At 53.4% G+C, this 59,141-nt stretch overlaps 1 protein-coding gene across 2 annotated transcripts; it reads right to left on the bottom strand.

Moving 5' to 3' along the window:
• Positions 1 to 23,459: 23,459 nt before the first annotated feature.
• On the bottom strand, positions 23,460 to 55,511 carry CFAP100 (cilia and flagella associated protein 100). 2 transcript variants are annotated; one of them, XM_082638095.1, is made up of 16 exons: positions 55,456 to 55,511; positions 54,500 to 54,607; positions 41,066 to 41,166; positions 38,841 to 39,027; positions 37,213 to 37,280; positions 36,977 to 37,140; positions 36,668 to 36,748; positions 36,099 to 36,280; positions 35,839 to 35,871; positions 35,636 to 35,762; positions 33,620 to 33,668; positions 33,391 to 33,542; positions 26,789 to 26,924; positions 25,461 to 25,666; positions 24,429 to 24,522; positions 23,460 to 23,713 (listed from the first exon to the last, which is right to left on the bottom strand). In XM_082638095.1, the coding sequence occupies exons 2-16, from the start codon at positions 54,585 to 54,587 to the stop codon at positions 23,600 to 23,602; spliced, it is 1,782 nt and encodes a 593-aa protein (XP_082494221.1). In that variant the 5' UTR covers positions 54,588 to 54,607; positions 55,456 to 55,511; the 3' UTR covers positions 23,460 to 23,599. The 2 variants fall into 2 exon arrangements, with proteins under 2 accessions (XP_082494221.1, XP_082494222.1); XM_082638096.1 differs by lacking the exon at positions 55,456 to 55,511 and having other exon boundaries at positions 41,080 to 41,166.
• Positions 55,512 to 59,141: the final 3,630 nt, after the last annotated feature.

Below are 59,141 nucleotides of genomic sequence, written 5' to 3' on the forward strand. Positions count from 1 at the left end.
GGGTTGGGTCTAGGGCTGGGAATGCGGCTGCGGCTAGGGCTAGGCCTGGGCCTGGTGCTGTGGCTGCGGCTTGGGCTGGGGCTAGGGCTGGGGCTGGGGCTAGGGCTAGGGCTGGGGCTGGGGCTAGGGCTGGGGCTGGGGCTAGGGCTGGGGCTGGGGCTGGGGCTAGGTTTAGGGCTAGCGCCTTTGTTAGGAATAGGGTCAAGGCCTTACTTAAGGACTGTGTCAGGGCAAGGCCTAGGAGGAGCATAAAGGCCTCTATAGTATCAGCATCAGGGGATGGGGCTGCGGCTGGGGCTGGACCTGGGGCCTTAGTTAGAAATAGTGTCAAGGCCTTAGTTACCACATTGTCAGGGGAAGGCCTAGGAGGATCATAAGGGCCTCTATAAGATCAGCATCAGGGGCTAGGCCTGGGGCTGGGGCTAGGGCTAGGGCTAGGGCTAGGGCTTCGGCTACGGCTGGGGCAGGGGCTGGGGCTGAGGCTAAGGCTAGGGCTGGGTCTGGGGCTAGTGCTGGGGATGGGGCTGGGGCTGGGGCTGTGGCTAGGCCTGGGGCTGTAGCTGGGAAACTCAGTCATGGTTCCAGAAAAAGAAAACGGGATCAGGATGGAAAAAGACATTTTCATACCGTTCGGACAGTAGGTGAAGGTTGAAGTGGGGCTGAGTATTAAATTATAATGTGGACATCAGGATTTCTTCATTTAGGGGTTATGTGCTGGTGCCTTGGGCAAAACACACTGAGCATTTTGTGTCAAGTGGCAAATGTGAGTACTTTTTGACATTATTGCAACTTTTCTGTACATTTTAAATTACTGGAAAGTAAATTACTTTTCTAGACAACCATGTCAGGATCATGCCAGAAAATCAGAGAAGACAGACATCAAATTTTTCTTACAGAGGCCAAGACTTACCCAGACCACGTTCAACCAAAGTTGTGATACTTATTTCCCTTGTAGGAGTCCGCACGGTATTAAGAGGCACCGTGGGAAGAGTGTATTAGTAGCTACCATGTCGTGGGTCCTGTGGATCACCTGGGGGGCAGTAGAAACGGTGAGATTTTAGTCTTGCAATTTTTCACATGACTTCAAAAAATATGTTAAAAAATAAATTCAGTAAAGTCGCAAAATATGCACTCAATATACACAAATCAGTTTCGTTTCTATGCACTAATAATGAACCACCAGCAAGAAACATTAAGAAAACAATCCCATTTACAATTCCATCCAAAAGAACGAACTATTTAGCCATAAATTTAACCAAGGACACGAAAGACCTATACTCAGAAAACTATAAAGCACTCGTAAAGAAACTGAAGACACAATAGAAAACAATATTCCATGCTCATGCGTCAGAAAAATTACTATTATTAAAATGTCTGGGAGAGGGGGAAGGTGGCGGAAGAGTACGACACGCAGATCACCTTCCTCTCCACAGGTACATCCGAAATACAGCTACACGGGGAACCACCCCTACAGAACACCTACTGAACGCTGGCCGAAGACCTCAGACCTCCCAAAGGGCAAGAAACTCCCCACGGGGCTTCCCTGGTGGCGCAGTGGTTCAGAGTCCGCCTGCCGATGCAGGGGACACGGGTTCGTGCCCCGGGCCGGGAAGATCCCACATGCCGCGGAGCGGCTGGGCCCGTGAGCCATGGCCGCTGAGCCTGCGCGTCCGGAGCCTGTGCTCCGCAACGGGAGAGGCCACAACAGTGAGAGGCCCGTGTACCGCAAAAAAAAAAGAAAGAAAAGAAAAGAAACTCCCCACGTACCTGGGTAGGGCAAAAGAAAACAGAATAAACAGAGACAAAAGGATAGGGCCGGGACCTGCACCAGTGGGAGGGAGCCGTGAAGGAGAAACGGTTTCCACACACTAGGAGCCCCTTCGCGGGCGGAGACTGCGCGTGGCGGAGGGGGAAAGCTTCGGAGCCGCGGAGGAGACCGCAGCCACAGGGGTACGGAGGGCAAAGCAGAGAGATTCCCGCACAGAGGACCGGTGCCGACCGCCACCCACCAGCCCGAGAGGCTTGTTCTCCTCACCCGCCGGGGCGGGCGGGGCTGGGAGCTGAGGCTCGGGCTTCAGTCAGAGCGCTGACGGCGTGAACACAGCCTGAAGGGAGTTAGTGCGCCACGGCTGGCCGGGAGGGAGTCCGGGGAAAAGTCTGGAGCTGCCGAAGAGGCAAGAGACTTTTCCTTCCCTCTTTGTTTCCTGGTGCGTGAGGAGAGGGGATTCAGAGCGCCGCTGAAAGGAGCTCCAGAGACGGGCGCGAGGCGCGGCTGAAAGCGCGGACCCCAGAGACGGGCGTGGGACGCTGGGGCTGCTGCTGCCGCCACCAAGAAGCCCGTGTGCGAGCGCAGGTCACTCTCCACACCTCCCCTCCCGGGAGCCTGTGCTGCCCGCCACCGCCACGGTCCCCGGCTCCACAGACAACGTCCCCGGGAGAACGCACGGGCGCGCCTCGTGCTGACGCAACGTCACGCCGGCCTCCGCCGACGCACGCTCGCCCCGCCTCCGTGCCCCTCCCTCCCCCGCGGCCTGAGGGAGCCAGAGCGCCCGAAGCAGCGGCTCCTTTAACCCCGTCCTGTCTGAGCGAAGAACAGACGTCCTCCGGCGACCTACACGCAGAGGCGGGGCCGAATCCAAAGCTGAGCCCCAGGAGCTGTGCGAACAGAGAAGACAAAGGGGAATCTCTCCCAGCAGCCTCAGAAGCAGCGGATTAAAGCTCCGCAATCAACTTGATGTACCCTGCGTCTGTGGAATACCTGAAGAGACAACGAATCATCCCAAATTGAGGAGGTGGACTTTGAGAGCAAGATTTATGATTTTTTTCCCCTTTTCCTCTTTTTGTGAGTGTGTACGTGTATGCTTCTGAGTGAGATTTTGTCTGTGTACATTTGCTTTCACCATTTGTCCTAGGGTTCTATCCGCCCGTTTTTTGGGGGTTTTGTTTTTTTTACTTAAAAAATTTTTTCTTAATAATTTTTTATTTTAATAACTTTATTTTATTTGACCTTACTTTATTTTCTTTTATCCTCTTTCTTTCTTTCTACTTTTTCTCCCTTTTATTCTGAGCCGTGTGGATGAAAGGCTCTTGGTGCTGCAGCCAGGAGTCAGTGCTGTGCCTCTGAGGTGGGAGAGCCAACTTCAGGACACGGGTCCAAAAGAGACCTCCGAGCTCCACGTAATATCCAACGGCGAAAATCTCCCAGAGATCTCCATCTCAACACCAACACCCAGCTTATCTCAACGACCAGCAAGCTACAGTGCTGGACTCCCTATGCCAAACAACTAGCAAGACAGGAACACAACCCCACCCATTAGCAGAGAGGCTGCCTAAAATCATAATAAGTCCACAGACACCCCAAAACACACCACCAGACGTGGACCTGCCCACCAGAAAGACAAGATCCAGCCTCATCCACCAGAACACAGGCACCCTCCACCAGGAAGCCTACACAACCCACTGAACCAACTTTAGCCACTGGGGACAGACACCAAAAACGACGGGAACTACGAACCTGCAGCCTGCAAAAAGGAGACCCCCAAGCACAGTAAGAGAAGCAAAATGAGAAGACAGAAAAACACACAGCAGATGAAGGAGCAAGATGAAAACCCACCAGACCTAACAAATGAAGAGGAAATAGGCAGTCTCCCTGAAAAAGAATTCAGAATAATGATAGTAAAGATGATCCAAAATCTTGGAAATGGAATAGAGAAAATGCAAGAAACATTTAACAAGGACCTAGAAGAACTAAAGATGAAACAAGCAACGATGAACAACACAATAAATGCAATTAAAAATTCTCTAGAAGGGATCAATAGCAGAATAACTGAGGCAGAAGAACGGATAAGTGACCTGGAAGATAAAATAGTGGAAATAACTACTGCAGAGCAGAATAGAGAAAAAAGAATGAAAAGAACTGAGGACAGTCTCAGAGACCTCTGGGACAACATTAAACACACCAACATTCGAATTATAGGGGTTCCAGAAGAAGAGAAAAGGAAAGGGACTGAGAAAATATTTGAAGAGATTATAATTGAAAACTTCCCTAATATGGGAAAGGAAATAGTTCATCAAGTCCAGGAAGCAGAGAGTACCATACAGGATAAATCCAAGGAGAAACATGCCAAGACACATATTAATCAAACTGTCAAAAATTAAATGCAAAGAAAACATATTAAAAGCAGCAAGGGAAAAACAACACATAACACACAAGGGAATCCCCATAAGGTTAACAGCTGATCTTTCAGCAGAAACTCTGCAAGCCAGAAGGGACTGGCAGGACATATTTAAAGTGATGAAGGAGAACAACCTACAACCAAGATTACTCTACCCAGCAAGGATCTCATTCAGATTGGATGGAGAAATTAAAACCTTCACACACAAGCAAAAGCTGAGAGAGCTCAGCACCACCAAACCAGCTTTACAACAAATGCTAAAGCATCTTCTCTAGGCAAGAAACACAAGAGAAGGAAAAGACCTATAATAACAAACCCACGCACGTATGGTCACCTTATCTTTGATAAAGTGGCAGGAATGTACAGTGGAGAAAGGACAGCCTCTTCAGTAAGTGGTGCTGGGAAAACTGGACAGGTACATGTAAAAGTAGGAGATTAGATCACTCCCTAACACCATACACAAAAATAACCTCAAAATGGACTAAAGACCTAAATGTAAGGCCAGAAACTATCAAACTCTTAAGGGAAAAACATAGGCAGAACACTCTATGACATAAATCACATCAAGATCCTTTCTGACCCAGTGCCTAGAGGAATGGAAATAAAAACAAAAACAAACAAATGGGACCTAATGAAACTTCAAAGCTTTTGCACAGCAAAGGAAACCATAAACAAGATGAAAAGACAACCCTCAGAATGGGAGAAAATATTTGCAAATGAAGCAACTGACAAAGGATTAATCTCCAAAATTTACAAGCAGCTCATGCAGCTCAATAACCAAAAAACAAACAACCCAATCCAAGAATGGGCAGAAGGCCTAAATAGACATTTCTCCAAAGAAGATATACAGATTGCCAACAAACACATGAAACAATGCTCAACATCATTAATGATTAGAGAAATGCAAATCAAAACTACAATGAGATATCACCTCACACCAGTCAGAATGGCCATCATAAAAAAATCTAGAAACAGTAAATGCTGCAGAGGATGTGGAGAGAAGGGAACACTCTTGCACTGCTGGTGGGAATGTGAATTGGCACAGCCACTATGGAGAACAGTATGGAGGTTCCTTAAAAAACTACAAATAGAACTACCATATGACCCAGCAATCCAACTACTGGGCATATACCCTGAGAAAACCATAATTCAAAAAGAGTCATGTACCAAAATGTTCACTGCAGCTCTATTTACAATAGCCCGGAGATGGAAACAACCTGAGTGTCCATCATCGGATGAATGGATAAAGAAGACGTGGCACATATATACAATGGAATATTACTCAGCCACAAAAAGAAACGAAATTGAGCTATTTGTAATGAGGTGGATGGAGCTAGAGTCTGTCATACAGAGTGAAGTAAGTCCGAAAGAGAAAGACAAATACCGTATGCTGACACATATATATGGAATTTAAGAAAAAAAAATGTTATGAAGAACCTAGGGTTAAGACAGGAATAAAGACACAGACCTACTAGAGAATGGACTTGAGGATATGGGGAGGGGGAAGGGTAAGCTGTGACAAAGTGAGAGAGTGGCTTGGACATATATACACTACCAAACGTAAAATAGATAGCTAGTGGGAAGCAGCCGCGTAGCACAGGGAGATCAGCTTGGTGCTTTGTGACCACCTACCTAGAGGGGTGGGATAGGGAGGGTGGGAGGGAGGGAGACGCAAGAGGGAAGAGATATGGGGACATATGTATATGTTTTACCGATTCACTTTGTTATAAAGCAGAAACTAACACACCATTGTAAAGCAATTAGACTCCAATAAAGATGTTAAAAAAATGTTTATTCTACCTAAAGCCATCAACAAACAGTGCCAGGGAAACTAGACACCGGACTCCAAAGAAGGACAGTGGTCACCATCTACACTGCATATAAAGCTAACTAAAAGCACACAGTATTCCACATTAAACTCTTTCTCTCCTGAGTCCCCTGAAGATGCACCCACCCAGCCAGCAGTCAGTTGCACAGGAAGATTCTCCACACTTGCTCATTTTTTCCTCTTGTGGAGTCTCCTCACCAGTGGCTCCTGAGAAAACCCAGCTCCTGTCAGTGTGGACAATGCCTCATGTTCCAGAAACCTAAGCCCTGACAGGAGACAAAGCTCCCGTCTGCTTGTCACAGAGCAAAGTCTGTGGGCAGGGTGCACCCGTGCCCCCAGGGTCAGAAAGGTGGGTTTGGCGCCCCCTGTGGGACGTGAGAAAAGTGCCGGGAGTGCCGCACTCACAAACCCAGAGGCCTCATCCGGAAGGCAGTTCTGCTGTATATACTAAGTTTGGAAATCCAAACTGAAATGGAGCCAAGTGTCTCACTGTATCTTCTCCAAAATTGGTTAAGGAGCAATTAATTACAAACCATATGTAATGAAATGAATGTAGACACAAACATTACAACTTAAACCAAAATTCACTCAAAATAGCCCATAGACAAATTTAAATTACCAAACTATAAAAATCCTAGACAAAAAAAGATAATCTACATGACTTTGGGTCTGGTGACCTTATTCAGAAAACAGGAAGACAAACCACAAACTGCAAGAAACTATTTCCAAAACACATATCTGATAAAGGATTTGTACTCAAATTATGCCAACAACGCCATTAAAATTTAGTAAAGATTGAAACACACACCTAACCCAGGAAGATAAACAGGCAGTAAATAAGCATACAAGAATATACTCAAGATGCTGGTGGAATGCATGTACAACCAACTTTGGAAGACAGTTTGGCAGTTTTTTCCAAATCTAAAAAGTCTCACCTTAGGATCCAAGAAGTGTACCTCTTGTATTTAGACAACTGCTTTGAAAAACTGTGTTCAAACCAAAACTAGCATCAAGTAATGCACAGCAGCTCTATTCATAATGGCTAAAAACTTAAGATATAGGATGTCCTTCTGTAGATGAATTCATAAGCAAATTAGGGCACATACATGTCAAGGGGAGCAGAATACACCACCCCAAAATATGCCCATTTGACAAAAGGATTATTTTGGACTGATTAATTTAAGAAACAGCAGACCCAGGAGAATCTTTCAAAACCAAGTAGATGGCTTCCCTGGGGGCACAGTGGTTGAGAGTCTGCCTGCCGATGCAGGGGACACGGGTTCGTGCCCTAGTGTGGGAAGATCCCACATGCCGCGGAGTGGTTGGGCCCGTGAGCCATGGCCGCTGAGCCTGCACGTCCAGAGCCTGTGCTCCGCAACGGGAGAGGCCACAACAGTGAGAGGCCCGCGTACCGCAAAAAAATAAATAAATAAATAAAGTAGAAAATGCCCTTTTAGGAGGTAAATTTCCATTTATTAAGGATATCTCCATTTGTAAGGGTATGTCCCTCTTTGGACCAGGAATTGAAAGATGACTAAATATCAAGAAAAGTTTGTTGGGACTTCCCTGTTGGTCCAGTGGTTAAGACTCCACACTCCCAATGCAGGGGACCAGGGTTCAATCCCTGGTCAGGGAACTAGATCCCACATGCTACAGTTAAGGGCCTGCATGCCGCCACTAAAGATTACACAGGCTGCAACTAAGACCCAGTGCAGCCAAATAAATAAATGTTTAAAAAAAAAACAACAACAAAGCTTGTCAATGTAACAAGCTCCCTGACTCCTGTTTGACCCTGGGCAAGTCCTATCCATTCTGGAGGCTTCAGAGAGAAGGAGAGGGGAGGGCAATGAGGGCCAATTGTGCTTAAACCTAACTCTAACCTTCACCCTAAGAACCGTAACCTCTAACCGTAACCCCCGAACAACCCTCGCCCCAGACCCCTAGACCCTCGTCCCTGACCCCTAAACTCTAATCCCCAACCCTTTAACCACAACCCTCTACAAGGATGTTCCAACAGTGACCCCTAACCCGAAACCATGACCCCTGAACCCTCACACTGACTCAACCCCCGGCCTAAAGCCTGGCCTAGTGGGTACCGAGGGATGACTGTATGAACTCTCAAATAAACCAAGGAATTAAATCTTCCTGACCATGAATTTAGCAATGGTTTCTTAGATTTGACAGTAAAGCATAAGAAATGAAAGAAAAAAATAGATAAATTGGATTTCCTCAAAATTACAAACCTTTGTGCATCAAAAGAGGCTATCCAGAAAGTAAAAAGACAGCCCACAGAATGGAAGACAATATTGGCACATTCTATATCTGATAAGACTCTTTACCTAGAATATACCCAGGACTTTTCCAACTCATCAACAAAAAGACAATAAAATTTTTGAAACAGACAAATGGCTGCACGGACTGCTCTCCAGGCAAGACATACAAACAGTCAACAAGGACATGGAAAGATGTCAAACGTCAGTAGTCATGATGAAAATGCAAATGAAAGCCACAGTGTGATGCCCCTTCACACACACTAGAATAAAAATAAACTTTAAAATCAATTTTAAAATATATAAATAAAAATAACAAATGTTGGCAACAATGTAGAGAAATTGGAACCCTTAAAAGTTACTTGTGGAGATGTACAATGGTGCAGTCTATGTGTACAAACCTTTACCATTTACTCAAAAATATAAAATATAATTACCATGTGGATCAACAACTCCACTCCTAGACATATACCAAAAAAATGGAAAACAGGCGTTCAAACAAAAACTTGTACAACAATTATTCATAGCAGCACTGTTCACAATAGCCCAGGGTAGAAAAGATTTAAATGTCCATCAGCAGGTAAACAGATAAGCAAAATAAGGTAGATCCATAAGCTACATTATTCTGTCATATAAAGGAATAAAGTAAAATTATACAGCCGCTGTGGAAAACTGTATGGTGGCTCCTAAAAAACATGGATGTGATCCCTTGATTCCACTCCAGGGTGTACACCCAGAATATTAGAAAGCAAGGGCTGGAACAGACATTTGTACCCCATATTCATAGCAACGTTATTCACAATAGCCAAAAGGTGGAAGCAACACAACACATCCTTCAACAGATGAATGGATAAGTACAGTGTAGTATATACACAATGGAATATGATTCAGCCTTTAAAACTAAGGTAATTCTCACACATGCTACAATGTGGATGAACCTTGAAGTCATTATGCTAAGTGAAACCAGCCAGACACAAAAAGGACAAACGTTCTATGATTCCACTAGTATGAGGTATCCAGATAAGTCAAACTCAAAGACAAAGTAGAATAAGGTTGCCAGGGGTTGAGATGAGTTCGTGTTTAATGATTACGGTTTCACATGGGGAAAATAAAGCTCTGGAGATGGATGGTGAGGATATTTTTACAACAATGTGAATGTAATTAATGCCACAGAACTGTGTACTTACAAATGGCTTAAATGGGGCTTTCCTCATGGCACAGTGGTTAAGAATCCACCTGCCAATGCAGGGGACACGGGTTCAAGCGCTGGTCCTGGAAGATCCCGCATGCCGCAGAGCAACTAAGCCCGTGAGCCACAGCTACTGAGCCCTCGTGCCACAACTACTGAAACCTGTACGCCGAGAGCCCGTGCTCCGTAACAAGAGAAGCCACCTCAATGAGAAGCCTGCACACGGCAACGAAGAGTAGCCCCGCTCGCCGCAACTAGAGGAAGCCTGCGTGCAGCAACAAAGACCTGACACAGCCAAAAAATAGAAAATAAAATAAAATAATTTTTTAAAGCTGTTAAAAAATGGTTTAAATGGTAAATGTTATGTGTTTTTAATCACAATGGAAAAAATGCATAAAATAATGATCAATGTTACAATGTTACATTAGACAAGCCCACCTCAGCTCCAGACCCCAGACATCTAAGCACTGACCTTCAGATGCAGGCACAGAGCTTCACAGTCCTGAGGCCAGGCTGGGTTTCTACCCAGGTTCCCATAGTCCTAGTGTACACAGAACATGGTCAGGTCTAAATCTTCTTCTTATAGACAACACATGGTCAGCTCTGAACATAATCAGTAGAAAGGACATGCAGAGGTCTAAATCTACCGTGTAGACAGAACTTGACCATGTTTAAACTAGCTTAGGGCTGATCTCATAGGAGGTACAGATCACACACATGGGTCTCTCATCTTTGGACACCCACATCAGGAAACTGAACAAAATCTTTGTCATTAAACATTTCAACAGGCAAAACCAAAATGTTACCAATATCTCTGGCCACCTGATGGTCAGGATCCACAGGTGAGCCACGAACTTCTGAGAGTGCAGCTCAGTCTGTTGCCAGGACAGACAAGAAGTGGCCTGATTCCAGCCTCCCAGGCTTCCAGAAGGAGGCGGCCGCACTGGAAGCCCAGGCAGGACAGTCCTGCATGGTCCGGGCCGGGAGATCCTGTCTGTCCATTCCACTGGCCGATTCCGGGCGGGGCGCTCAGGGCCGCTGAGAGCCCTGCACTCAGGTCCTGCTTCCCTGCAGCGTGTGCATGTGCATGTGCGTGTGCGTGTGTGTGTGCGTGTGCATGTGGGTGTTTGTGTGTGTAGAGGGGGCGGTGGCTGACGGCTCCCATGGCTCCAGTCCTGGGCACCGCGCTGTCTTCGAGGGGAGGCACGGGGAGAGGTAGGGGCACAGAAGCCGTTGGAGAGGAGAACCCACCGTGGAACTCCTTGCACACTGGCTCGCCCCACCTGGTGACCCGCCTGCCCATCGTGGGCCACATGTCACCCCGCAGCCCCCACCCCCGAGGGCAGGGCGCCTGCTCTTTCAATAGCACAGGGTCTCACATGAAGGAGACCCGGTGGGGACTGTCACGCCCCCACTCCTGATGCTGAGTTTGGGAGAATGAACCCCCTTGACTGGGCGATGGGACCCTGTGAAGAAAGAGGTGGTGGCCTCATCCAAGTCGGGGCCTGGCTGAGAGATGGGAACACAGGAGCCAAGTGCAGAGCCTGGAGGCCAGGCCAACAGGAGGGGCACCCCCAGCCTTGGCCGGGCTCTCCAACTGTGACATTGTAGCTTTAGGGGACCTGGGGCAGGTGACTGAATGTAATGGGTGTCTAAACTGGACCCTGAATGGGGCTTAAGGAAGGTGTGAAGGATGTTACTGAGACCGTGACAGTCATTGGAAGACAGACTCTGTGTCAGGACATCCTGCTCCATCCATTTAAATCCCTGAGATCTGTGACCTTTACGTGGCTACGCAGGATTGTTAGAGCAGCTGCGTGTGGATATATCTGCAAGTGGTTCCAGCAAACACACAGTTGTGCGCACAGGCGGGCACAGCACACACACAAACATATGCAGGTGCACAGCACAAATATATTCACACACTAGTATATGAACACACACGCACGCATATGCCCATGCACACACTAACGTGAGCAAGTGCACACTAACGAACGTGTGCAAGTGCACATACCTATGCACATGCACAGCATAGGTATGCAAACAGGCACATGCACACGCAGGTACATAGCACACACACAGGGAATAAAGTGAGTCCGTAAAGCATTAAGTCCTGAACACAAGTGAAGCTGACATGTATTTTTCCCTTTTCTTAGCTTTGATGTTTTTCACAATAAAAAGTTTAAGGAAAAAGTTAATGGCAAATAACTTTTGATTCATAGGACTTTCTGACGTTATTCCACAAATATTATGACAGGAGAAATGAATGTAGATAGTACCTGTGTCCACTAATGGATGAATGGAGAAGAAAAACATGGTCCATCAATACAAGGGAATGTTATTCAGCCTAAAAGGGAAGGCAATTCTGACACAGGCTGCAGCAGGGATGATCCTTGAGGGCATTAATGCTCAGTGATGTAAGCTAGACACAAACAAACAAACAGTGCTTGATCCACTCATACAAGGCCCCTAGAGCAGTCGGAAACATAGAGACAGAAAGTAGGATGGTGAGTGCCAGGGGCTGAGGGAGGGACAATGGCGACTGAGTGTTTAATGGGGACTGTTTCAATTTTGCAGGATGAAAAAATTCTGGAGGACGATGGCGGTCAGGTTTGCACAACAGTGCGAATTACTTCTGGACCCTGAAATGTGCACTTAAAAAGGGTTAAGATAATAAAGGTTATGTTTTGTGTATTGGACCACAATTTTTAAAACTTTTTAAATAAACAACAGGAAGTAGTCCATGAATACTTCACTAACAACCGAGGGATTAAAACCGTAAGAAAACTACTGTGCACACACCTACCAGAATGGCAGACATGAAGACACAGTATCAAATATCAGCAGGACGTGGAGCCATGGAAAGCCTGGTGCGCAGCGGAGGGTGCAACCACTTCTGAAACAATCGGGCCTCAGAGAGCGAAGTCCGTGCACACAGACCCACAGTGTTCCTCCCAGCTGAACACAAACCCCCAGCCCTGAACCAGGACACACGGACATGGACCCCGCAGCCACAGGAGCCAAACCTGAAAGCACCTGAAGACCATCACAAGCAGATGCAGAAATGAACCATTCACGCTCCTATGAAGGAATATTCCACAGCAATGGAGTAAATTTTGTTTAAAGGTAGTAAAACTATAAAAATTATTTTTAAAACAAAACTATATTCACAAGATGAAAGAATCTCATGGACACAATGCTGAGCCATCAAGAGCAATAAAGCAGCCTGCACGGTACACCCCCTTACAGACTTTGGAACTAGGCAAAGCTGGGTTGTGTTGTTTGGGGATGCGTGCTTGGGCGTAAGCTATGAGGACAAGTCACTGACACAAAATCAGGAGGACAGCTACCTCACGGTGGGGAGGAGGCTGGGACGAGGGAGGGGCACTCCTGGGTGTCCACTCATCAGGTTCTGTTTCTTGATGTTTATGATTATTCTTTACATGTATATAACCTAACCCTTAATATGTACTTATAGCTTATCATTATTCTTTATTAAAAAGGGGGTCTCCCCAACAAAGTAGAAGGAGACCTGCTTCTTCCAGGGAAGAAAAGGAATAGTTTCTACCAGTGAAATCTCGATACCATGGCTGCTTCAACTATCAAGCCTGACAGCAACTCCCGTGAGAGGGGCACCGGGGCCACAACACTCAGAAGGAGGCTCTGGGGCCTCAGTCCTGGGTCACTGCCTCTGAGGAGCCCACGGCACCTGGTCAAAGTTTTCAGTCATTCTGTGCACGACCCTTTTGCCTTGGTGGCTCTGGCACAGCTCAGCCGGCACCATCGCTGGGAGAGAAAGAAGAAACGTGCAGAAGAGGGAACCGGGCTTCAAGCTGACCCACCTCCTCCTACGGAGACGATGCCACACTCCCTAAGAGAGGACAGCAAGGCCACAGAATCCAGCCTCTCTGCCTGAGGCCTGGCCACACTATCGCCCCACGTTTCTGATGCCACAGGGAGAATTTTGCAAGGTGCTCTCAGACCACCTGGTTGGACACATGGGGCTTTCAGACACGCAGGTCCTGTCCGACCCCGCACCTCTGGGGTCACAATCTGGAGGTGGGCCTGGAAGCCTCCAGGTTTTTGCTTTTGATAACATCTTTGTTGACGTTGAATTTCTTTACCACACAGTTAGTTAACCCATTTTAAGTATTCAGCTCAGTTGTGTTTTGCATATTCACAGGGTTGTGCAGCCACCAGCACAAGGCACTTGACAACATTTCCATCATCTCCCCAGAACCCCACTCTTTAGAGGTCACCCCTCATTTCCCACAGCCCCGGCACCCCCAGTCCACTTTCCGTCTCTGTGGGAGATGTCTGGATGTTCTGGATGTCTCATGTAAGTGGAATCCACTGATTGTCTTTTTCTGTCTGGCCTCTCTCACTGAGCATCATGTTTTCGAGGTTCGTCCACATCAGAGCCTGTGTCAGTGTTTCACTCCTTTTCCATGGCTTAGTCACCCTTACCCTCTCTGCTTTTAACTCTATAATTAACTGTGTCTCCCTGCCTGCACCACACACGGCTGAGGAGGATTTCACCTTCCGTCATTCTTGGGGTGTAAGCTGAACTTTGAACCAACACCAAGGGGTCCTGTGCAGAGGCTGAGAGCCCAGCCCCACACAGTGCACAGCTGCCCTGTGTGACCAGAGCCCAGGAGGAAGGGTGAGATGGACCTGCCTGTTTACAGGACCAGCGTCCTACGGTCTCATGGGAAACCAACTCGCTCGTCAGCGTCTTGTGAGAGCTTCTCCCCACCGTCAGGCTGGTCAGGGACCATGGTGCTGCCTCCAGCTCAGGCCCACTCACACTAACTGTCTAGTTGGAAAGTGCCGAGGCTCCAGGGGAGGGTCCTTCCTGCTGCTTCCAGCTTCTTGGGGCTCCAGGCATCCCTGGGCTTCTGGCTGCATCCCTCCCATCTCTGCCTTCATCTTCACGTGGCTTCCCCTCTGTGTCTGTGCCTCCACTCATCATATAAGCACGCAGTTACACAGGATTGGGACCACCCTAGGGCCCCTGTCTCACCTAGTTACACGACCAGGCCCTACTTCTAAATGAGGTCATGTCCTGAGCCCCTGGGGTCAGGACATGAATGCCTCTTTCCCTGGGGGGTACACAATCCCGCTTCAGTCTGAGATAACAGTAATGTTGCCCAGGAAACAAGCCAGCCCCTTACCTAAGCCAGCCCCTCGAAGAGGTCTGAGCCTGCCTGGTCTCCTGGAAACTGACTGGGCAGGAGAGTGTGGCTCAGGACCCGAGTGTGAAGGACACCGGGAAGCTCCCGTGTGAGGCTCCTCTTCGCAGCAGCACTGGACCAGCTGACGAGGTCCGGCAGGGCCACCCGAGCTCTTTAGGGGACTCGACCCACGTGGACTGGGGGCGAAAGGCAGCAGTGAGTGGGCGTGTGATGAAGTGTATGTGATGGGCCTGCCGTGAGCAGGTGAGCACATGTGTGTGTGTGACATCAGGCACACGTGACGGGTCGGCAGTGAGCACACATGTCTGAGATCAGGGGCGGTACACACATGACCAGGTTCACGTGGCATCTTAGCGGGCAGGGCACCACAGGGCTGCAGTGCTGCCACGGGCTCGAGCCACCCACCCTGCCTGGTGTGGAGCATCCCTCCCCCACCACGTGCCCCAGCAGCTCCCACGTCCGCAACTACACAGTGGTTGCACCTGCGCAGAGTCCTTCCCCTGGGCAAGTACTTCTTGAAGAGGGTCACCTCCGTGGTGACGGCGACCTTCCACTTCTGCTGCTTCAGCGGGGGTGCCCCTGCCAGTGCCTGCTTGTACCAAGGCATCCGGGCCGCAGAGGGCTGGTCTCTGCACCTGAGACCAAAGAGAAGGACTTGAGGGGCTGCGCTTTCTCCCACCAGAAGCCGCATTTCCAGGGGGACCAGCGGGGGCATGTCAGACACACAGGGCCGGGCATTCTGGTTCATCTTCCCCCAACACGGTGGGCGAAAGGACGGCCACGTGGGACCTCAGACCACGTAGGGCAAGGCGCGTGTCAAGGACCAGTGAGTGTCCGTTGTTGCAGCACATCCATCCTCCATCGGCCGGCCCCCCTCCCCCACAGGCTGCGTCTATTAACACAGGGGACCCTGGAAGGGGGTTTTCTGTGTGGCTGGCTCACTGAAGCTGGGTGTTTGTGGGGACATGGACCAGTCTGGCGGTCCCAGAGAAAACATTGTTTTCTCCGGGGAAATGAGGTGCACACTCTGTCCCCGGTCTGTGGATGGTGTAGTCCTTGGGTGTCATGTCTCTTCTTGGGGGTCACTGGGGCTTTATCCTCACTCCATGGGGTACAGGAGGGGAGGGATGGACACGTCTTCGGCTCACGGCACCTGGGCTCCTGGGGAGGACCTCTCTGGCCCACATGTTCGCAGGCCTCAGTCACCCCTGCTCGACAGCCCCCTCCAGAGACTCGGCAAGAGGACCTGCCCTGCAGGTGGGGCGCCTGCATCAACAGAGGCGGGTCATCCACTGGACATACAACAGGAGCGAGCGGGACAGGAACGCAGCCCGACGCCCAGCTCGGGTGGGGAGGCGGCTGCGTGTCCTCCATCCTCAGCAGCCAGACGTGTGTGTAGAGATGCTCGTCCAGATACCGAGGGGCTTTTTCCTCCGATGCACCGTGTCTCATCATCTGGCAGGTGTGAGGGTCCTGGGGTGACTGTGACAACATGCCAGAAGCCGGGGGGGGGTCACAACAGCAGAGAGTTCTCTCTCGCAGCTCTGGACGCTGGAAATACACAATGAAGGTGCGGTTGGTTCCTTCTGGAACTTCAGGGAATCTGCCCTGGCCTCTCCCGGCTTCTCTGGTCTCCAGAAATCCTTGGCACCCCTGGACTTGGGGCTGCATCGCCCCCACCTCTGCCTCCATCGTCACGTGGCTTCTCCTCTGTGTCTGTGTCCAGATTTCCCTCTTCTTATAGGGACACCAGCTGCTGGATTTAGGGCTCTCCCTAATCCAGCATGACCTCATCTTAACCACGTCTGCAGAGACCCTGTTTCAGAAACAAGGCCTGATTCTGGGGTCAGAATGGATATAAATTGGGGGCGGGGGGACACTACTGAACCCACAGTAGTAAGTGAGGTGTTAGCGGATGGAGGGAACGAGAAGTGCCCACCGAACTGACAGGGCATCGTGAGCCCAAAAACTGAGGCAGGCAGCTGCTTTGGGACCTGACTGCGTGACCTCTGCGTGACCTCTGCAGGCCCACCTCACGGGAGCATATTCCGTCAGGAGTCTCAGGCAGGACACATCCTCAGGGTTTGGGGAGGAACCTCAGGAGGGCTTGGAGGCCAATTCTGCTGGGGGAGGACGGAAGGGCTCAACTCCACCCACCGTGGGGCAAGTGAGCAGGGCAGCGGGTGTCCCGTATGGACGGGGCAGTGTTATCAGCCTGCCTACGAAAATCACCGATCACGGCTCCTGTGCGTTATGTAAAAATCACGTTTCTACCACGAGGTTCTCAAGGAACTGGAGGTGCTCCGGTCTTGCTCCGCAGCCACGCCCGTGTTCCAGCAGCGACCATGGACTGGCGGCAGCGCCGTCCACTTCAGCTGGTGGCCCTGGCCTCGGGCTGAGAGGAGTCAGGCCGCAGGCCCCGGCGTCCAGGGCTGCAGTCAGTCAGCCACCAGTGCACGGCCACCGGCCCCACGAGGCTGTTCACACTTGATGATAAAGCCGGCCAGCCCTCCCAGTGGATCCTGCCCTGCGCTGCTGGGGATGCGTGCACACGTGGGCTGAGCCCTGGGTCCGCCTCTGCACCGCCCCGGTGTGGGGTCGTTCACACCCTCCTTTACACTCCACGGTCCCCACGTGGTCACCCGGGAACCACGTGGGCAAGCAGGCGGGGTCTTTCAGCAGAAATGCGAGTCCCCTGTGGTGTCAAGTTGTTGATGTGATGAACGATGTTTTTTTTTTAAATTGTGGTAACATATACGTAACATAAAACTCACCATTTGCCATTAAAGTAGACAACTCAGTGGCATTTATCACGTTCAACTGTTGTGCAGGCACTACCTCTATCTGGTTCCAAAGCATTCTCAGCCCCCCAAAGGAGACTCCGTCCCCGTCCTCCAGCACCTGGCACCACTAGCCCACTTCCTGCCTCTGTGGATTTGCCCGTTCTGGATGTTTCCTATAGATGGGATCATACAGTTTGTGGTTGTTCTTGGCTGCATGTTTGTGTCCCTCTAAAATTCACATGTTGAAATCCTAACCCCCAAGATGATGGTATTAGGAGATGGTGCCTTGAGTAGGTGATGAGGTCATGAGAGTGGAGACCCCATGAATGGAATTAGTGGGGGGGGGTTTAAATAAATTTATTTACTTATTTATTTTTGGCTGCATTGGGTCTTTGCTGCTGTGCAGTGAGCAGGAGCTACTCTTTGTTGCGGAGCGCGAGCTTCTCATCGCGGTGGCGTCTCTTGTTGCGGAGCACAGGCTCTAGGCACACGGGCTCAGTAGTTGTGGCATGAGGGCTTCAGTAGTTGCGGCTCACGGGCTTAGTTGCTCCGTGGCATGTGGGATCTTCCCGGACCAGGGCTCGAACCTGTGTCCCCTGCATTGGTAGGCGGATTCTTAACCACTGCACCACCAGGGAAGTCCAGAATTAGTGTTCTTATAAAAGAGACCCCAGAGAGCCCCCTGGCCCCTTCCTCCACGTGAGGACACGGTGAGAAGACACCGTCTGCAGCCAAGAACGAGCTTCGCCAGAACCTGACCATCCTGACACCCTGATCTCAGACTTCTGTCCTCCAGAGCTGTAGGAAATACATTTCTGTGGTTGAAGCCCCCAGCCTGGTATTTTGCTATGGCAGCCCAAGCAGACTAAGAGAGTGTCCTTCTGTTCCTGGCTTCTCTCACTGAGCGTCATGTTTTCAAGGCTCATCAACACTGTAGTGAGTGTCAGTGCTTCACTCCTTTTCATGGTTGAGTAATATTCCATCGTGTGGATGGACCACATTGTGTGTATCTGTTCTCCGTTTACCTGTTGATGGTCACTTGGGTGGTTTCCATCTTTCAGCTGTTGTGAATCACGCTGCTATGAAGATGCGTGCACAGGTGTTCATGTGAACATGTTTTCCTTTCTCTTGGGTTCATATGTAGGAGTGGAATTGCCGGGTCATGTGGTGACTCCATGTTTGACACTTTGAGGAACTGCCAGGCTGTTTTCCAAAATGGTGGCACCATTTCACATTCCCACCAGCAGTGTTTGAAGGTTCCAATTTCTCCCCTTGTTATCGTCTGTCTTTTCAATTCTAGCACCTTAGTGGGAATGAAATGCTATGTCATGGGGGTTCTTTCAGCCCATCAGACCCTCACCCCTTTTATATCAAGTACTTTGTAACACTCCCCTCACCTGAAATCAGATGCAGAGATAACATAATCTCTCTACACATATAATTTAAGTATAATTATGTATATTGTGTGTGTATGCAGCTATAGTTACAACAGAGAGGAGAATTCAAGATAAATACGTTTAAATAAAATAATACATAATTTAATAGGTGTTTGGCTTCAACTACACTAAGTAATCAGATGCTTGCTTAAATTTTTCTTCAGTTTAGATTTAAGAAAAGGCAGATAACATTCAACTCAACTTTTATATTTAATATTTTAAAATAAGGACAAATAGGAATCTCTCTACATAATTTGAATTACTGTGCTGACAGCAATCCTGGTGTATTTACTGGCAATTCAGAAACTCTGAGCCCCTTTACCAGGAGATTTGATTTTCCAAAATGTCAGAGAATTCTTGGTAAAGTTCTGAATAACTATGAGAACAAGTTTAGCTAGAATCACTTCATTATTTTATTCCTGCAAAATTTAGCGTATCTTAAAGACACACAGAAATAACTTGTGTGTGAAGCAGAACAGAGTCAGATTCTCGGCTCAGAAAATCACGGGCAGGTCCTTCTGAGTAATATTCCATCGTGTGGATGGACCACATGGGGGGCACAAGGGGGGCACAGGGCAGCCCTTCCTGCAAGAGGCCTGGAAGCTCAGGGCACCCCTACAATGTGCCCGAGCACCCCAACCTTTGTGTCGACCACAAAAGCACAATTCCACGTATGCCGGGGAGAACCCAGCTGACACCAGAGGCTCCCAAACAGGGACATGTGCCCCCATGTCCAGGGCACAGGAGAGTGCACGGTTTGGAAGGGGTCACTTTGCAGCTGCCCCTGCAACTGGCCGGCCTGGAGCCCCTGCGTGCAGAGCAGCTCACACGCAGAGGAACCCTGGTGCAGTCCCCTCTTTCTGGGACATTAGATCCTTAAGGCCCCATACATGCAAGACAACTTAACTTGGCTACAGAGTACTGAGTATAATTCCCTGTGCTTCTAGTTCACCCAAAGCTCAGTCTCCAAAATTCAATTCAGCATTGGTGCATGGATAACGGGTTTCCGGATCACGAGGGAAGCTGTACAGTATCCATGTAAGAATGGATCATGTTGGAGGTATTATTATAAACTCACCTTTCGTTTACTATGGATACAGACAGTTCCACACAGAAATCTTTATAATTAGGTGTGTATATTGTTGGAGAAGGGGACCTTTTTCCCTCTATCCCTCCTGAGTTCCTGTGGTTGGACTAATAATAAAATTGACACAAGACAGATCAACAGGAGAAAAAGAAACAAATTTAATTCCTGCACACACAGGTCTCATAGAAATGGGACCCAAGAAGTAGTCAAAGCAGGCAAAAAAAAAAAAAAAAAAATATATATATATATATATATATATATATATATATATATATATATATAATTCCTGCAAGAAGATGGAAGGATGTCAAATGAAACAGGACCCAAAGGAAAAGAATCGATAGCCAAAGCAGGAATAAACAGAGCAACCAAAACCTGTAGTGCTGGATTATAACCAAGAGCTTAAAATACCTACCCAGGTGTCCACACTGGTAAAAACAAGTGATTGCATAGGTTTCTTTTTTAAAATCAGATTGAATAAAAATCTCCTATGCAGAAGAATCCAAGTATTTGATGCAGACACTCAGCCATCCATCAAGGAGGTGAAGATAACTCCCTTCTACAGAAGTGTGGGTTGCCCAAACTAAGTTCATCCAAGAGAAGACACACAGTATGGACACGGGGAAAAAAGTAACTTCACTGTGGGAAAAGCTGACAAATAATAACTTAGCCAGCAGTCCAAGTAGGATTAACAGTGATAAGTTGCCTTGACGCCTCTTCCCTTAATAAAAAGTGATGAGGAAGCACCTGACCTCTGTGATCCGCCTCCTCAAAACACATAACCCCAGTCTAATCACAAGAAAAACACCAACCTGATCAGTCTTCCTCCACACTGTCAAGGTCATAGAAACAAGGTGAGTCTGAGAAACTGTCAAAGCCCAGAAGAGACTAAACAGACATTACGACTACATGTCATGTGGTGCCCTGGATGAGATACTGGAACAGAAAAGGTAGAATAAAGGTAAACTGAATAAAATATGGATTTCTGTCAATAATAAAGTATCAGTATTTGTTCACTAAATGTGACAATTCTGTAGAATAAGAGAAACATATTGCATCAAACTAAAGATCTAGAGGAAATTGATTTCTTAGTGAAAACACACATTAACAAAATGGACCCTAAAATAACAATATATAAGCAGTCCTATTTGTGACCCAGAGACTTCTTCCCTCCTACTGATTCTCCTCTCAATGTTCTGGGGTTTCCCTTTCCTGGACAGGGAAGGAACAGGGACAGAGCCGTTTGGCAGCTCCTCTAAGATCTGACCCGACCCCGTGTCTTCATGTTCCCCACCCATCCCCACCCAACGACGACACCCTGACAGAGGGAGTCTCAGGACTTATTCAACAGCCACTATTTCCACCCACACTCTGCGCAATCCAGCCTTCGCGCCTTATGACTCACTCAATACCATTCAGATATACCTACTTGCACCCTCACTGTGTGCATTTAAAAACCGCTATTTACAGATGATGTGTGCAAATCACCAACTTCTCAGATACACTCATTTTGCAAAATCCAATTTTTACTCTTTAGAAAGAAAACTTTTTAATTCAACATTCAATCCAGGCACACTCAATGTCTGCAATAAATACTCTATGTATATTCATTCTGCTCCATCCAACAGACAATTCTTGCCCGATCACTCTGGGCTAATCAACCACGTCTCACATACAGATGGAACTGGGGTGATCTCATAAATCACTCCAGAATGAAAATGCGGCTGATCCCCCACCGCACCCAGAGGGAAACTGGATTGACCACAGACCTCACATCAAGGTAGAACTGGGCTTACCCCACATATCACCTGAAGGTGGAGCTGGAGCTGATGCAACACCTCTCCCCAGGGTAGAACGGGGGGTTCATCCCACACCTCAAGTCAAGGTGGAACCGCAGTTGATTCCACACCTCACCTCAGGTAGAACTGAGGTTTAACTCATCTCACCCCAAGTAGAACTCTGGTTGATCTCACATCTCACCTCAGGTAGAACTGGGGTTGATTTCACACCTCAACTCAGGATGGTGCTGGGGTTGCTGCAAAACCTGACCTCCACGTGAGCTGGAGTTAATCCCACACCTCACCACATGGCAGAGCTGCACTGATCCATCTCCCCTCAGGGTGGAATCTGGGTTAATTCAACACCTCACCTCAGGGAGAATTGGGTTGTTCCCACACCTCACTCAGTGGGAAGCTAGGGCTGATTGCACATCACAGATCAGTGTGGAACTGGGGTTGATTCCACATGTCAAATTGGGTGCAGCTGGGGTTGATCCTACATCTCATATCAGCGGAGAAATGGGGTGGATCCCATATCTCACCTCACAGGGAGAGGGGACTGACCCCACCCCTCACCTCAGGTTGGAACTGAAGATGATCCTGCACGTCAGCTCAGGTAGAACAGGGTTTAGTCTCACAACTCACATCAGGTGGAACTGGGGTCAATCCCACCTCTCACCTAGATACACCTGGGGGTGTTCTCACACCTCAACTCCATGGGGTCTAGGGTTGACCCTGCATCTCACCTCAGGTAGAACAGGGGTTCATCCCACACCTCCGTCCAGGGTGGAGCTCGTGTGGATCCCACACCTCAACTCAGGGTCAACCCGGGCTGTCTCCACACCTCACCAGGGTGAAAAGCTGTGGCCGATCCCACACTTCACCTCAGGATGGAGCTGCAGGTCATCCCCCACCTCACCCTAGGGTGGAACTTGAGTCGATCCCATGCCTTACCTCAGGTGGAACTGGGGTTGATGCCCCACTTGACCTCTGAACAGAGCTGGAGTTGAGGGCACCCCTCACCACACACTGGTGCTGTGGCCGATCCCACAGCTCACCTCAGTGTGGAAGTAGGGTTGACCCCACACCTCACCTGAGGTTGGAGCTAGAGATGATCCTCCACGTCACCTCAGGTAGGACAGGGTTTAATGTCACCATACTCATCTCATGTAGAACTCGGGTTCTTCTCACACCTCACCTCCATGGGGACTAGGGTTGACCGCACACCACACCTCAGGTAGAACAGGGGTTCATCCCACACCTCCATCCAGGGTGGAGCTCGTGTGGATCCCACACCTCAACTCAGGTAGAAGTGGAATTGTTTCCATGCCTCCCCTCAGGTTGGAGCTAAGGTTTCTCTCACTTTTCTCAACAGGGTAGAGATAGGGTTGATCCCAAATCTCACCTCAAGGTGGAACTGGGGTTGATCTCACATCTCAGCTAGTTCTGGGGTTGATCCCACCCCTCCCCCCACTGTGGAGCTGGGTTTTATCCGACACCTCACCTCAGGGTGGAACCGGGTTGGATCCTACACCTCGTCTCAGGATGGAGCTGGGGTTGTTCCCAAGCCTCACCTTAGGAAGGAACTCTCTGTCTCAGCAGCTCATTGAATTGACACGCAAACTGGGCTCCTCTCTCATTATTTGCTGATTTAAATGACGAATGACGGGAGACTGACATTTTGCTATAGCGTCTGCCTCCTGAAACAGGCCTCGAGGTACCAGAGCGACATAGCTTTTATTTCACGTGAGACTGAAGGGACAGCGTGGGAGTGAGGGGCACGGCGCCAGCGCTGGCGTGTCCTGGGGTGTCAGCCCCGCCGCCTCTGCTTCTCCTTAGGCAGCAGGTGGCCCGTGGGCTACGTGAAGAAGAACAGCTGTTCCACCTTGTCCTTGTCCACCACCTCGTGCGTGGGCTCCTCCTTGCTCTTCAGGTCGGGCGGCCGCGAGCGGCACACCAGCCTCCTGCCCGTCTGTGGGGACAGGCACGCCGTGAGCCTGCGCCCTGCCCCGAGCGCGCCAGGAGCCCAGGGCCCATGCCAGCCTCTCTGGTCACTCGTGGCCACTCGTGGTCAGCGGGCGGGCCGGGGCCACTGTGAGCGCTAGTGGGGAGGAAGTCTAACCAGCCTGGACCGGGCCTGCCCCCCGGGATGAGCCGGGGGTGGGGAGAGAAGGGGGGAAGCCTGGAAACTCAGGGGAAACGCCAGGCTGAAGGGCCCGTGTCTCCTGCCACGAGGATTACGGGAGACCCCGCAGTGTCCTCATTTGTCCTTGGGGCCGTGTTGAGGCTCAGGCCTGCTTTAGGGACCACGCATCCTGACACCGGGGCCGGAGGCCAGAGGCCACTCCAGCCCATTTGCTGTGGTGGAGGACGCAGCTGTGGCCTGTGGTCTGGCTGGAACGTAGGTGGGACCCCGGGATGGGGGCTGAGCTGTGGGCACCAGCGCTCTGGGCGGAGGGCCCACAGCCGGGCAGGGCTGGGAGGGCACCCGGAGGAAGCAGGTCCTGAGGGGCAGGTGGGGCAGGGGGCCTGGAACGGGAAAGCTTGCTCCACCCTGACCCCGCTCTGCTGGCCCATCTCCCCCCGAGGACCTCAGCAAGAGCATCTGCAAAAGGGGGCGAGCCGGGGGGGCTGCAGGCCATCACCCCTCCTGGGCCCCGGCACCTCCCCAGGGCCGCCTTGCCCACCTTCTTCTTGACCTCGGCCAGGGCCCGCGCCTGGGCCCGCTGCACACGCTCCTCCTGCAGCTGCTTCTGCAGCCTTAGCGTCTCTTCCCGGAGTCTGGGGGGCAGGAAGAGAGGGGTTCATGACTAGAGGCCCAGGGAAGGCTACCGAGTCACCAGCTCCCTCCCACACGGCCCTCAGGCCACAGCCCCCCCTCTTCTGAGAAAACTGTCCACTCCTCCCCACCTCCCTGCCAGGGGGCAGGGCCTGGCTTCTGACCCTTGCTCCTTGCGGGTCACGGCTCTGGGTTCATCCCCCCGGGACACCCGACTTCCTAGGTCCTCATCCCTGGTCACTGATGCACTCCCCGATCGCCACCCTGGAAGGCCCAGGCCCCAGCAAGCTCTAGAGTCCCGTGTCGTCCTCTATACTGTGGCCGTCAAACCTTTGTCCAGTGCCTGCTCCAGCAGGGCCCAGGGACACACAGCAAGAGCCCTTCTGCATGTGGCAGAGACATGGCTGCTTGCAGGTGGCTGTGTCTCGGGGCTCTACTAGGATCGAATGAACCAGGTGGCCAGGGACTGGCCTGCACCCCACTGGGCCTGTGGGGAGCTCCACGGGCCTCCCTCCGGAGCCGGGCATCCCCTGCTGACCTCGGCTCCCCTCAGCTGCTCCCGAGCTGGCCCCTCCCCCTCCACCGCCCCCCACCCCGGGGCGCTGGCAGTGCCGCCCCCCTCCCGCTTCAGTCCAGCCAGCACAGTGTCTGCCACCGACTCTTGTCCCTGGAGGCGAGGCCGGCTGGCCGCACCCTCACTTTGGCTCCCAGGCCCCCTGACGCCACCACACGCCCCACTCCCAAACAGGGACCTTCTCCATCGGGCTGAGCGTGCCGCCCCGTCTGGCGCCCCTCCCTCGGCTGCAGCACCGGGTCCTGCCCCGGGTTCGGGGGCTCCGCAGGCAGGGCCGCAGCCGACCTCTGTGCTCAGGGCCAGCCCAGAGCCGGGGCAGGCGTGTGAGGCTCCCTCACGCCCCGGGCACGGCCGGCGGGGCCTCACCTCACACGGCGCTCCTTCTCCTTGGCTTTCTCCACCTGCTCGATTCTCGCCTGGGGCACCTGCTCCAGGGTGTCGAGCAGCTCGTTCAGCTGGTGCTCGATAGCAGCCAGCATCTGCACGGCGCCCGGGATGGACTCCTGCTGGCTGCCAACACAGTGCCGGTACACGTCCAGCACCTTGCGGTTCAGACTCTCCAGCAGCTTGTCCTGCGAGGCGGGAGGCCCCCTCCAGTGTGGCCACGCGGGCCTGCGCCGGCCCCGTGCCACAGCCTGCCAGACCTCTCACTGCGGTTTGCTTGACCTCCCAGGGCCCTGCCCGGCAGGCAGTGGGGCTCGGGAAGTGGGGGGGGCCCACAACTGGATGCCCGGACTTCTCTTGGCCAGAGTGCCTGATCCCTTGGCCCTCTTGTGGTCAGCCAGATCCCGAGTCCTGGCACCTACTGGGGCTCATGCCTGGGCCTCGGTGTGCCCACTGGGGCCCAGCCCCCTACTCCAGGAGCCCTCCTTGTTCTGCCCCCGCGCTGACCGCAGCTCCCCCCGGACCACGTTCTGTGACCCGCTTTCTGTGTAGCCCTGGGCAGGTGGACTCCCCTCTCTCAGCCTGTCCTGGCATTCAGAAAACTCAACACCCCTGTCCCACGGGGTGGTTACAAGAGGAACAGCAGGCACAGGCCAGCACAGGGCACAGCCAGCGCCCACTAGTCTGCAGGAGGCGCGGACACCTGGCCTGCTCTCCGGGCATCCCAGGTACCTGGCCCGGTGCCTGGCGCACAGTAGGCATTCAACAGGAATTTGAATGAACTAGGAAGCCAGGTCCACACCCTGGGCCCCGGGCATGCTGTCAGGAGGGGTGTGCCCAGTCCCAGTCCCAGGACACATCCCTGGCCTCTGTGCCCTCAGAATTCTCTCACCCTCCCAGCCTGGCTGGGGATGTGCCTGCCTTCCTCCTGGCAGGGTCACTTCCAGACACACTGTGTGTGTTTAAGAAGCTCATGTAGTCATTGAAGGAAACAAGGGATAGAGGAGGTGTGTCAGGGAGCTGCCTGTCCACGGGGTGTGAATACATGGCTGGCTCCGGTTTGAGGCCAATGGCATTGTCCAGTGGTGCCTCTGGGTCAGGCCCAGAGCCTGGACGGTGGCAAGGGGCCATGGCAGCCCCAGAGCACCACGTCCCGGGGGCTTCGCTCTCCCACCATCCGAGCTCTGGGCACTGGGCCCCGTCCCAGCAGGTGCCCGTGAATGCCCCCACCCTCCCACCCTGGCCTGTGGCCACATGCCCTCTGCCCACCACCGCCCACGGGCAGCCACCTGTCCATCCAGAGGCCCTACCTCCTGATCACCCTTGTACTGGCCAAAATGGAAGATGCGGACTTTGAGCTTCAGCTCCGCGGCTGTCTCCTCCTCCCTGGTGATGGATGTCATCAGCGTGTTGATCCACTGCTTCAGCTGGCTGACCTCCCGCTCCCTGGATGGGGGACCAGCACCTGTCTGAGCCTGCTGGCCTCTGCCACATGCTGAGGGCTGGGTGAGGCCCAGGGTCAGAGGCGCTGGTGAGATGCAGGAGGAAAATGTCAGATCTTTAACAATTCACACACACAAAAAAACGAAAACAAAAACCAGCCTTACTGAGGTATATAATTCACCATAAAATTCTTTTCAAGTGTACAATTCAGTTGTTTTTAGTAGAGCTGCAAAGGTGCACAACCATCACCATAATCTAATTTTAGAACATTTTCAGCACCTCGAGAGAAACCCAGGCGGTCACTCCCACCCTTCCGTCTCCCCTACTTTGTCTCCTGGATATCTCATTAACATGGAGCCACACGACATTTGTCCATTTGTGTCTGGCTCTTTCATTCAGCATAATGTTTTCAGGTCTGTCCATATTGTAGCACGTATCAGAGCTTCATTCCTTTCTGTGACCCTGTGGTCCATTCATGACTGCAAGAGTGAATCATGTGCAGAAAGCACACTTTGCTGATGGGTTCACTCACCACTGGACGTCTGAGTAGTTTCCACCTTTTGGCTCTTGGGAATAATGCTGCTATGGACATGGACAGGACAGGGCTTTGTGAGGACATGTTTTCAATTCTCTTAGGAATAGGATAGCAACAATCAACTTTTACATGAAATAATATATTGAAAAATTTTTAAATCTTTCACAATCATGGCAGACACTGACCATTGTATGTTGGGGTTTCTGGAGCAGGAATCCTGGCTCTTAGGGTTGTCATGGGGCCATCCTGCATGGGCGGCTGCATGCAAGTCCTGGCCAGAGTGAGCAGGACATTGGCCCCTCAGCCAGCAGTGCCGGGCGGCCTAGAGGTGTCCCTCACCCCTACGGTGATTTTGTGCCTCTGCCCATTGGTTGATGGAACCTACTGACATTTTCTTGTTTATAGGCCAAGTGCCATGGGCTGCTGCTCCTTTGCCCACTGGGGGCCACCGGTCTGTCACATGCACCGCCACAGGGTTACGGGCTTCAGCCTGCCGGTGCCCCCAAAGGCTGCAGCCCCATGGCTGTGGGGCTGAGGCCAGACGCCTGAGCATGAGGGATCTTGACCTGGTCTGGCCAGCTCTCCTGGGCTCTCAGAGGCGGATGGCCTGAGAGGCCACATGCAGCTCACACATAACCTCCCCCCGGGCCCTTGTGGTGTGCACGCAGGTTGCCCAGGACAATAACAGAGGCTGGAACCCCTCCAACCCTGAGTGCCCACCACAAGGGCGGGTACGTTTGGGGTCAGTGATACATCTCCTAAGGGTACATGATTGCACTCGGTTCCAGCCTGTTTTGTAAAGCTTCCTCTACGTCCAGTGCCTGGACCCACAAGTGACCCTGCAGCCGGCACCTCTGTTACATGGACCAGGTTGGGGGCTGGGGGGTAATTTTGTTGCTCTATTTCTTCTCCAGGTAATTGGGATAAAATGGTACCTTTTCCCCACTAAGTTCTCTTTAAATGTAAATTGTTGGGTCACAGGCTTTTCTCTTCCACCAGATCCCACTGGTAAAGGAGAAAAGACTCAGGAAATGCAGGGCATGAGGGACACACTGCTCAGTGTCGGTCCTTTCAGACCAGCGTGCACATCACCAGCACATCTGTTAGAAACGCAGGGTCCAGGCCGCACCCAGGACCTGCCCAACTAGACACTTCACTTAACAAGATCCCCGGGAACCCTCTTACAGTGTGGGAGGGAATGCAAGCTGCTGCAGCCACTGTGGAGAACAGTGTGGAGGATCCTCAGAAAGCTAAAAATAGAGCCACCATGTGATCCAGCAAACCCACTCCTGGGCATATATCCAGACAGAAGTCTAATCCAAAGAGATACATGCACCCCATGTTCACTGCAGCTCTATTTACAACAGCCAGGACATGGAAACAACCTAAGTGTCCACTGACAGACGAATGGATAAAGAAGATGTGTTGCATATATACAATAGAATACTACTTGGCCATAAAAAAGAATGTAATAGGACTTCCCTGGCGGTCCAGTGGTTAAGACTCCGTGCTTCCAATGCAGGGGGCACGGGTTCAATCCCTGGTCGGGGAACTAAGATCCCACGTGGCACAGGGTGCGGCCAAAAAGTAAAAAAAAAAAAAAAAAAAAGAATAAAATAATGCCATTTGCAGCAACATGGATGCAACTAGAGATTATCCTACAAAGTGAAGTAACTCAGAAAGAGAAAGACAAATATATGACATCATTTATATGTGCAATCTAAAATATGACACAAATGATCCTATCTACGAAACAGAAACAGACTCACAGACAGAGATAAAAGACTAGTGGCTGTCAAGGGGGAGGAGGTTGAGGGAGGGATGGGGTGGGAGTTTGGGGTTAGCAGATCTAAGCTATTATATATAGAATGGATAAACAACAAGGTCCTGCTGTAGAGCACAGGGAACTATGTTCAGTATTCTGGATAAACCATCATGGAAAGAAATATTTTTTTAAATATATATATATATATATATGTTTGTGTGGCAGAATCACTTTGCTGTGAAGCAGAAATTAACACAACATTGTAGATCAACTATACTTCAATTTAAAAAAATACTAAAATTAAAAAAAAAAAAAGCAAGATCCCTCAGGGAATCCAATGCACAGCATCTGAGGAGCATTTTGCCACCGGAAAAGTGATCACACAGGGAGGGAACCTATGGGTTGAAAGGGACTTAAAGATACAACTGATTGCAGAGTATTGATCTTATCTGGATTCTAATTCAAATTAATTCAAATTAATGATTGAAAAACTCCATTTATGGATTTTAAATATTCAATATTAAGGATTTCTTTTTTTAATGCTATGATGGTATTGTGGTGAATTTAAAGAGCCCTCATCTTTTTAGAAATATCTACTGAAATAGTTAAAGATTAAATGATACACGTCAACCCCTCTGGTTGACGTGACTTCCAGGGCACTGAAAGGACTGGAGCTCTCCCCGCACCCACTTCATTTTTTGCTCCTTTCCCCTTTCGAGAGCCAGACATTAAAGGACAAAGACGTTAAAAAGCAACTGAATATATGGGAGGAAAATTAGAAAGGGCCACACAAGACAAGGGAAAGTCTCAGAAAAGACCTGAGACCTTAAGTTTACACCTCAGGCTGATTCTCAGCACAAAGATAGTGTACAACAATCAAGAAAAACAAAACTGGCTTCCCTGGTGGTGCAGTGGTTGAGAGTACGCCTGCCGATGCAGGGGACATGGGTTCGTGTCCCGGTCCGGGAGGATCCCACATGCCGTGGAAAGGCTGGGCCCGTGAGCCATGGCTGCTGACCCTGCGCGTCCGGAGCCTGTGCTCCGCAACGGGAGAGGCCACAACAGTGAGAGGCCCACGTACCGAAGAAAAAAACAAACCAATAAACAATGGCAACAATAAACAGAAAACTCTGGGGAAGAGACAGAATGTGATTTCCAGAGTTAACACATTATTAGACTCAAATATTCAGGGTTTACCAAAAATTCACAAGGCACACATAGAAATGAGAAAGTATGGCCCATTTACAGGAAAAACAAGCAAACTGTTCCTTAAAAAAACATGATGGCAGGTATACTACCAAGACTTTTAAAAAACTGTGTTAAAAGATGCTCAAAGAACTCAAAGAAGATGTGGAGAAAGTCAAGAAAATGATGTGTGAACAAAATGGAAATATCCACAAAGAAGTAGAAAACAAGAAATCAGAAAAGAAAACCTGGAGCTAAAAAACACAATAATTGAAATAAGTAATTCTCTAGAGGGATTCAAAGGCAAATTTGAGGAGGGAGAAAAAACACTCAGTGATCTTGAAAAGAGGACAATGGAAACTATGGAGGCTGAGGAACAGAAAGGAAAAGACTGAAGAAAAGCAAACAAAGCCTAAGGAACCTGCAGGACAACATCAAGAGGACCAATATACGCATCGTGGGGGTCACAGAAAGAGAAGAGAGAGAAAGAGGCAGAGAATGTATCTGAAGAAATAATGGCTGAAAAGTTTCCAAACTGGATGAATAGAAACATCCAAGAAACTCAAGGAACTCCCAAGTATGAGGAAGTCAAAGAGACCTACAGTGAGACACATTATAACAAACTATCACAGGATAATCAAAAGCCAAAGAATCTTGAAAGCAGCAAGAGAGAAGCAAATCACCACATACAAAGGATCTTCAATGAGATTTTCAGCACACTTCTCATTAGAAACTGTGGAGGCCAGAAGACAGAAGGCCAATATATTCAAAGTGTTCAGGGGAAAAAAAAAAGTCAACCAGGAATCCTACATCTGACAAAAGGGTCCTTTAAAAGTGGAGAAAATCAAGACATTCCCAGATGAACAAAAGCTGTGGGACTTGGTGACCACTAGAGCTGTCCTGCAAGAAATGCCCAGAGGAGTCCTGCCAGGTGAAATGAAAGGTTACTGATAGTAACTTGAAGCCACATGGAGAAATAAAAATCTCAATAAAGGTAAATACATGAACAAGTACAAAAGCCAGTATTACGGTAACAGAGGCTTGTAACTGTACTTTCTGTTATTTATATGATTTATAAGACTAATACATTTCAAGAAGAAAAAATCAGTAGTGTAAAAACTAATATTACTGAAACTTGTTAGTTTGTAACTCCAAATCTTGTTTTCTACATGATTTAAGAGACTAATGCATTTAAAGAATTATTAGTTTATGTTTTGGGGCACACAATGTATGAAGACATCAGCAACCAAAAGGGGTAGGGACGGAGCTGTAAAGGAGTAGTTTTTGTATGTTATTCAAGTTAAGCTGATATAGATTCAAATTTGAGTGTTATTTATAACTTTAGGTTAGTAAGTGTAATCCCCATGGCACAAAGAAAAGAGCTAAAAAACATACACAAAAGGAAATGAGAAAGGAATGTAAATATTTCACTACAAAAAAACATCAGCTAAACACAAAAGATGACAGTAATGCAGGAAATGAGAGATTTTAAAAAAAGAGCTATAAAGCTTGATATAGCATGATGACAGAAGTCAGTCCCTCCATATGAGTAATTTCTTTAAATGTAAATGGATTAAACTGTCTAATCAGAAGACAGAGATTGGTAGAATGGGTAAAAACACATGACCCAGCTAGACGCTGCCTATCAGAGACTCGCGATGCAAAGATACAAGCAGGTCGAAAGTCAAAGGATGAAAAAGGTATTCCATGCAAATATAACCAAAAGATAGCAGGAGTGGCCATATTAATATCAGACAGACTTTAAATCAGAAAAGGTTACAAGAGGGAGGAGAAAGCCAAGGAGCCAGCGTGCGACTCAAGGAGGTGTTCGCCCTCAGGGTCGCACGCGACTCCTCACGTGCGGTGGTGCCCTTGACAGAGAATATATGATGCCCTGTCTGCTCGTCCTGCAACCTTACGCGCCCAATGTACAGGGGCGACTGGTGATCTTGGGGATGGCTCAGCTGGCTGAAGACCAGCTACCGGACGGCCCCTCCAGGATTCTGCTGTGAGGCACGTGGTGCATGTGTATGTCCTCTACCAGGTTCTTGGAGGCTGGGAGGCCGCGTGCCTCTCCCCAGATCATCTCTCTTTGTATCTCTGCCACTTCCCAGGTTCCAGGAAACAGTCTTTCCTGAGAGCTTATGTTTCTGTATTATTCTGGAGACTCTCAGTAGGAAATTCTCCAAGGCAGGATTCAGGCCAGCAAGACATGAGCACTGAAGAACACGGTTCCCCTGGGACATCACAGCCTTGGCCCGGCTCCCACCTCAGGGTTTTTACATGTGCTTTCCCTTTGCATGCAGCCCTCTTCCCCCAAGATCTCCATGTGGCTTCCCATTGCTCAGGAATTGCCTGGCTTAAAGGACACCTTCCCCTGGAAGCCTCCCCTACCCTCTCCCACCTGCTGCGACCCTCCACTTCGGCCTCCTTCTTATGTCACTCTTTCTTTTCCTCCCAGCATGTGTTACTACCTCCAAGTCAAATCTGCGAGCCTCTCAGTCTGCTCCCATGGGCTGTCAGCTCACGAGGCAGGGCCTTCCCTTATCCCTGGAGAGCCTAGACCCCAGCCTGATCCAGAATAGGTGCTTAGTCACTGTTTGGGAATAAATGGATGATTCCTGGCTCCCAGCAGGCCTCACATGGTGCCCCAGCCTGACCCTGCCCAGACTAGTTCTGGGGGTCCTAGTGTCAGCAATAAGCCCCTGCGCGAGACGGCCCTGGAGATTTCCCCCTCTGGATACAGGCTGCTCCAGGGTAGGGAGGGGCCTGACCTGCTCCCAATGCCAGCCCCCTGCCCAAGAAGACACACCCTCTCCCCAGAGTCAGGTCTTAAGTCTTCAAATGGAGTTTTCCAGAAAACTGAAGCCATGCACAGGGTGCGGAGTGCACAGCCCAGCTCCCAGTTGCTGTGGGAGGTCCCAGGAGAAAACCCAGTGACAGAGCCCTCTCACTGCCCGGGCGCCCGGCGGCGTGAGACCTACATGCGGATCTGGGTGTTTTTCTGGGTGAAGCTCAGCTCCTCCAAGGCCTCCTCCATCTCCTGGGTGTTCTGGACCAGTGAGAGGTTCTGCTCTTCCAGCTCCTCGAAGACATCCAGGAGCTGCTGGGGCTCCGTGAAGTACAGCTGCAGCTCCTGCAACCAGAGCCACATGGAGCTGCTGGACGGCGCGGGCCCGGCTCCTGCGGCCCCCGCCCAGAGCCAACACTGACCTCCCCATCGCTGTCTGGGTCCTCCTGCATGGGGAGGGTCGAACTGGCCCTGCGGAGACACGGGGTCGGGGAGGCCTGAGGGCGTGACGCCCGCTGTCGCCCGCCCCTCGCCCCCTCCTCTGTCCCTCAAGTTGCCGAGGCGATGGCGCCGGGCTCCTCTCGGCCCCCAGCTGTCACACGGCAGCCAGGGGGAGAGTGTCAGCACCCAACTAGCTCCTCCCATTCCGGTCAGACTACAGCTCGCATCCTCGGGGGCCTGTGGGCCCCGGTCCCGAGGCAGCTCTGCTTCTGCCCCTCCGGCTCCTTCCCGCGCTCCGGGCGCTTGGCAGCTGTGCACCTGCGGCTCCACGTTCACCGTGCGCCTTTTCTGCCCACCTCCTCCGTCAGATTCGGCCGTGGCACGTGTCCTTGCTGCTCCCACGCACATCTGTTGTGACACGCGTGCCACGGGGCAGGGACCGAGCTGGGCGGGCCCGGGGCCACAGGAAAGGCTGCTTGGGCCGCGACACTGCAGGGGGCCCTGGACCGACCTCAAACCTGCTTCCGTCGCCCCTCCCGGCTTGCTCCAGCCTGCACCCTACACAGACACGCAGGTTCTGCTGGCCCCAGAGCTGGCGAGGGCGGCTTGCAGCCGGGGCGAGCTGGGCCGAGGCCTGAGAGATGACAGCGCAGGGCCCACGCCGACAGCTAACACACTCCCAGGCCTGGGCCCCACCCCGTATGCACATTGATGCCCATTTGGCAAATGAGAAACATGCTGCTCAGAAAGCCACTCACCGGCCGAGGTCGCCGCTAGGACACTCCTGGCCCAGAAGGTGCCCTGCTAAGAACCCTCCTTCCAGGAGGACAGAGCCTGGGGCTGGGCCGGACTTGAGCCCCCACTTGCCCTCCCGGCCGAGTGCCTCGTGCAGCCCACAACCTGCCCACATGTGCTCAGTGGCCCCGGTCACATGGCTAGTAGAGGGCGGGGCCCAGACCTCTGTTCTCAGGCTCTGTCCCGACAGGAGCCTGCTGCTGGGAGCTCCAGGGCTGAGGGCAACCTGGGGCGAGGAAGCACACACATGTAACCTCTCCAGCTGGAAACAGCACCCCCGACAGGGGTTCCAGGGACCAGAGTTAAGCTGTTGCGCGTGTCTGGCTTGTGCAGTTGGTGATATGTCCATAACACTACAGTATCAGAGAAGAAAGTAACAGAAGACCTAAGTGCGATCACGGCAGTGCTTTGCTGAAACTTCCTGGCCTCTGCAGCCCTGGCCCCGAGGGCACGTGCTGGCAGCAGAGCCAGGGCTCCAGTCCCCTCCCCGCCGTGTGGGCAGCCCTGCAGGAGGGGCCGGGGTTTGGGGTGGCTGGGCTGCAGGAGCGAGGGGACACGGAGAAGGGAGTGGGGCAGGACGTCTGTCCCGTTGTCACCTGTCACAGCTGGAGAACAGCGGGCGTGGAGGGGGGTGGAGGGGCACTGCAGGAAGAGACCCAGGAGAGCCCAGGGGGGCTTGGGGGTCCCAGAGGTGGGTGTCGGAGGGACCACGGGGCAAGTCACTGGGTCTGGATCTGTTTGATTTGTTTGTCCCTTACCGTATTTTTTAAACGACTTAAAAGTAACTGTCACAATTAAAATTGGGGACTTCTATATGAAAAGCCAGACTTCCTGATTCTCTTGAAAGGCTCGGGGGCTCTGCCAGCCGGCAGCCAGCACTCCTGCCACAGAGGGCATGGGCACGTGCGTCCTGTCCCAGGCGCCCACCTGGCTGCTCCATCTGTGTACCTTTGACGGCCCCACCAGCGCCCAACTGGGCCACCCCAGCTTAAGTTCACCAAATCAGACAAAAAGAACACTTTGCTTGGGAAACATCTTGTTTTTCAGGCTTAATTCTGACTCCAGACTGTCCCGGCTAGAAACAGCCCCTCCACACCCTCTCCCCACCAGCCGGGGTGCCTCTGGCCAGAGCCACTGGGGGATGCTCCGCAGCAGGACAGTCACCTCCGTCGCCTCCCCCCCCCCCCGCCAAGCCCACTCACCTTCTGGGGTCCAGCCTGCCAGGCACACTGGGCTGGGTGCCCGCCTGGCGGTTGACAGTGCGGGACGGGACCTGCCTTAGCTGCGTCACCTGCAGGAGCTTGGTGGGCTTCTTTGGGCCCTGTTTCTCTGGAGGAAGCAGAGGAGGGTTGTCCATCTGCCCCAGGCCAGAGCAGGGCCCCTCCAGCCTGGGGCAGCCACATACCTCTGAGGCCCTTCTGGCCCTTGATCTCTGGTCCTACAGGAAGCAACGGAGGAGTCTCAGATGGCTCAGGGGCACAGAGTTCCCCAGGACCCTCCCCGAGGTCCCCCTCAGCGGCAGGAGGAAGGGTTGCTTTGAGAGCCGGCAATTCTCCCAGGAGCGTGTGGGCGGAGCCCGGGGGGCTCTGCAAGCAGGGGAAGCGGCCTGGAGCCAGCTGGACACAGGCTCTAGGGGCACCCGGCACGCCCTCTCTCTCCTGCTACCTTTGTCCCCGAGTGTAGAGAACAGCACGTTCTCCTCGAAGGCCCCGACCGCCTCCTTGGTCCTTGTGAGAGCCAAGCGCTTTCTCTCCTGTCCCTCCAGCCACTCCTTGGGCGACAGCTTGTACAGGAAATCCTTGTAGGCCTTGTAATTCTGCAGAGTGTCTTCCAATTTGGAGATTTCACTAGAGCCGGGAGGGGACGGGCGAAGTCAGGCTCCGTCCCTGGGCCCCTCGGAGGGGAGGGCGGGCCCAGAGCTCCCAGGCCTCCTGGAGGACAGGCGCCGGAACACCGTGTGCGGGGAAGGAGGTCGCCCTGCTGGGACCAGCACGGCTCACGCCCCCTGAGTTGCAGCCGCTCTCACGGTGGAGCGAGCCCTGCCCCAGTGATGTGGCCTCAGGAAGGCCACCGACTCTCTCCTGGCCTCGGTCGCCTCATCTGAAAAAGCCCCACAGGGCTTGGGGTCCCTGAGAGAGCCGAGGTTCAGAGGTGTGTGTTGTACGGGGCTCCTCTGGCTCCCGGAGGTGTGCTGGCGGGGACGGCGCAGGGCCCAGCATGCCGCCTGACCTCACCTCTGGAGGCTCATGATCTGGTTGTTCAGATCACGGATCTCACGGATCTTCTCCCTCTTCGCTTTGGACTCCTCCTCAGCCCTGGGGGTGGGGAGGGGAGGGAACCAATCACAGGGTGTTCAAGAGGGCTGGCCACTCTGCCTTCAGGCAAGGCGGGAGGCGGGGGAGCTGCCAAGGAGGGGCCTGGCTGGCTGAGGGGTGGGTGTGAGCAGGCCAGGATCAGGGCTGGCTGGGTGGTGAGTGTGTGCAGGCCCGGGGTCAGGCCGGGTGGGTGGTGAGTGTGCACAGGCTGGGGTCCGGGCAGCTCACAGTCTCAGGGCCTGCACAGAGCTGAGGTTGTTTTCCCTGAGGAACTCTTCAAATAGAGCAGCGTCCTTCTCCAGAAACTTCTCTGCCCGCTCCAGCTTGGCCTCCTCCTTGGCCGCCAGCCTCTCCAGTCGCTGGATCTCGTTCCGCTTCATATCCAGGGCGTACTGAGGGCACCGAAGCGGGCGTCACGCTCCTCACAGGGCCAGCCCGCTGGGCCCGCGGGGCAGCCGGCCTACCTGGATGAGGAATGTTTGCCGCTTCTGGTCGATGTAGCTGTTTATGTCATCAGGTCCCATCTTCCTTCCTGCAACAAGAGGCATGAGGCATCTGGGGCGGGCAGGCAGTGGGAGAGAGACCCAAGCCTGAAGCCTGGGATGGGCAGAGCCAGGCACTGCGGGGCCAGCCTGCCAGTCTGGTGCTATGCTGGCTGTGAGGCCCAGATGACTACAGGAATCGCGGGAGAGCCAGCTGTGGCTGCAGCAAAAGGAAAGCAGGGTCTGCTGATATAGTACAGCCTCCACGGCTAGAGACGGACCAGGTGGGAAGTCCTTCCGTATGTCTGACTTGAGCCTCTCTTGCTGTAGCACCCTTCTCACCTGGAATGAAGCTCTGGACACGCCCACCCTGGTAGCTTTACCTGGCTGGACTTAATAATGAAAGGTCTATCGGCCAGGACAGTGAGAGAATGGGGGCGGTGAGCGAAAAATGGGGCAGCGTGCTCTCTCCTTGGGGTCCCCTAAGCCTCCAGGGCACAATGTGGGCAGCAGGTAAGTCTACCCCGGCAGGGTTTCAGCCAGGCGGAAGTCACGTGGGCATCGGGACCACCTTCCAGAGTACAAGCAGGGAGGCATCGCAGTTGGGCTCAAGGCCCATGCAGGCCTCCTTCCATGCCTTTCTGGAGAGGAAGGCCTGGAGGCTCCCCAGCTGGGGATGGAACCGTGGGGCTCTCGGCCTTTTCCCTCAAATCCTCTCCTCTCCCGAAGCAGCCGGTGTGGTACACGAGTTCCGTTTTCAGTCTAGATGTCTGGCCTGGCCTCCCTGGGCTCCGTACTGGAAGTCAGACCTGCTGGGTCCAGCTTTCCCCACCCAGATGCCACCTGCTGCTCCCCAGTGAGGGAGAGACCACACACATGCGGTGCTGCTTCCCAGGGGCAGAGCTCCGCACAAAACGTCCAGGCAAGCTCAGGGCTTCCTACCCGAAACGACAAGCCTTGGGCGCCAGGGGTAGAGGCGGGGGGTCTCTCCGCGCTCAAATCCACATTCAGAGCCCCTGTAGCCCACGGGGTCCAGGACTCTCTGATCTCAATTGCTTCTTTCTAGTTTAGTGGTTTATGCTTCCCCGGTAGAGTGTTAGTGCATTTTTAGTACTTCAGATTTCCTACAGGGTCATAAAAATAGTAACAGGTCACACACACACATAGCTCCCTCTCACTACGGGCAGTGCCTGAAGACGTTGAATCCGACCACCCGTGAGGCTGGTACTGTTACCAGCCAAGAGTGGAAACTGCGTACAAAGCTGACTTGTCCAGGACAGAGAAGCCATTTGGTGCTGAAGCTCAGATGCTCGCCACCAAGGGAAGAGCTTACATTTTATACCTTGTCCAGCCTTCACTCACTGTGCAGGCCAGCATTCAGGATGCGTGCAATGTTGGGATTCAAAGGCTTCTAGAGCAGCAATCCATGTAGAATTGATCCTTGTACCCCGGGAGGCAAAGGCCAGGCTCAGAGAAGACCCCGGCCCCCCCACACACACGCTGCACCACAGCCCCGCATCTCCAGAGCCCTTTAAACGCACTGCTCAGACCGCAAGGGCGAAGACGGGATTCTGGGGCGTCAGGGCTGGGGGGCGGGGGGAGGGGCGCACCTCGGGTCATGCAGAGCTTCCAGGCCGTTTGCTCGTGGAAGAGGCGAAGCTGCTCTGCGCGCGCCCCCTGGTCCGCCACCTCGTCCTCCAGCTGCAGCTCGCGCCGCAGGCGGCCGAGCTTGGCCGCCACGTTGGACGAGTAGGTCATCTTCTCGTGCACCCGCAGCTTCTTCTTCTGCTCCCGATCCTGGGGTGGGCGGTGTAGGGCAACGGGGTCGGGCGGGGTTGGACGGGGCCAGCCACCCACCCACCCCTCTCCCGCCCACCAGTCTGCTCCGCGTCGCCCTGTCCGGGGCGGCCGGGGCTTCGGAAGCGCGCACGCTGCGGAGGCGCGCACTTGGCCGATGTGACTGCGCGCATGTGCAGAGTGACTTGCGGAGAAGACCCTGGGGCTGTGAGCCTGCGGGAACTGCTCTGGGTCCTGAGCACAGCTGCCCAGGGGTTGGCAGGGGGGCGGGGCGCCAGATGAACCACAGGATGCCAGCTCAGATGCGCATTCCAGATCAGTGGTGCAGGGCCACACTCACTAGAGATGATCCTCATTTGTCTGAAGTTCTCACTTAAACTGAGCGTCTTGTATTGTGATTTGCTAAATCTTGACAAACTGACGTTGAGGGAAACTAGATCCTCGGAGTTTCCAAAAGAAACTGGAAGTCCCAAGTTTGACCTGCAAGCTCCCTACTCACTGTGGGCAGCCCGTGGTCACGTGCGGGGGTCTGCACCTCCCTACCTATTCTCCACCCTGCCTGGCCTCTGGCCAGCCACCCCCAGGACTGCACCCGGCCCCAGCCTTACACTTGGGAGGGTCCCAGGATAGGGTGGGGTGAGGGACTCATCTTCCCGAGGCCTAGTGTCCAGCCCCTCCTGCTGTCCAAGCCCTGGGGATCTTGCTGGCTCAGGACCCAGACTGCCCGAGCAGATAAGCCCTCACGTGGGTCTTCATTTGGCCTCCCCTGGTCAAATTCTACTTCCTGCTGGCCCTGCCACGTGCAACACGTATCCCACCTCTAGTCTGTGGCGGGACCCTAATTCGCACATCCACGTACAATGAAGTTGGGAAAATGTCACCCGCTACAATTCCAGTGGCAGAAGGTCTGCAATTTAAAGACACTGGGCAGGGGCTTCCCTGGTGGCGCAGTGGTTGAGAGTCTGCCTGCCGATGAAGGGGACACGGGTTTGTTTGTGCCCCGGTCTGGGAAGATCCTGCATGCCGCGGAGCGGCTGGGCCCGTGAGCCATGGCCGCTGAGCCTGCGCGTCCGGAGCCTGTGCTCCGCAACGGGAGAGGCCACAGCAGTGAGAGGCCCGCGTACCGCAAAAAAAAAAAAAAAAAAGACACTGGGGAGCTTCTTGTGGTCAGTGTGAGGAGGTCAGGGCTATGCTGGGCGGAGGAGTGTGAGGTGGGGTCAGGAGCTTTGGAAGGAAGGCAGAGGCTCCCTGAGGCTGGGCCAGGCTGGGAGAAGGAAGCCCAGGCTGTGCTGGCACTGGTGGAGAAAGGGGAAGCCTTGTGTGTGCGTGTTGCCAGGAGTGCCGCTCAGAGTGGCTCTGTGTCTCTGTCGCTCCGCCTTCCAGGCAGGAGGTGGGGAGCACCGATGGCTCCGCCTGGATCCAGGCACAGGGGTGGGGCTGGAGGACCTGCATGCCCCTGTGTGTCCTTGGTCCTGGTCGGGGTCACAGAGGGAGCCACTGCTCTAAGGAATCTCAGATGCTGAGCCCTGAGTCGGGGTGGACACAGTCAGCCCATGAGGGAGCCCGGGACGCAGGCCTTGCCTGTGCGTGTGTGTGTGTGTGTGTCTCAGAAACACGGCCTGGGGCGCACGCGCGCGCGCGTGTGTGTGTGTGTGTCTGGCCTCCCAGAATTCCAGTGAGGGGGACTGTGCAAGGTTAGAGCATGCGGGGGGGTTTCCTAGGGCCTTGAAGGTCAGGGAGAGTCTCAGGAGGGGACAGTGTCTCATGCAGGGGACAGCAGACGTTAAGGCATGTTGGCTGAGGTTGTAGCCACAGAAACTCCCCCACCCTGACAACAGCCCAGGAACAGTGGTGATGAAGCTGGTAAGACAGTGGGACAAGAGACCTGGGGCCAGGCAGTTGCGAGTTGTTTTCATCGCAAGCGGTGAGCCATTGACTATTCCAGAGTGAGAGAGTGACCTGAGCAAAGGACAGTCTGGCTGCTTCCGTGTGAGGGAGGACGGAGCTGCGGGCAGGCTGCTCCTCGACAGATACTCACTGATAGAGACTTACTCCGCTCCTGGGCTCTGAGCAAGAAGAGATCCATGTCCCCAGGCACATGGAAAGGATTAGCTGGCTGGTCAGGAACGCTCGCAGACCCTGGGGAGGGAAATGCCTCACTGGAGAAACAAGCCAGCTCTGCCAGCCAGTGATCTGGGCCTCTGGGGTCCCGGCATCCTCCCAGCCCAGCAAGGGAGCTTCCATGAAAGCACAAGCGAGCAGCGAATGTTCTCTTGGATCCAGCTGTGCCTGAAGTCCACCCCTGGACCTTCCAGCTCTGTAAACTTACCTGTCTGGCCCCTGCCATCTGAAAGAGACCTTGTGAACACAGGCCTTCCCGTGTCTCGGACCTGTGCTACGTTCCTGGCCCCCTATCCTCTCTCACTTAAAGTCCCAGGAACCCCCGGTCCATAGGGGAGAGAAGCTCCACCTGCCCTTTGTAAGTGATGGAAGCAGCTGACCCTGCGCTTTGTCCCTGCAGGGGTCTCCCTGAGCCTCCCAGGGGAAGGCTGGGCTTGGGAGCTGGTGAGGGCAGAGTGCCTGAAGCCTGGGAAGGCAGGGCGGGAACCTGGGAGGTGAGGGCTGCCAAGGACCCCAATCCTGCTGCCGCCCTCCCAGCAGTAAGGGGGAGGTTCCCACAGCACAGCTCACCAGTGTCAGAGAAGATGGAACCCAGGGCACCAAACTAAGGGCTTAAAACTATGGTTGCTTCTTCCCCCACTACCCTTGATTTAGAAGAAACAGGGTTTATTGTTAAAAAAAAAAAAAATCTCGAAAGTAAAAGAAAATATCACATATAAAAAAGAACTCCTCCATTTTAAACAACTGCTGATAACATTTCTGGGGGTATTTTTTTCCTAATACTTTTCAATACACATTTTTGATAATTCTATATCTTCCTTAAAAAAAAAGAAACACTTTAAAGTTACTAACTCTTTGTGGACAGCATAAGGAAATACTAAGGGCTACCGTAACTCAGTGCTTCCTGTGGCACACTCGTATGGCAAATGCGGTGCCCACGGCACTGCCCTGGACATCCTGAGTTCTCCACTGCGCCATCACTGACTGGCCCTCGGAGTGACTTTCCGAAGGGAGACTAGAGGGCTGTGAGCAGTTTCCAGGCTTCAGAGACTTAGGTTGACCTGCCTTCCTGGAGGTCGGTCCCATTTTACGCCCTCACCCCCAGAAGGAGGATGCCGTTAAAGGAACATGAAGTTATGCCCTGCTGGTCTCAAAGCACCTCCACACAAGACATGTGTCAGTTCTCACAGGGAAACGAGCTTGCAGTGGAGAAGCCTGGCAGCCTCCCCATCAGCCCGGGTGACAGGAGTCTGCATCCTGACCCCAGGACGCTTCATCTGCATCCCTCATGAGGAGGGGTCAGAGAAGCCTAAATACGGGCACGCTACAAAATCTTTTACTCTTTTTTCAACTTTTCTGTAAGAATTAGCTCCTATCAGAAAAGAGTTTTAAGGCTGAGAAGAATAGAGACAAATTATCTGCTCCTGGCCCCAGCCCATGGGAGGAGGTCAGCAGGGGCTGTGTCAGTTCCACCCTGCCTTCTGGCAATGCAGCAGGCCTCTGTGGAAGAGGTTAACTGCGGTAGTTAGCAAGGACTAATGTCCGTAATGACCCAGTGAGGTGGGAAACACTGCGACCCCTGTGAGGAAACAGAGGCACCGAGAGGTCAGAAGCCCCCCAAGGCCACGCAGCCGTAAGCAGCTACTCCGAGACCAGCTTCCGAAGCAGAAACTGTATCTGCGTTCTGGGAAGAAGGGAATGTTTAGCGCTAACGTGAAGGGAATCAATGGGTGATGTGAAGACGAGCCCCAAACCCAGAACGGTGATCATTCCAGGCAGACTGTTCCAGAAACTCAGTCGGTTTAACATCTACACATCAAGCAATGTACTACAGCCCATTAACAGAATGAGAAAGAAAATTCTATGGTCATTTCAATAGATGCAGTAAAAGTGTTCTTTAAGATTCAAAACTTACTTTGAATAAAAGTCTTAGTAACCTAGGAATAGAAGCAGACATCCCTGATCTGGTCAAAAGAAGAATGGTGAGCTGACTCATGGCCCCCAAAGACGTCCGTGCCCTAGTCCGCAGCCTGGGACTGTGTTCCCTTATATAGGAAGGGGATTTCGCAGATGTGATCACGGACCTTGAGACGGGAAGATGGTCCTGGATTATCCATATGGGCCCAATATAATCACAAGGGGCCCTATAAGACGGAGGTCTGGAACAGCAGCAGGCAGAGCGGCAGCAGAAGCAGAGCTGGGGAGATGCCACGGAGACGGGAAGAGGCTCTCGGGGGTGGAGGAGCACAGGTGCCTCTAGAAGCTGGAAAAGGCGGGAAACAGATTCTCCCCTGGAGCCCCAGAAGGAGCCAGCTCTGGGGGCACCTTGATTCCAGCCCTGTAAGATTCATTTTGGACTTCTGATTTCTAGAACCCGAATAAACTTGTGTGTTTTAAACCACGGAGTCTGTGGTAATTTGTTACAGCAGCAATGGGAAACTGATCCGTGTATCCACAAGAAACCGCTAGGTAAAATATTTCCCCCCAACATGGGAAACAAGGCATGGATGCCTATCTTAGCAGGGTTGTAATGAGGGTCCTCACGATGCCATAGGCAAGAAAAAGAATAAAAGATGTAAGGATTGGAAAGAAAGGGAAAATCATGTCACTCAAGGTGATGGAGTAGAAAATCCAAAAACACCTGCAAACAAGATGGATCCAGTTAGATCAACTAGAGACGGTTTGTAGATCTTCCTGTGAAACGAAAATAAAATGCAGAGAAGATACAATAAACCTGTATTTTCATGACCTTGGGGGTCAGCAAAGAGTTTTAAAACAGGACTTGAAAAGTACTAACCATAAGGAAGTGATCGGTAAACTGAACTACAAAAGTAGAAACTTTTGTTTATTAAAAGGCACCACCAAGACAGAGAAGGCAACCCACACAGCGGGGGAAGGTATTTGCAGTACTTAGAACTGGCTAACGATTTGTAATCAGAATATGTAAAGAGCTCCTAGGAATCATTAAAATAAGGAGACAGACAACCCAGTAGAAAAGTGGGCCGAAAGCAGGAGGAACAGGTGCTTCACAGCACAGGGTCATCAATGCCCCATAAACATAAGTAATCCCCCTCGCTGGTCACAGGGAACATGAGATACTAATGCACACCCAAAGGACCAGGTAATACAAAAAGGAAGTATGTGTGCCTGGTGTTGGAGAGGTGTGGAGCAACTGGAACCCTCACACCTGTTGGTGGGCTGTGAACTGCTACAGTCGCTCTGGAAGATTGTTCAGCGGCAGCTACGAAAGTTTAACACCCAGCCAGCAATTCCACTCCACCCTATACACCCAGGGGAAACAGCCCCAGAATGGCACAATGTTCACAGCGGGGGGCCCTCAAGATGGCGGGGGAGTCGCACGACGTGGAGTTCACCTCTCCCCAGAAACGCATGAAGAATACATCTACGGGGCTTCCCTGGTGGCGCAGTGGTTGAGAGTCCGCCTGCCAATGCAGGGGACACGGGTTCATGCCCCGGTCTGGGAAGATCCCACATGCCGCGGAGCGGCTGGGCCCGTGAGCCATGGCCGCTGAGCCTGCGCGTCCGGAGCCTGTGCTCCACGGCGGGAGAGGTCGCAGCAATGAGAAGCCTGTGCACCGCAACGAAGAGTAGCCCCTGCTCTCCACGACTAGGGAAAGCCTGCACACAGCAACAAAGACCAAACCCAGCCAAAAATAAATAAAATAAATAAATTTATTTTAAAAAAAAAAAGAATACATCTACAAATGGAACAATTCTCACAGAGCACCTGCTGAACACTAGCAGAGGAGCTTGGACACCAAAAAGGACAAGAAAGATCCCCCCATAACAAGGTAGGATGAAAGAAAGAAGAAGGGAAAAGGAAGAGGAGAGGAAGCGGATGGGGCCCGCATCCCTGGCACGGAGCTGAAGGAGAGGAGAGGCTCCCACGTGCAGGGAAGCCCCCTCACCAGCAGGGAGATCAGCTGGGACAGACGGGGAGCTTCGGGGCTCAGAGGAGAGCCCAGCAACTGGTCTGCTGCAGGCAGCACAGAGTGAGACCTACACAGATGGTCTGTGCCACAGCCCTGCGAGCCCCAGCCTGAGAGGGTGTCCTTTCTCTACAAGAAAATACTTGAAGAGGGGCTTCCCTGGTGGCGCAGTGGTTGAGAGTCCGCCTGCCGATGCAGAGGACACGGGTTCGTGCCCCGGTCTGGGAGGAACCCACATGCCGCGGAGCGGCTGGGCCCGTGAGCCATGGCCGCTGGGCCTGTGTGTCCGGAGCCTGTGCTCTGCAACGGGAGAGGCCACAGCAGTGAGAAGCCCGCGTACCGCAAAAAAAAAAAAAAAAAGAAAATACTTGAAGAGATTATAGTCAAAAACTTCCCTAACATGGGAGAGGAAATAGTCACCCAAGTCCAGGAAGCATAGAGAGTCCCATACAGGATAAACCCAAGGAGGAACACGCCAAGACACATATTAATCAAACTAACAAAAATTAAATACCAAGAAAATATTAAAAGCAACAAGGGAAAAGCAACAAATAACATACAAGAGAATCCCCATAAGGTTATCAGCTGATTTTTCATCATAAACTCTGCAGGCCAGAAGGGAGTGGCAGGATATATTTAAAGTGATGAAGGAGAAAAACCTACAACCAAGATTACTCTACCCAGCAAGAATCTCATTCAGATTCAACAGAGAAATCAAAAGCTTCACAGACAAGCAAAAGCTAAGAGAATTCAGCACACCAAACCAGCTTTACAACAAATGCTAAAGGAACTTCTCTAGGCAGGAGGGAAAAAAAAAGAGGCCACAACTAGAAACAATAAAAGAACAAATGGGAAAGCTCACTGGTAAAGGCAAACATACAGTAAAAGCAGGAAATCATCCATACAGAGTATGATATCAAAACCAGCAACCATGAGAAGAGGAGAGTACAGATGCAGGAAATGGGAATTGCATTTGAAATGAAGAGACCAGCAACTTAAAACAAACTTGTATACAATACACTGCTCATGGGAAATGCAAACCAAAAAACTACAAGAGATCCACACAAAAAAAAGAAAAGCAGGGACTTCCCTGGTGGCACAGTGGTTAAGAAGCCGCCTGCCAATGCACGGAACATGTGTTTGATCCCTGGTCTGGGAAGATCCCACATGCCGTGGAGCAACTAAGCCCGTGCGCCACAACTACTGAGCACGTGCCGCAACTACTGAAGCCTGCACGCCTAGAGTCCATGCTCCACAAGAGAAGCCACCGCAATGAGAAGCCCACGCACTACAGTGAAGAGTAGCCCCTGCTCGCCGCAACTAGAGAAACACCCGCGTGCAGCAACGAAGAACCAAATGAACACAAATGAACCTCTCTATGAAACAGAAACAGACTCACAGACATAGAGAACAGACTTGTGGTTGCCAAGGGGGAGGGAGTATGGGGGAGGGATGGACTGGGAGTTTGGGGTTAGTAAATGCAAACTATTACATATAGAATGGATAAACAACAAGGTCCTACTGTATAGCACAGAAAACTATATTCCATATCCAGGGATAAGCCATAGTGGAAAAGAATATAAAAAAGAATGTATATATGTGTATAACTGGGTCCTTTGCTGTACAGCAGAAATTAACACAACATTGTAAATCAACCATACTTCAATAAAAATAAATTTTAAAAAAAAGTAAAATATTCTGGCAAAGGCGAAAAAGAGAAAAAGGATAGATGAAGCAAATGTGGCAAAATCTTGTCTGCTTCCAATCTGGCAATGAGCACACAAGTCCATTGGACTTCAGTCTCTACTTCTGGGCAGGTTTGGATTTTGATAACTATAACCAAGAGGAAATGGGGTTGGGGCAGGGTGGACTGGGAAGCTTGTTCCCAGGGCGGGAGCTCGGCCTGGGAAGGGCAGGCTCAGGGAAAATGCTCACGTCTGCACGTCTCTGCAGAAGATCAGACTGGCCTGTAAGGCCGGGCTGGGGGTGGGGACAGCGAAGGAACCAGGAGGGAGTCCAGGAAGCCAAGATGTGGAGGATACAGCAGGGGCTCAGAGGATGAGGCACATGCAGCCAGCTGCCTCCCCTTCCTACTCCTAACAGGTGGCAATCATGTGCCTCATTGAAAAGCTACACTTCTCAGACTCCCTTGCAGATACTGATGGACCCATAACCAATGGAGTGTAGGCAGAAACTGCTGGGTGGTGGGGCTGCTGCGGAAGAGGTCTTCCCAAGATGTGAGTTAGCAGGTGGGCAATTTTGCCCTTCCCTTTGCTCCTTCTCCCTGTCTGGAATCAGATGTGATGGCTGGAGCTGCCACAGCCATTTTGTGACCATGTGACAACCTTGTGGTTGAAAGGCCTGAAAATAAAGATGGTGGATCAGAAAGACTTGGGATCTGGTCACCTGGAAGATTCTGCAGAACTGCCGTTGGTGGAGCTCCATGGAGCCCTGGTCTGCCTCCCACGTTTCTCATTACAGGAGGAAAAATAAACCCTACTTTGTGGTTTATGTTCCTATTATTTCATATTTCAGTAACCCAATTCCGAATGGAAACAGAAGCATTTCTCTCTGTCCTTCACACTAAAAACTAAGTCTGAAGGCATCTGGGTGCTGAGGGAGAGAGTCTGCCTCCCACCAACTGGGACTTCAACTCCCAGCTGCAGAATTACCTTTGGTTTTTTTCACATGTTTCTTTTTTTCTTTAATGACTGAAGAAGAACTATTGTCCATGGATTCCGGGCTCTTCTCTGGGGAGACGCAAAAGCGAGGGCCACAGCAAATGACTCATTGGCTTGGTACAGCTATGAACACAGCGTGAGGCTGGGCAAACCCCAGATACTAGGGCTCCAGATACTAGGAAAGCCTCAGTTTCCACATTGGAGAGGATTATGCTGACTTAGCCAGGAGGCTGTGAGAATCGTGCAAGAGAATGGCCACAAAAATTCCCAGCACACGTGCCTGGCGCACAGAGACGTCTTGTGCGTCCCCTTTGGCACCCCTCCCTTTGCTCCTAAGGGCAGAGCGGGACCATTTTTCATGGAGGCCACGGGCTCTAAGCCTTTGATGCCCACCCAGCCAGCCCTTTGGCTGCGAGCCTCCCCGGGCTTCTGACAGCTGCAGCGGAAGACACGGAGACCCCCTGCCCGCTGCTCCCTTGTCCGCTGGCACCACAGCATCAGCGAAGGGCAGGCAGCAAAGGGACTGCTGGAGCCAAGGGGATGAGGAGGGGGAGAGGGACCCGCTGGTCTGTCGGGATGACGCTCCCACATCAGCACTGAATCCCCCAAAGCTCCTCTGCTGCCAGGCAACCCCGGAAGGTCCTGCAGGCGCCTGCAGCTCAGCAAAAGCGGTGCCCCAAGCTTCCCCCAGACGTGCCCCCGCGCCCCCTCCTCCTCCCCTCACCAGCCTCCGCTGCCCCCCGAGGCTTGCTTGACCCCCGAGGCCCAGCCCGCTGTGGGCGCTCCGTGCTCGTCCTCAACCTGCCTTTGCCGCCACCGGGGCCCGCGCCCACACGCCCGTCCTTCCCACGTCCTGCCTCCGCCCGGCTTCTTCCCGGGGTCCGGCTGCCCTCTCTCCCCTGTGACGATGGCAGCTCACACCGCCCGGCACCTCCCCGGGCTCAGCCCCAGACCGGTCGCCACGTCCAGTCCCCACAGAGCTCGGGAGACCCGTGCTGCTCCTCAGGAACCGAGGAGACGAGACGCGAGAGTTGGGGGTCACCCAAGGCCGAGCGGGGACGTCACAGGCCCGACGTCTGCCAGCCCCGACGCCCTGGGCAGCGCTGCCCTCTGGAAACGCCCGTGGCCCCGGTGCCACGAGAGAAAGGCGTGGATCTGCGCTTCACGATGGGGCTGTGAATGGGGTCAGGCCCTCCCCATCCTTGGGCTGGGGCTCCACAGGGATCAGGGCGAGACCCTCGAGATAGGCAGGTGCTGCCTGGCGGCCCCCAGCTCCACTCTCCCCTCTGGCAGAACCAGAGAACGAAGGCTGCATTCCAGGCGTCCTCCCGCCACCCCCAGCGCCGCCCTGAGCTCTGCTTTCTGGGTGCTGTTCCGAGCGGCCAGCCTGGGTCCTGTGCCTGGCCCTCTGACCCGCCACCCCCCTTCTAGTTTATCCCAGAGACACGTGGGAATCACGCACAGGTGTCGACTGCCGCGCCGGAGGGAAAAGCGAACAGTGGAAATGGAATTAGCCCTCAGTAGAAAGAGGTGTGGTGCATGCGGGTGTGTCATTCCATGGGCACAGAGCGTGGATGTGGACGGTTAAATGGATGTGCACGTGGAGGGTGGCTGCCCAGATCGAGCCCCGGGGGGTGCTCGCTGAGCCGCTCTGCCTTGTCCCCTGCCCCCCGCACTTCAGCCACCCAGCCTCCCTGGGCCCCTCACACAGGACAAATGGTTCCTGCCCCAGGGCCTTTGCACAGAGGGGCTCCCTGACTCCCCCCACACCCGACAGTGTGAATTTGCTTCCCTCCCAGCTCCTGTCTTCCTCTCTGAAAGCACCCGAGTCACCTGCTGCTTCCTTCTGCCTTCCACCCCTGAATCCCAACCTCACGAGGCTGGTTCGGCCCAGAGCCGTCCTGGTACCCAGGGGAAGCAGTTGAGGAACCGGCACAAACGAAACAGAACGTGGAGGGGTGTGAGTGTTCCCTCACAGCCCCCGGGTACAGGAGAGTCACAAGCCTTTAGTTCCTGGGAGGCCCACCCTTCCCCTGCAGGCAGCTCTACCCCGGCCACCAGCTGCCCTGCCAGCCTGGGCTCAGTGGGGCGTGGGGGCAGCCAAAGCAGCCACGCCCACAGCCCAAGAGGAAGGGAGCGGGGAGCCCCTGCTGATGACGTGGCGCTGCTTGTTGTGGGCTTGCTGGCCACCTGTACCTCTTCTGTGGAGAAATGTCTATAAAGTTCTTTGCCCACTTTTTAACTGGGTTGTTTGTTTTTAGTCGTTGTTGAGTTTTAGGACTCTCTGTGTATTTTGGATATTAACCTCTCATCAAAGCTTTCCTTAAGTGTCTGGCTCCCAAAGCCGGGGAAGGGGCCCCGTTTCTAAATCCCCCGACAGACACGGCAGGGAAGTGATGGCAGCTTGTGGGGTTGAAATAACGACCGGCCTCTGCGTGGCCCCTCAGCAAACACACAGCCGCAATCTGGGACGACAAGGTCCTTGCTGCCCACCCTGGCACCCACAAGCCACGGCGGGGACTCAGGCCACCCTCCCCACTGCTCCGGGACTGGAGACTGGGGACTGGTAGCCCCTTCACCAAATACCAAAGTTCACCAGAACCTCCCAGCCTCTTCATTTAGTTCCCTCCTGGAAGCTGCGGAGCTCCTGTCTGGGGTTCTGACAGTTCCTGCCTGCTCAATACTCGTTTGCGTGGAGAGAGTGACTCCCAGGTCTTCCTGCTGGGTCACCTCCCACGACGTCACCCCATTCACAGATATTTTGTTCTTTTAGATGCCAGTGTGGATGGATCTGCCCGTTACTTTCCATGTTGGATGGGGCACTCTGGTGTATAGAAACACTAATTTTTGAGGGTTGATCTTGTACCCTGCAATGTTGCTAAATTCATCTATTAGCACAAATAGCTTTCTTGGGGAGTCTTGGGGATTCTCTACATACAGGATCATTTCATCTGTGAACAGAGAGTTTCCCCTCTTCCGCCCCCATCTGAAGGCCTTTTACGTCCCTTCCTTGTCTAAACGCCCTGGTGAACCTCAGCACGGTTTTGAAAGGCAGTGATGAAAGCTCCTGGTCTCTGGGGAAAGCTTGCAGCCTAACAGAATTTTACTGAAGGCTTTTTAGGTGCCAGGTTCTGGAGACGCAGCAGCAGAAGAGGTACAGAGCAGCCCCTGCCCTCATGGAGAGATACACAAGGTGAGTAAGGAAAGGCCAGGCAGGTCGGGATGTGTGCTAAGGAGGGCATAAGGCACGGCAAAGCGAGGAGAAGGGTGGGGAAGGTGCAGCCGCCCCACGCCTGACCTGCACGCGGGGCTCACTGAGGGGCCTCGCGCTGAATAACCTCCTGGAGGGAGTGAGCGGGGACGGAGCCCCGGGGGAGGGGCCTTCTGGGCAGGGGACCGTGCCGGTCTGTCCCAGCAGCACAGGCGGCCAGGGGCGCGAACGGGACGAGCACAGAGAGGAGAGGTGCCTATCACCGTCCCCCCAAACTCTCCGAAAGCAGGCAACGCCTCCGTGTCCCGGCACAGGGCAGCTGTGCTCACGCCCGGCCCGATCTTGCAGCTTCCCAGATGAAGGTTGGGTCACTTAAAACCAGGGCTCCTAAACCGCCAAAGTCAACGACTGAACCCGGCCCCCACGCCCAGGGTCAGCATCGGCGGGGGAAGACACGTGCACGCGCGCCGGTGGAGCCTGCAGGCCCGACAGCCAGGCCTCGGCAGGGAGGACCCCTCCCAGCTGCCCCCTCCCCCCACCCACACGGGAAATACACTCGGCCACTCAAGGGACAGACCACAGGCCCCGCCCCCGCGAGAGCCCCAGGGATGTGGGGACCAGCTGCAGGCAGGCCAGGGCTCCCGGAAGGGGCTCTGCACTGGGGTCCTGCAGCCCTGCCCCCGCCAGCCGCGACTGGGGAGCCTGGGGCCCACTCTGGCATTGCCGGCCGCTCTGCCAGGCCAAGGTCCCACAGGCATCCTCTGCTCTCTGTGCCAGGGTCACACCTTGCCCAGGGTCTCGAGGGAGCCGTGGCCAGTGGCCCCCTGCCCAAGGGGGACGGAACGGCACCCCAGCCACAGAGTCGTAAAACCCAGACACTGGGCCGTGTCCTGCTCAAACCCTCGCCGTCATCCCCATGGAGCCCAGCGGTCCCCCTACGCCCACAAGGCCCTACACGCTGGTCCACACTGGCCGCTGTCCCTTCCGCCAGCCCTCATGCTCATTCCCACGTCAGGGCTTCCGCTGGCCTCGCCCACTGCCTAGGACACCCTTCCACACGTTCATCTTTCAGGACACCGACCCACAGATGTCGAATGTCACTTCCTCCCAGAGGCCTCCCCACCCCCTCGGCCGCTGCAGATATAGAACGATCGCCTGATTCCCAGCGTCTGCGTCCCTCGCCCCAACCTAAGTCCCAGGACGGGCAACCCCATTAGCGCTACTCACCTGAGTCCCCAGGGCCTAGGACCCATGCCCACACACAGCTGGCACTTACTAAGCACGTGTGAATGAGGAACAAACCCAGAGCCCATTCCTGCCGTGTTCCATCCCAGCTAAGTTCTTGCCCACACCCCCGGCCACCCCTCGTCCTGCAGCCTGCAGCATCTCGTCCAACTCCGGCCCCACGCATGCAGACGCAGCCCAGCCCCTGGAGGACGGGCGGTGGGTGTGCTAACAGCAACGGTGCAGACACGGCACAAGCAACATGGATGCACCCACTGTTGGCAGAGCTACACATGTGCCCAGCCCTCCTGCCCCATGGCAGCCCTCGGGGAGACAGGCTGTTCCTGCTGCACAGATGGGGCAGCTGAGGCTGACAGAGGCGACCCGAGCAAACGGGTGTGTCTGACACCTGTGCCCCTGCCCACGGCCTCTGGCTGCGGCTGGGGTCCAGACGCCCCATCTGCACCTGCCCCAGACTCAGAGCTCAGTGTCCCCAAGCCCCTCCCCCCAGAGGGCTCAGACTGTTCCTGGCCCCCACTGTGGTCGCCAGCTCCTGTGGCCAAACCCAGGATGCCAGGCTCAGGCAGTCTTCTGGCTTGAGCCCCAGTCGACACACCCTCACCCCGGTCGACTTCCCTCACCCGCCTTGCTCAGCACCCCTGCCCAGCCCGGCCTGCCGAGGCCCTGGGTCTGTCGGCTTGGCCGTGCCGGCCTGGCCTGGTTTCCTCCCTAATGCACAGACCCTCAACCCAGACCAGGCCACCCAGCTCAGGGACGCCTCCCGTTTGCTTGTCACCCCCACGGGTACGATCACAGAATCTTGAGGGTCACAGGGTGCCCGCCATCTAACCAGCCCCTGGTACCACAGAGTCAATCAGCACCGTTTATGAAGCTTTCAACTGCCTTGTGAGAGCGCCCCTGTGTTGCACCGTTTTGGGGGTGTGCATTTAGAGTTGATTTGTTACCTGTGCACATTGTAAAGCTATCTTTTTTTTCTTTCTTTTTCTGGTAACCCCATTTCAGCGTGCGTTTTTCAGTTCACTAGGGAGCAGAGAAGGTGAGAGAGGCGAGCACGCGGTGTACAAGGGCGACCGCTGCTGACAGCAGCCCACCAAGAGCGAACTGGTGAAAGAGTCACGCCACCTGCACGCGCGGGGCCGCTTGGCTGCAATCACTAAAGGTGCAGGGAGCTCGACGTCGTGATAAGGAACAGCCTCCACAACGTCTGGGTTCACGGGAAGCAAGGCCCGGGGCACACCGCTGCTGTGTGGCCGTTTGTGTGAGAAAGGACAGGCCGTCTCTGTGTGCATTTGCTTGTACGTGCACAAGGCGTGAGCGTGGCGGGTGGCACGCGTGTAGGGAGACAGAGACATGGCAGCCGCCACGTTGGGAGGCAGGTAGGGCTTTTCACAAGGGGGGCTATCGACACACTTTTGAATCCAAACCACAGCAAGATTAAACCAAAAGCTGAAGAAACGCACAGCGCGCAGACAATGGACGTGTTGCCCCTCCCGGCCCCTCAGCCCCAGCGGCCTCTCACGTGCCACTCAGCTGGAGCACCTGGCCGCGCACGTGTGCCTCCAGAGGGGGAGGGGCTTCACACAGGGGCCGGTCTGCGGAAAGCTGAGAGCCCCACCTCCACGGTGGCACCTTCCTCAAGCCTGCTTTGGGGTGCATTGTGTCCCCCCCAAAATGAATGCTTTTGAATACCTGAAATCCTAACTCCCAGGACCTCAGAATGTGAGCCTGTTCAGAATCAGGGTGGCTGCAGATGTAACTAAGACGAGGTCATGCTGGGCTACTGTGCTTGCCTAATACCATATGACTCCTGTCCTCAAGAAAAAGGGGAAATTTGGAACACACACACGTAGAACGCCAAGTGAAGATGAAGGTACACACCGAGCTGATGCTTCTACAAGCCCAAGAACCCCAAAGATCGCCAGCAAACCCCCAGAAGCTGGGAGAGAGCATAGGACAGAGTCCCCCCCTCACGGCCGCAGAAAGGAACCAGCCCTGCCCACGACACCTTGATTGTGGACTTCTGGGCCCCAGAACTGTGAAAAGACACACTTCTGTTATTTAAGCGCCCGGCCTGGGGTGGGGCTTGGTTACAGTGGCCCTAGGAAATAAAACATGCAGTTTCTAGGGGACCTGGCAAACCTGTGATTTCTGGTTCACGGCCTCATTTAGAATCACTGTGGCCCTTGATTACATCTAGACCTCACTGTCCAGGTCCCCAAGGCTGCCTTTGACGCTGAGAGAGCCCACCCCAGCCCAGAACTTACTGTTGAAACTTAGGCCCTCGGAGACCATAGGAGGCAGGACCTTGGACATCCGGGGCAAGGAGGAAGCGCTCACCGAGAAGCTTGCCATTGGCTAAAGCAGATTCCAACCTGGGGAGAGAGACCGCGGCCTGAGCCAGCTGGGCCCGCCCCCAGCCCCCGCCCCAGGCGCGGGGTGGCTGAGAACAGCTGCGCTCGCTGAGGGCGCGCTACGAGGCCCACTCCTGCTTCTCCTGGCGTTCCGTCTGACCTCGCTCCCCTCCTGGGCTCGGTTCCAGCCGCCCTACCTAGTCTTTTTCTGTTCCCAGATCAGGCCTCCCCCACACCCAGACCTGAGCTCAAGCGTCACCCCTCCGGAGAAGCATCTTCTCAACACCCCATCCACTCCCATTTGACCAATTACCAATACTCGATTTATCACTTTGACAGTCGGTGGATTGCCTGCCTATCTGCCCCTAGAACGTAAGCTCCATGAGGACGGGGTGAGGCACTGATTCGTGGCTTCTCAAGCGTCTGGCCCCGCCATGGCGCTTCTTAACTATGTACTGAACGACTTTGCATTTTGCAGAGGCGGAGGCAAAGCAGCAAGCTGTGCGGAGTCACACAGCCAGGACGGGTCCAGGCTGGGACTCCAGCCCAAGATTCCTCGACTCCAAAACTTGCACCCTTCCAGCCGCATTCCGGCTGCAGCCTCCACGAAAGGAACCGTGTACTCGGGCAGGACGGGGCCCCCCCACACCTCCGTCTGGGCCGTCGGGCCTACGGCAAGGGTGCCCGGGCCGAGAGGCAAGGGGTATGTGATAAGGCCAGTAAAGTACGGGCAAGGAAGGGGGCAGAGCGTCGCAACGGGGGCTTAGAAGGGCGCCCGAGGTGTCCGCCCCCGACCCCGCACGGCCCCGCCCCGCACACACTCCGCCCCGACCCCGAGCGCCCCCAGCCCGGGTCCAGCGCACACTCACGGGCTCCGCACGACCGCTCTCGCTCCGAAGCCTCTGCGCACTGGACTCGGCTCCCCAGCCCGGGCCTTCGGTTTACGTCGCCATGGCAACCATTCTCCCGGCAGGCGGGGCTGTGACGTCACAAAGGCTGCGGGGGCCCTGCTGCCCACGAGCCGCAGCGGGGCTGCGCAGCTCAGCGGAAGCGCCCGGCCCAGGTGTCTTTCCTTTCTCGGTCTTCACCATTCCGCCCCCCTTCTGCTCATTTTCCTTCATTCTCTGATACATTTTTTCACTGGGCACCAGGTTGCTCGTGGTACAGAAATATACCTGGTCCTTCGGGCGGAGTGGACCTCACTTTCCAGAGGGGCGGCTCTTAAAAGTGTGGTACCGGGCGGCAGCATGACACATACTGGGAACTCGTTAGTAAAGCAGATGTTCTGCCTGGTGGAAGCAGAAGCTATGGGGGCTGCGGGGCCCGGAGATCTGGGCTGTAAAAAGCCCTCCAGGAGGTGATTGCGGTGCTCACTCAGGTTGGAGAACCACCGCTCCAGAGGGTGCATGAGACATAAAATAAAGGCAGAGTGACAAATCTGTCAGTAAAAAGAGGGAGGGATCCCGGTTAAATCGCCCAGATTCACCACCTGTTGTGGCCACGGGCACCCTGGTCTGTCCTCTGCCTTCCCCGCTGAGGGCCCCCTTTCCCCCCCAAAACAGCAGGAGGCCCCTCCTTGAGATTTGACCGTGGCCACCATTTCTGCCCACGCATCTCGGGGATTTATAGATGGAAGAGGGCATGTAGGGCCCTCTGGGGTCCTCTGGACAGTCTGCAGGCAGGCCAGTACTGTAGTGCCCCAGCAGCTCCTGGGTCTGCCCAAGGCAGGATTAGTGGGTGGGGAGACCAGTTCCACGAGTGGGAGAGGGAAAACCCGCGGGTGGAAGGAGCGAGAATCCCTGAATCACCCCTGGAGGGGTGGAACCCAACAGGAACCACAGTGTTCTTCGTACAAGGCAGGCAGGAAGTTCTATCGTGTTAAGCCACACATGGGATTTGTGTGTGTGTGTGCACACGCGTGTATGTATGGGGGAGTATATGTTACAGCAGCTGATGTCGGGTGCCCTGAGCAGACAGGTGTCTCCCCCCACCCCCAGGACTCTCACAATCCTACTGATCCAGCCGCTGCCTGACTCTGCAGCCCGGCCTCCCTCCGAGCTGTCAGAGCCACGGAAGAGAGAGCTGGGCACTGAGTTTGGGGTCTAGAAGCCACAACAGGCTCTGTTAACCAGCAACTGAGATAGGAGAACACAGGGTTCTGAGAGGGTTCATCTCAAGCAACACCTGTTCTAAGGAGACTTTAGGAATCTGGAAAACAGGCAACACGGAAGGAGAAAATCCAATCCCTTGTTAACAACACGTGAGCTTACTTTTCTCCTTGAAGAAGGTGTGGCAGTCAGAACTCTTGGGAACAGAAACAGAAATCAACAGTAGCCAGTTAAAGGGGAAAAGGGTAGGGGGGCTCCCCGAATCTGCAGGGGGTGGGAACCAGGCTGAGAGATGGTGTGACCAGGAGAGAGCCCAAAGCCGGCTGCAGGTGTGTCCTGGGGGAGACCCCTTGGCTGTGCTGGGGGTCCTGATGTGTGATTCTGATCCTCAGAACCTGGGTCACCTGCCCACACTTCATGTCTCATAGGCAGGAGCCTAAGGGTCCCACCTCCACCCTGACTGCAAGAGAGGCGGGAGAGAGAGCTTCTAAGGTGGGAAGTGGGGACTCCTAAGATGGGGGCCCCCAGCCCAGGAGGGGTGTCAGAGGTACAGGTGGTCCAGCCTGAGGACATGGTGTGTTTCCATGGCGCCAGGTCTCAGGTCACTCCTGCAAAACCGACTTTGTGCCTGTGCTTCTCTTCACTCCTTTCTTTGGAATGACCTTTATTCTTCTGTCAGACTCCTACTGTTACCAAACTCAGGTTCAGCTGCTTGCGGCTCAAGAATCCAATACTGACAGGGCTTCCCTGGTGGCGCAGTGGTTGAGAGTCCGCCTGCCGATGCAGGGGACAGGGGTTCGTGCCCCGGTCCGGGAGGATCCCACGTGCTGCGGAGAGGCTGGGCCAGTGAGCCATGGCCGCTGAGCCTGCGCATCCAGAGCCTGTGCTCTGCAATGGGAGAGACCACAACAATGAGGCCCACGTACCGCAAAAAATAAAAATAAAAAAAGAATGCAATACTGAGAGACAAGTGTTAGCGTAAAAGGAAAGATGGCCTTATTGAGGAAGCCGGCAATCCTGGGGAGACAGTGGACTCATGTCCCAAAGAACGAGCTCCCCACTCCCCAGGTTTTGCTCAGAGATTCTATAGGGAAAAGAGGAAGGGGCTGCGTGCTGAGGAGAGGGCTGGGGGGGCGTGGTCAGCTCGTGGACATCCTTCTGATTGGCCGGTGGTGAGGTAACTGGGAGTCGGCATCATCAACCTTCTGGTTCCAGCTGGTCTGGGGCCTACGTGCTTGTGGGCAGCAGACAGTTAATTTCTCCCACCTGGTGGGGGCTTGAGTATCTGCAAAACAGCTCAAGGAACATGGCTCAGAATAGTATCTATAGCCCTTGAGGAGGAACTAAAGGTCCTTGACTTTGTTTAATGGCTAAACCGTCATTGTTTTGTCTTGCTTGACTGTTTTCCTTTCTTTCTGCATTTTCTCATTTCTCTGATTAAATATATTCTTTGGGTAAAGTTTTTCTACAGACACGAGGCAGGTGGAGGACATGGGGAGGGGGGTGTTGTCCCCGGAAGGCCCTATAGGGTCCTGCTTGCTAACACTACATTTCTCAAGACTCAGTTCAGGGCTGGCCTTCTAGAAGGCATCACTGGAACAGAGCATTTTGCTTCTCTGTGCAGTCACGGCCTCCATCCTCCGGGTCCATCCGCCAACACGTCCTAACCCTGCCTCCTCTGGATCCTGGGTGGGTCCAGCGGGGGAGAGGCTGGGGGGCGGGAGACGTGGTGGAGCCAGAGCATCTGTCCCCTCCCTCACCATTCATTCCCATTTTGGTATCTAGTTACTTCCATCATGTGTGTAACAAATTCCCTGTATTAAATTCCCTCTCTATGAAACCCCCGAGGGCTTCTGGTTTCTGAGTCACACGTATTTGACAGGGGCAGGAGACCTTGCTGGCCAAAGGGACAGACTGTGGCATCAGTCCAGGCTGGGTCCAAATCCTAGCTCTGACCCTCACTGGCTATGTGACCTTGGGCAGGCTACTTTAGTGCTCTGGGTCTCAGATTCTCCACCTAAAAAGTGGGAACAATAACAATGACCTGGAAGGGATGTTGTGTGTTAGCACAGAACCAGCACCCAGTTGGGCCTCAAAACTGCTAGTCTGCCTGTTTCATAGTGTGGTCTGAGGGGTGTGTCTGACTGCAGAGGTCTACAGGGCATCCCAGCAGAGTGGCCGAGATCTCCATGAGGAAGCTGAGGGTCCGAGACTTGAAGCTGTTTGCCCAAGACCACAGCCCATAAGAGGCAGAACTGGGATTCAAACCCAGGCAGTGTGACTCCACAACCCAGCCCATTAATGCCACCCAAGCCTCTTCCCACCTTCCTGGCGAGAGATGGTGCTCAGGCAGCTGGGGAGGGCCAGGTCGTGGGGCCTGCGGCTGGAGATGGACTCTGTGGGTTGCTCAGCCAGGCAGTGTCCCTCCCCAGCCCCACCTGTGCTTG

Source organism: Mesoplodon mirus, assembly GCF_964341445.2.
Source record: "Mesoplodon mirus genome assembly, chromosome: 12".
In the NCBI taxonomy this organism is placed as follows: Eukaryota; Metazoa; Chordata; class Mammalia; order Artiodactyla; family Ziphiidae; genus Mesoplodon; species Mesoplodon mirus.

What these genes read in the sequence shown, in the direction of transcription:
- CFAP100 (XM_082638095.1), bottom strand. Translation starts at nt 54,587, where the DNA reads ATGGCAAGCTTCTCGGTGAGCGCTTCCTCCTTGCCCCGGATGTCCAAG. An exon ending in GGCAGGCTGGACCCCAGAAG is followed by an intron (nt 33,669 to 35,635) that starts GTGAGTGGGCTT and finishes GTGTCTCCGCAG; the next exon opens with GGCCAGTTCGACCCTCCCCA. An exon ending in AAAAACACCCAGATCCGCAT is followed by an intron (nt 26,925 to 33,390) that starts GTAGGTCTCACG and finishes TCCCCCATCCAG; the next exon opens with GGAGCGGGAGGTCAGCCAGC.